General features: G+C 41.8%; 2 protein-coding genes across 8 annotated transcripts in view; both read right to left on the reverse strand.

The window, feature by feature from the left end:
* The window catches only part of HTRA1 (HtrA serine peptidase 1), a 33,040-nt gene extending 13,125 nt beyond the window's left edge, over nucleotides 1–19,915 (reverse strand). The window contains exons 1-3 of the mRNA XM_027705679.1: nucleotides 19,433–19,915; nucleotides 3,817–3,916; nucleotides 3,275–3,479 (exon numbers count right to left, since the gene is read on the reverse strand). Of these exons, the coding sequence (XP_027561480.1) occupies nucleotides 3,275–3,479; nucleotides 3,817–3,916; nucleotides 19,433–19,886 (759 nt within the window). The 5' untranslated portion in view covers nucleotides 19,887–19,915. The remainder of the gene's footprint in view (nucleotides 1–3,274; nucleotides 3,480–3,816; nucleotides 3,917–19,432) is intronic.
* Nucleotides 19,916–25,413: 5,498 nt separating this feature from the next.
* On the reverse strand, nucleotides 25,414–57,980 carry PLEKHA1 (pleckstrin homology domain containing A1). Of its 7 annotated transcripts, none has more exons than XM_027705638.1 (13): nucleotides 57,842–57,980; nucleotides 43,223–43,383; nucleotides 41,721–41,777; nucleotides 40,781–40,826; nucleotides 39,206–39,303; nucleotides 36,626–36,757; nucleotides 36,217–36,360; nucleotides 35,151–35,219; nucleotides 32,534–32,598; nucleotides 31,658–31,721; nucleotides 31,236–31,325; nucleotides 30,047–30,121; nucleotides 25,414–27,910 (listed from the first exon to the last, which is right to left on the reverse strand). In XM_027705638.1, exons 2-13 carry the CDS (start codon nucleotides 43,361–43,363, stop codon nucleotides 27,596–27,598), a joined length of 1,296 nt encoding a protein of 431 aa, XP_027561439.1. In that variant the 5' UTR covers nucleotides 43,364–43,383; nucleotides 57,842–57,980; the 3' UTR covers nucleotides 25,414–27,595. The 7 variants fall into 7 exon arrangements, with proteins under 7 accessions (XP_027561439.1, XP_027561444.1, XP_027561442.1 ...); XM_027705643.1 differs by lacking the exon at nucleotides 57,842–57,980 and adding an exon at nucleotides 57,638–57,779 and having other exon boundaries at nucleotides 30,047–30,087; XM_027705641.1 differs by lacking the exon at nucleotides 57,842–57,980 and adding an exon at nucleotides 57,638–57,779 and having other exon boundaries at nucleotides 30,017–30,087.
* Nucleotides 57,981–71,676: the final 13,696 nt, after the last annotated feature.

The raw sequence follows: 71,676 nt of genomic DNA on the forward strand, positions 1-71,676 counted from the left end.
GCATCACACATTCTGATTTAACAAGACAGTTAATCATCATGAGCTGAATTCCACAATCCAGCTCTGCCAGCTCCAAAGCATCTGTTTGCTTTGGAGTGTTGTGCAATAGTTTTGATGGGTTTCACACTCACTGCAGCATCACACGTGCCACGCAGGACACATTATTTATTTCACCAGTCTCTGCACATGCTGCCAAAATCCAGATTTTTCTAGGAAAGTTTTATAAATTTTGCATGTTCATATCCAAATTGTCTGCAACTGCACTGTTTCTTTCTAGAACTGTGGTCTCCTCATTGCCTTTGGAAGGGTAGTTAGATTGGATTCATGTCGACCACAGTGACTCCAACCTCACTTCCTACTTTCAACACTTCAGCAAACTGCTCTCTGTTACTACAGACACGAGAAACACAGTTGCTCTCTTTTTATAGACTGTAAAAACAAATACATTTCAGGATTGGAACAACTACTCCAAGGTTTCTGTTCCTCACTGACTGCAATGTGTTTTTCCACGGAGAGGAATTTAATCAGGGAAACAGTTCATCCTCACTGGTGCTCAGATTTTACCACCCTCTTTCATTTCCTATTGCACTCAGCAAAGCCAAATTAGCTCTAGTAATGTCTTTGGCCAGATGTTCACACCTTAAACAGAAACAGCATTCAGGCTGCTGCAAAATCTGAACAGCTTTAGGAATACCAGCTGACAGCCTAATCCCATACTTCAAGCCCAGCTCTGTTCCTAACCACAGAGACATTCCTCATCCTTCAGATCCTGCCTTAACATGCCACACAGAAAGAGAAAGAAATAAAAAACCAAACTTCTGCAGCTTTGATGTCACCTTTGAATAATTTATTCAAAATTAAGAACTTCATCTCTTGCTTCAGGAAAATTCCTAGGGATGGTTTTCATGTCGTATCCAGATTTTTAAAGGGTCATTTGTACCATCCCATTGACTTCTTTAGCCATCAAATACATTTCAACTTCAACAAATTATTACCTCGGTGACTTTAAAAAGCCTTTTATGAATTTGAATGGTTGCAAGGCATTTCAGTACAAAAAGGAAAGCTCAAACACTGAACTTGAATGGGTACATAAAAATGTCCCATAAAAGCTCAGTCTGAGAATCAATTTCTCAGCTGACTTCTTTTCCATTTTAACTTTTTTGTGAACACATAAAATTTTGTGTTTCTAACGCTGCCTAACTCACATCTGTCTTGGGAACAGAGGCGCCTCAGGCCTCACCTTGGACTGGGGTTTCCCAGTGCCACATCTCTACAGCCAGCTGGAAATCTGGGCCTCCCATCCCACCAAAAAAACAAGTGATGCAAGAAGTTTTTCCCAAGTCTTCTCAAAATTATCCTGAGCTGCAACGGGAGAGGCCAGTGGGGCAACACCACAAAAGGTACTGGGTTGTACCACTGATAGGACACTTGCCAAGGGTGTGTCAGACCCAAGTTTAATCCATATTATACCTGATTTAGAGCAGAGATGTGAAATTTGATATCCTGATACCCAGATGGATGTGCTGAGCTGACATTATGTGAGGGAGACAGCGAGGGCTTGCTCACCTCCTTCTGCAGGAGCTCAGCCTCCAGACACAGAGATGCTTCCCAAATGTTCATTAAAGCCAACCCTTTTTTCTCATAGAAAATTGAATATTAAATTCAATTCCTCCCTGTCCACCCCCCCAAAAAATAGACATTTGTTTGGCTTAGCTCCAAGACAGAAAAAGTTTCCTGCCTTAAAGAGGGCAACTCATCTGGCTGCATTCTCTCTTTTCCAAGCTGCTTCCAGTCTTCCAAGTTCTCCCTTCCAACAAGCAGTTTCCCAGGGAATTCTGGAGCCATTTCCTTAGGATATCAAATAACATTCGATCCCATGGCTGCTCTCTTCCCAAGTCCTCAAAATGACCCATCACATCAGTTCAATGGTTCCTCCCTAACTCCCATGTCTCCTCTGCAGTTCACCTTCCTACTGCTCCAAATCCTCTTCTCACCACCTTTTTTTTCTCTGCTCTGCTTTCTCCACCATGTTTTGTTTCCAATTTTAAAGCACTTTTCCCGCTGCCCTTCACTCCCTGACGTATCCTACTCATCCTAATGCTGACAGTGCTCATCCTGGGGATCTTTCCCTTTGCTTTGTTACTGCTTTTGCTCACTTTAAGATAAAAATGAGAAAATAAGCTATTGATGTAAGTAAGTTACCTCAGGAAAACTGAGGGAAAATCAACAAGGCAAAAAGCTATATTGGTATTGTTAAATTTTCCTGTCTGTTTGCTTTTAAATAAGAATAAGTTTTTAAATTATAAAGGTGGCAAGGGAGCAGCAGGAGCACTTCTTATCTCGGGTCATCCAAGAGTTCTGTATTAGATGTCTGATTTAGTCATGAACTCTGGCACAAACACTTTTGGCCTCACTAGGGAATAGGTCTGAACTAAAACAACACTGCAAGACCTACACATTTCTGAGTCATGTGTTTCACATGAAATGTTCTTGCCCGTTAAGTTTGGAGGTCATTAACTGACAGGCCAGACAAGGGAAACCAATATGAGCAGCACCCCAAGCAATCACATGCATCTAATTGCATCTGCATTACGCAGGATTTCGACACAATATTCCGCTTGCATTCCATGGCAGAACCTCATGACAGCTTTCCTGCTGTTAGAGGAGACAGAATAATGCTGACAGATGTACATCTGATATGGAGGAGGACTATGGATGGGAAGTTACACCCTCATTTGTTCAAAAAACCACTTGCAGTGTAAGAGCGTCTTTCCAAGCCGGCTCCAATTTCCATGTGCAAGACGCTTCCCAGGACATTTTCCATTTCATGATCTATATCTGTGTGGTGCAGCCTTTCAGAGGGAAAATGCATCCTCTAAAAGCAATTTGTGACTTCAGTATAGGCACTCGAGACAGACCAAAACATCCCTCTCCCAAGCACAAGAGAACACCCCCATTTCTTCTCTGAGGGAGAGTTTTATCAGATAATGTGTTTGCAAACCAGCCAGCAAACTATTTGCTGGTTTTCATTTTGAGGATACATACAAAAGTGCTGCTGACTTCTTGCTCTACACTGAGAGGTGACAAAATTAACCACTACCACCCACAAACTCGGCTTTTAAAAAGGCATATCCACCTTGCTCAAATATTCTCCATTAAACCCAGCCCAGCAAACTACTTGTTTTTCCTTCAAGCACGAAAATCAGCAGCAGTTTTTGGAAAGGATGGCACTAAAATTAGAGGAAATAAAACGTGCCTTGTCTTAAAGACTCACCTGAGAATCTATTTTAATTAGTGCAATGTCTGATTTTTCATCAACATCTTTAATTTTAGCTTCATATGTTTCCCCGTTCTTCAGCTCCACCTTCACCCGGTTTTTGTTGGTGACAACATGGGCATTTGTCACGATCAGTCCATCTTCTGAGACAATGAACCCTGAACCACTGGCAACAGGAACCTCCCTCTTCGAATAGGGAAGCCTAAAAGACAAGGAAAATCACATATTTATCATGGCAAAAAAGCTGGAAGATCACTGCAAATACCACACAGCCAAAAGGAGCTTGGTGGGTTTTAATGTTTAGGGATATCTACTGCTACTTACTCTCATTAATAAGATAAAGCACATGCATTAGCTTAACTATTTTTTTTTGCCAGGACCCTTAAATTATCTTTAAATCTTAAGCATGACAGATATTTATTATCTCAAAAGCCTCTTTGCTATTACACAGCATCAATCAACATTTCTGCCACGCTGGCAGCTGTTTTCAAGAACACAAAAAAAATAAAATAAAAATCAAAACTGGGCATCTTGTTTACTTGCGAAACAATTCAATGTGAACCACAGCAGGAGCTATCTTCTCCACCACATCTGCAATAAAGTTGTATTTGTGCCTCAGGCTGTTAGGGTATTCTTGGCCTGAAATAGAAACAGAAAACATGTCATGAGTTCTTCAAGTGACCGGAGGAGGGTCATTGCAAAACACCTGAATTAAAAAAAGCTCCGAGTGGATATCTTTCCCTTCCTTAAAAGCCATCTGCAGCATGACCCTGGGACCCAGATTTCCTTGCTGCCTCTTTGCACAGAGGCAACGTGCTTTATCCTTAGGGCAAAGGATCCGTGAAACCTCCCTGTCTGGATCACTGGGCCATGGGGCAGCAGAGCCGCGGCCGCAGTCACAGAGCTTGGTTCATCCCCCGTGGTGCCCAGGGACCAGGCACTGGAGGAGCATGGGGTTTAGTCCAGGTCTGCACTGCCCTCTTTTCCCTTGTCAAAGGGATTTTGTACTCAGATGCCTCCATTGCTGCTCTCTCCTCTTTTCTGGATGGTCCATTTCGCTTGCATGGTCTTCTCAGATTAAACAAACGAGCTCTGTTCCTCTGCCAAAATACGCCTCCTTGGAGGTTTTGAAGTTTCATGCTGCTGCATTTGTAAAATGCTGAGGACACAGAGGTCCTGACTCCGGTGCAAGCCCTCAGCAGCTGCTGGGAAAGTTTAACTTGGGTACAAGTTTTGGGCTTCCTTTCCCACCAGTGTCCCCACTCAGCCTGAACCACCACCCTCAGCCTGCCACCTACCCATGGATGCACCTCACATATGCTCCACACAACCATACCCAAGGCATCCTTTCCACCTGAGGTCCATCAGCTCCATAGGGAGTGGATCCCATGTGCTTTGGAGTTACTGAGCCATCCCAGGACTATAAAATAGACAATGGGAGCACAAAGCTCTGCATTCCTGGGCAGTGCTGTAACAAAAGCTCATGGTCACCGAGTATTCAAGAGGGGTCAGTGGGATTTTCTAAAGCAACTGGACACCAAACTCCCATTGTGGACAGCAGAAAACTGTCTGCACCATCAGACATCTAAAGGTCTCTGGGAAAACCTCACAATTCTGACACAGCTCAAGCAGTTTGGGGGCAAAACTTCCCTTTTTAAAATTGGGAGCAACTGAGCAATTGGGAAGACCCCAGGGAGTTATTTTGTGTTTCTTTAGGGGCAAGAAAACCCCTTTGTTTTCACTTTTTTATCTGATGCCTCCATCTCATGCTATACAGGCACAAGCCAAACCTCCAACTGACTTGCAGATGAGTATTAATGTGTTGTGCTGCTCCAATCCACCCTTGCCATTGGGCTTCTAAATCAGTCCAGAGATTAAGCAATAAGCAGCTTGTGGGTGCTGTAAGTGCCTTTGGTGGTGTAACAGGACGATTTATTTGCAGAATTGCAGGAGACAGGACTATCCTATAAAATCATCCCAATACCAAAACCCTGAGTGCCCTTCATTGTTGGAAAAAACAGAGTGGAAAACTATGCAAATTTTCAAGTATATACTGGAGACAATAATGATTTGGGGATAAAACATCACTGCTTTTTTAGTACTATCCTAGTTTGATTCAGGGGTGAACGTGTTCCAATGCCAACCAGCACAAACTGCCCTCATGAGAGGGGTGGATGCTCAACCCAAACACTATCTGATCACTCAAGAACAGGGTTTTTTTCCTATTTATACCCTGTGAAGCATCTCAAGGGCTTTTAAATCCACTCAGTCATGAGCAGCAGCCACAGCAGTAACCACATAATCCACTGTGCAGTTTGGAATCACTGTCTGGAGATGTTTATCTGCTTTATGAAGCAGGAACATCGATCAGGAAACTTGTGCTCTCACCTACTCTCTTCCTCAAGAGTATTCAGTGCTTTCTCTGATTTACACATAAGCTGCCCTTGGATTTTACCCCAGAGAGGCATGAGGGCTTGCTGATAGACAAACATCAATTTACCAAAGGATTCATGTTGTCTATTAGAAATATTCAGTATCAAACAAGCCCCACCACGGCTATAAAGCTGACAACTATAATGGGGGTGTTTTGGAAAACTTCTAGATTGAGAACTGCAGTTTTGAATTGTTCACTCACATTAAATAGGTGCTTTGACAGACAATCAGATGGGATTAACATGAATTTGGGATAAAACACCACAGGGCACTACTGTATCCATCAATATGCTTTTTGATCACTGCTTATAAAGTGGTTTCGTCTCAACTACAATCCAGAGGTCACATCCTGCCCTTGGGAAAAAAGAGAGCTCCACGGATGAGGGAACTGCACAGGAAACACACAGCTTTTTTATTTTATGCCTTCAATCTTTTTAGCATTTAGCTATTCAAGAAGAGAAAGGTTGCCCAGGCTGTACATGGTGAGACTACAAATAATTCACCTCAGGGCTGCCTTCACTTGGAATCAGAGGCTACAAACGCCAGGATTTCAGAGACAACAGTATTTTGTGCATAACCCACCACCTCACAAAGCCCCAAAATGAAACTGCAGAGCGAAAAAAAAAGTTCAACATTTCATACTCTGAAAAAGTTAGATAATAAATACTGATTCATGGCACACTGACCCAAAAAGCTCACAGGAGCTCACCACGCCTGCCTATTGCTTATGTATTAGGAATTCCTGCATTGTGTAACAAAATTTTGCAACAGCTCTTGAACCCCTGCCCATTTAAATGGAAAACATACCTTTTTAGAGCAAATAAAAAACAGTCAAAGTACTATTCAGCTGAATTCATTGATGACCGTTAACCAAAAAAAAAAAATCTTATCAACTGGTCTTTGTCATCAGGTGATGACACAAAATCTGAAGGCTGTAGTAAAAGTATTAGCATGTGGAAAATTTCTTCTATCACTGAGAAAAATGAGACCAAAATGGGCACGTGTGCATCCATACCTTTTACCTATGAAGTAGATATTAATGCTCACCATAGCTAATTGCTCTTCAGGATTTCTGAGCCACACACATGGGAGCTGAGAGGAGAACTTATCTTTCCTACCAGCAACCACCACCGTGTAAAATTCTACCTTAGATTTTAATCCCAGCACAAGATATTACATGCAAGCCTAAAGTACCACAAAAGCACCAATATTACAAACCTAATATGAGCAGATGCTCATTCCTCAACCACCACGTGGTAGTTTTTCCAGCCATCACCAGCCACTGGAGAAGACAGAGGTGAAACTGGTAATTTCCCTGGAGATCCTTTCCTCTTCTCTCTAACACAGATGTTTTTCAGCTGTATAAAATAGCTCAGGGTCTTGGTAGAAAGCAGCTTTAAGAGTGGAATGGGTATAACACAACATCCTCCAAGTTTCCAGGTTTAAAGAGCTGGAGACTCTGCAGAGGTTTAGTGGACTGTGCTTGACTATCAAGCAACAAAAAGGCAATAGTTTTAAATTCCAGTTGATGATATGGTTTTTACTATTTAGTTCCCACTGCCTGCATATTTTCATACCCTTACCTAACCACAGACTCTTATCTATCCTGATTAACAGGTACCCCACAGATGGGTGGCCAACTTAATTCCGTGCTTAAGTTGATCCAAAAAATGCAGTTCTCTCAGTTAAAAACTGCTCCTTTGGTATAATCAGGGTTGAATTAATGAGAATAAAGTTTCCCTAATTTTCTGGCCTTTTTCTTTAAAGCACAACCTTCTGGAATTTTGTTATTAATATTTTCATTATTTTTAGTGTTTGTGGTTGGAGTTTTTTGTGGTTTGGTGGTGGGTTTCTTGGGGTTTGTTTTCCTTTGGTTGGTTGGTTGGGGTTTTGTTTTTAAATCATTGAGACGTGAGCTTGAATAAAGCTCCAGTTCCTAAATACCTCCAAGCTCTGACATTCAGATCTTCACAGACTGCTCCTCTTTCTATTTATATGCTGTGATTATTGTGTTTTGTAACGTTTTTATTGAACTATTGCACAATGCCCTAAATGCCCACAAGCAGGGCTAAGAAACCTTTATTAATTAAATTATAAAGATGACTGCTGTGAATTCAGCTAATGATAAAAACCTGACTTAAAAAAATATAAATAGGTTACAGCACGAAAAATTCCCAAGGCAAATAATTCTTTCAGGACTTCAAAGGTGTGCTGGCTGTCAGACTTTTCAAATGAAAAGGCAAATCTCTGCCAACTGGCATTAAAAGGACTAATACCTGTAAACAAACTGCTAGGAGGACAAGACAGAGTATCAAGCCACGAGAAAAAAAAGCACACCCAGCTGTAAACAACTGAAATAATTCAGTTTCATAAAGGGGAGCCAAAAAGCATATTAAGATCTGGATTCTGATTAGGTCATTACTCAAAGTGGCATGAATGCATTAATGCTTACAGCTCTCACATGCTGCTTTGGGTGATATTTTGAGCCAAACTGAAAAGATGCTTTGGAGATTGAAATCTTGTTAAAGTAACCCCTCCCCTTCACTTGGGAGAACTGTGTCTGGAAGGATCTTCTCTGGACATAAGTCTTTCTCTCATGAGAGCAGGTCTTCAAACAGTTTTAGGCACATCTCAGTCAGAAATGGATCTTTTCCCTGTGCAGTTTTCAGGTGTTTTCCCCCTTTCAAACAAGGGGGTTCTGCTCTTGTCCACCAGCACAGTTTGCTCTCCATCCTCTGCTTCCCGACTGCATCCAAAGCAGTCAGCCCGCATTGAGGCATCCCCAACATTCCCAGGTCTCCTTCCCACTGCCTGAAGTTAGAACCAACACAATTATCCCATCCAGTGGGGTTTTTTGTCTTAGATACAGTGAGGGAAAAGAGAGGCACGCCCCAGCAAACACCACAAAACTTCTGTCAGCCACCCTCAGCCACCTTGGTGTCACCACACCAGACATCCTCATGTCCCAAGTGAAAAGCTCCACATTCAGCCTGCAATCAAACCTCTGATTCCTTTTAAAAACAGCCAGAAACTTCCATTCCCGTTCAGATATTTAAAAAAAAAAACAAACCACCAAAAAACTTCCCCTGAAACAATAACCATCCAAACCAGCTGCAACGGGCAGTATTTGTAATTTTAGAACTGGTAAAGAGGATGCAAATTGCAGGGATGGTGGAGCACCACCTCCACGTTCATCAATAAAGATGCTTCACATTGGAAAAATGAAATGCCCCTGTCCTTGCAGGGGCATCAAATTGTAATGTCCTTTGGGTTTGCTTCTTGCTTGCACCTGAGCTGCACACACAGAGCCAGGAGGGCTCTGTCACCCCCACCCTGTCCATCAGATACAGCAACACCATCTCCACTGGAGAGGTCCCAGGGTCTACCAACAGCAGGCTGGTGCCAGGGGAAGAAAATGGGGCTTGGACCCAGGGATCTATGCCCATTCTGTCTTTTCCTGTTAACTCCATAACGATCAGAAGCGTGTCCATGAAATCCTCACCCAGTAACACACGGTACAGGCAGAGCCACCACAACCTGCTGAAGTTGATAACTAAAGATATTAAACTACCCACACTGCTGAAAATAGGTGATTATTTCTTCCTGTACTCACCACTTGCTCAAGGTTTTATATAGACACAGGTACACAACGAGGGTCTGAGAGCACAGCCTGGGTTTGGGATTCTCTGCAGAACGAAACCCAAAGGGCTCCAGCGCTCACGAAACCTCTGGGCTGCCAGAACCGGTGGCCACCAACATAAACCACAAACCACGTCGAGTTTTACTTGGAGAACTTCCACCCTCCCAAATAAAACTCCAGCCACTGGTGTTTGCACAAGCCCCCATTCATATATAGGAAAACTCTAATAAAACCTCTGACACTACCATGGGAGGCAAAAATCTCCAGCAAAGGTGCTCAGCTCACGCTGAAAACGGGGGTATCAACAAGCCCCCGCTGGAGAGAGACAAGGAAAAAGGGTGGGAATCTGCTGCCACACTTTTTTTTTTTTTCTAAATTACAGAAAACTGCAAGCCTAAATATGCCACTTCCTATTCAGGGGTAAATTGTGTAATGCACCAAAATAGGATATTACGCAATGAAAACACTAAGAAAATAAGAAACAACATTCTACGTGTCACAGGCACTTTGCTCAAGAGCAGCTCTTAGGTCAGTGGAGGGAATTTTAAGAAGTCTAAACCACAGCACCTTGTTAATAAAGATGCTATGACATCAGTTATTTTTCCCCTTGTATAATCCATGGAGGAGCTAAAGACCCTTCACAGATTTCTGAGAGGAAAAAATAATAGGCTGTGACAACCCTAAAAGCAAAAATATTTTCATAGCCCTAAATAATGGTAGAATAAAATGCTTGAAACCCCTCCAGACAGTGAACTGCTCAAATCTGGTATTCACTTGAAATATTTCCTGCAGCAAGAACCACCGCAAGATAAAGTGAGGATTTAAAGTAAAATCACTTTTTGCTGTGGACACACACTTGCAAAGGGAAAATGAAGTCCATTTTCATCATCATAATATTTAGATGATCAATTCTTTCTTGGCAGCCTTTAACGAGGACTTTGTATTTTCCCTGCTAACCCAAAAGCCTAAACCCATTCATTTTAATCACCGATTTTAAACAAGGCACAAAGAGCTGCCAAGCTAAACAAAACAGGGAATCTACACAAAGTTTGTGGAACAGAACAGCACTCAAATTAATGGTAGCACAGGACAGTTTTCAGACCAATGTGTGGTCGCTCACATAACATCTCACGTTTGAGCAACAAAATGAAGGCAATAAATTGCAGGTTTAAATTAATATTCTCAGAAACCAAAGCTGACTTTGTGGATTTGCAGGGAGATTTTAAGGTCCCTTCCAACCCAAACCACTCTATGACCCTGTGATTCTAAGAATGATCAGGCTCTATGGAGAGAATGACACATACAGAGCTCTTCTGAGTATACAAAACAAGAAAACAACTACAAAAAGTATTTGAAAATAATTAAATTGTAAAGCCAAGTCTTCAGAGAACTTTGGTCCAGCCTCTTTAGTCCACCTTCTTTCTTAGTGTGAATCAGACCTCTTTGGAATCCAATTCCTTAGTAACTCAAGGTCTTCTTGCCACTGAAAATGGGTAATGGGCAACATCTTCCTGCAATGTGCCTACAGCTTTCTTCTAGCATAATTTCAGATAGATATTCAAATTTTTAGCCAAACAGGAACTTTTCCTACCACATATCTACAAGGCTGAATAAGAGGTAAATTTAACACATACAGAATATCCTTGTTGCAACTCAACTGCTGAATTGCTGGGTAGATCAGATGGTTTGAAGGTTCTGCAGAGGAGGAACACCCTGTATGTGTGCATCTTGGTCTAAACTGTGTTACTCAGTCTCCACTGAACTTGTGAAAAGCGATTTGAATCCTCAGTGCCTTAGATTTATCTCTAAAATGGGCATAGCCCCTATTTTATCTGATGGGAACAGCCTTGGGCTTCAGCAACCCTTGCAGAACCTCACAGGGAGAAAATATGTATATAAAACCTCTCAGAAATGCCAGAAATTCTTTTATAAACCAAGTGCACGGGCTGCCCCTGCAAAATAGGCTCACAGTTATTACAGCAGCGAGCAAAAGCAATAGACCTTCAAACTGATGAGGCTCGAAAGCAACTGGGTGTGAGCTGGGAGGGCAGGAACCCAGAGCAGAGCGACAGCTCCATCTAACACAACAGGAAACTGCGATTCCTTCTGTAAACACCGGCGGTGAGGTGGGAGGAAACCCAGCTTGTGCATAAACAGCCGGGCCTGGAGCCCCGGGCTGGAGGAACGCGGTCCCGGGAGCAGGAACACGCCGTTCCCGGAGCAGCATTGCCATATTAATACAATGCTGAGCCCGGGCTCGTTGGAGATGACAAATTAATTGGAAGCCAGCAGCCCTCTGACAAAGGCACACGGCTCCGGGTGGCCGTGCCAGCGTCAGGATGAGGAGGGGAGGCAGCCTGCAGGGAGATGCTCAGATGCACAAAATAAAGGTGAGGAGCAATTCAGGACAAGGGCAAAGAGTGCTGAGCTCAAAAACTGCATTAACAGTCTGAACTGGAAACATTAAGAAATGTAAGTCAGGTAGTTTTGGAAAAAAGTCTGTTTGATTTCCTGCAGACAGCTGAACAGAACATTTCAGCCAACGGGTTAAAAAGGATGTATTCTTTTCTCTGCAGAAGGCTGAAAATACAACAGATGAGTCAGGAATAATTTCTCCTCTCCTTTATCCAGCCCTGTTCAGTCTGTGTCCCTTCCAAGTCGGGTCATCACCCTGCTTTACCTCCCAGCTCCACTCACCACAGGCAGAGAACCAGCAAAACAACCTCAAAATGCCCATTAAGTAACAACGATGTGGTAATTCCTATATCTGATGCCGAACCAACAGCTGTCCCGCCTTGAAAATGCCTCTTAAAATTATAAACCCATTAGGATCTCACTTTAAGTATGTGAGAAACTTTCACACTGCATCTTCAGAAGAAATCCCTGCCTGAGAGAGGCTTAGTTTCAACTTCCAGGAACCCTGGTATGAAGACACCAGGGAATAAAAACAAGTTCTTGTTATCATACTTCTTAAACATTTATTTCTCTGAGGAGAAACCTAAAAAAAGCTTCCTAAGAGGCTAAAAAAAAACAACTTCCTAAGATGCTGCTTCTCTGCAGCTGGAGAAGGCATTGATTTCACCACTTTGCTGTGGCAGGACTTTGAGTGACAGAGTTGATACACAGATACATTAAAAAGTTATCTATAGAAAAAGAAATATAGTAGAAAGTCTATAGAAAAACAAACAAACAAACCTGAAATACACACACCCCTCTCACTCTGGGGCATTGTGAGACAGCCACCACCACACAGCACCCAGCTTGAGGTACAGCTTCTCATGAAAGGTTTAAAGAGCAGGTTTCTCTTTCACTCTCCCAAATGCACATTTTAAACTGATATTTGGAGTTCCAGCTATTGTGTTCACTGCTCCCCTGTCAACATTAGCTACTTGGTGATATTTTTATCCACACATCTATTCTGCATTATTTTATGGATCATCTGAATAGTTTTCATATTTGAAAGTCACCTCAGCTTGCTCACTTTTAGTGTCTGAATACAAAAGAAAACAAGGGTTAGTCAGCCTTTACCTTCATAGAGGTCTACAGAGATACAGAAAGGGCAGACATGCCAAACAGTGTGTGTGCTGTCCTAGAAAAAGGAATGAATCATCCCTTTACCACCACAAATGTTGAAGCAGGAGATTCCTGGGGGGTTGTGTTTATTTTGGAGGTGGGATGGTGGGAGGGGAGAGAGTTGTTTGGGTTTCTCTTCCTTCCTAGCTCTTGATCCACCCGCATCTTCCCTCTTCCAAAATTACTTTCTGCGGATGCACATCGACAGATCATCGATGCTGTTTGCAGAGCAGAGCCAAAACTGCAGTCTGCAAGTTTAAGAAAGAGTAATGGAAAAGAAAAGTAATGGAAAATGGAGCAGCAATGCTGGCAAGGGGCAGAAAAATGAGCAGGGACTCATAAAAGCTCAGTTTGCTCTCGGCTCTGCTACTGGCTGACCTTGAGCAAAGCTCTTTATCTTCCCCTGCCCTAGATTCACTATCTGTGAAATGGGGTAACAACACCAGCCTCTGGAAAAATATTGTGAGCTCCTCCTGATGTTATCTCCTGCCATATAAACTATTTGCAAATTTTAGACCGCTGGGTAACTTCTATGCACTGCCCCTAGATTTAATATGCACTATTTAATCCGTCAGTTGTTTGTCAATAAATATATGTGCTAACCCAACTGCTACCAGAAACATGATGCAGTTTTTAATTTGAACCCCCTTAGCTCTGTCTCATTGGTATTTACAGTAACAAGTCTGCAAAAGTGGATGTAGGAACTATTCACTGCACATCCCTCTCTCCTGCCTCGCCAAAAAAAAAAGGTTTTACACGAGCAAGGAAATGGAAAGACTGAGAAACCCTGATGGGAAAAAATGACAGACACAAGAGCAAGGTTTGGTGAACTAATACCACACACAGTTTAAATGCCATTTACAGGCCACTGCTCACACTGACAGGACCAGGGACATCCCTGGTGCCAGCCTGCAGAGCTGCTGTGCAACAAAAGCAGAGGCAAATGCAGCTGCCCACATGTTAGACACGTCTGCTTTTTTTTTCCTCCAGAAACAAGCTCCTGGCAGAGCACTTGTTACAAACTGCACAACCCAGCTGACTTCCAACCTTGTGCTTCATCTCATCACTGCACCAGGGTACCCGATATTATCCCAGAAATTCAAGAGCTGCTCTGTCTGGCTGCCTAATTCAACTCCACCTGCCAAAATATGGTAGCTGAGATCTTCTCAATTCACTAAACAAGCTTAGGATGTTACAATTCACCTGTTATCTACAGGTATGAGGTCAACATCACCAGTTAGTATAAGATCAATGCATTATTTTATAGCCCTTTGATATAGGGGAGTTGAGACTTACTTTTTAGTTATAGTCTTCTCTTTGAGGCAGGACAACCAATTTGAAAATCACAATGACCTTCACTGGCAGGCAAAATAAAAGTCTTTCTTTTTTTCCTACATCCTGAACACAGCTTCCAAAATAATATTAGATATTCACTTGGGCCCAGTTACAAGCACAGTGGGATTTACTGCCAAGTCCAGCCAGGGATCCTAGAGGCCCCAGCAGCTTATGGGAGTGAGGAACAACTTTATTTACAACAGAAGTTAAGTTCCACACTATCCCAGTTTCTATTTCTAACGTTGCTTTCTTTCTGTCACTCCCAGCACAAGTAAATTCATATTTGAAAAATATTTTCCAGCTTCTCCTATTTCTTGGACAGCAGAGTCTTTCCTTTAACTGCTCAGGTTATGCTGCCTCCATCACATCCAAACTCTGCTTGACAACACTCCTGCTGCTTACTCATGGCCTTAAGTATTCCTGCTCAGTCCACAGGTACCTTTAAATTTCAAAGCCCAGAAGATGAAAGGATTGAATCTTTCCTGCTTCCAAATCTGTATTTACTGACTTGACTGTTTGAAGTCTGGAGACTGCAAAATTACTGGCTGCTCCCCGGGAAGGAAATCGAGATGTGGAGAGGGGAAAAGGTGAGTTTCTTCAGACAAACCACTTCTTACAGTTGCCTCCTCTCAGAGCCGAATACTTGGCTTTGGAAAAGCTTTTTAATCCCACACTTGGGAATTGGTTCTCTTCTGGAAATATGTTGCTATTTATTTCCATTGCCTTCAGCTGCCTCTTCCCTCCCTCTCCCTCTCTCTCTCTCCCTGCCTCCCCTTCTCTTGTTGCTGCAAAAGAGACTTAGGCAAGTCAGAAGAGAATGACATTTAGACCACCCAAACACAGTTACTGAGGGAGATAGAGGAAATTCAACAGCACCAGAGCACTCATTTGTGCATCCAGACCCTAAAAACCTGGTCCTCCTGGGTCATTTTTACTAGACTTGACACGTGCCAAGTAACCTGCCAAGGTCTCCCAGCATTTCTTCAGTGCACAAACCACCACTGGCCTGTTATTATCTTTCGGGAAACAGCTGAAAGCCTTGTTCATAACAACAGTATCAACTTTCCCTTGATAAATGTCTGGCTTAGCTCCCAACCTTCACGGGTTTCTCAGCCTGCCCTGATTGTTCATTCCTGCAAGGCTCAGCACTGCCAGTCCATTAGCACTATCACCACCACAGGCACAGGAATTCAGGCAGGTCCATCTCTTTCCCATCCTCTGCTGCACTGACCTCACTCTGATGCTGTTTTTGAAGGACTCAATTAATGACAAATGGTTTATTGACTGCAGAGGTCCTTTCCTCCTGCCAGATAATTACATAGAGTCACTTGGATGCAGCCTTGCCTGGCGCATTTCAAAACAAACTCAGCCACTTTGCAAGAATTTGAGTGATGGATTTTTTTTCCTTCCCCCTCCCTGTCTCTAGAACTGTAAAATAATGCGATGAAGAGAAATAGCAAAGGCTGTATCTGTTAGTGATAACACAGCTTTCTAGACTGAGAGTTACCCCTAAACTCACCTCTGCCTTCCCCCCAAGAAATTAAGATATACTTAAGAAATTAAGATATGCTTAATCTAAAGCCTTCCCCCCAAGAAATTAAGATATGCTTAAGAAATTAAGATATGCTTAATCTAAAGCATAAGAGCTCACATCAAACTCATGATATGACATCATGGTGTGAGCCACCTGTGACAGATGCCAGCGTGCTGAGGGCTGCTGACATTACTGGGATACCACATTAGACATAGTAAGCCCAATAAAAATATGAAAACACATAAAAACTGTTCAAAACCAGGCAGAGCACAGTTAGAAACTGAGAGCAACCACAAGGAACTTTCTTCTTCTTACTCTGGTTAAAGTTGAAAGGACAAATCCAGGTTAGTTTATATTTTACAGTGTGAAGAGCACAACAGGGAGAGAAGGGCACGCTGTCCTAAAACGGCTGCCAACACTTGTGGGAAAAGTGGGGAAGGGAAGAAGGTCTAGTTTCAGTTCTGTGTTGAACATTCTGAGTCTTCTTCCCTTGGTCAGCAGGAGGGATTTAAGGGCACCAAAAAACATATTTGCAGAAGAAAAAGAAAACATCCTCCCAGCACACTGAACCTCATCACACAGAATACCGAGGTCTCGTGGCGCTGACCTCGCTCCCGGGTGTGGGATGCTCTCACACAGCCATGATTTCTGCTCAGAGGACCTTCACCTTCTTTCTGTGCCTTGGTACTTTCAGGGAAGGTTTGTTTTGTGAAAGCCCTGCCCAGGCTGGTGCAGAACAGGCTCCCTGGTGCTGCAGTCACAGCAGGACGGGAACCGCCGGTTATGCCGCCCGTGGCCACAGCACAGCAGGGCAATGCTGGGAAGGGCTCCCTGCCCCAGACAGGGACACAGCACTAATGAAAGGGGTCGATGGGCCACCACACTCTGTCACCGTGCTTGTCACCTGCCTCACCTGGCCTTAACACAGGCAGGGTGTGTTTCACCCCACTCCCATCCCGCGCGCTCACCTCACTAATTCATCCAAAGCATTTCCTGGCTAAAAGCCACAGTTGGGCTTTCCCCGCTCCCTTTGCTGCCCCTGGGGTTTCTCCAGTTACAGCCTGGTTTGTCTTTTCTGCATGTCTGGGTGGCAGAGAGAGCTGTGGGCTCATCCTGCACCCCAAAAGAGCAGCATCTCAGTGCAGGACACCTGCTCTGCATCCATCCTCCCTGCAGGGTGTAGGGACGAGGACAGAGTAAGCTCTGAGGCTTGTGGAATTTTTCTTGAGTTTTGAAGATTCACAATCCCCATTTTGCATAGGAAAACATCCCCCTTATGGACACAGATCCAGAACAACCTGCTCCTGCCTCTCCCTCATCCTCTCAAACGCGGCTGGTGTTTCAACAGATGCCCTGGAAAACACTGAAGGACAAAAAGAGCACTGGGAATGGACTGTAGCAGATGAAAATTGAAAAAAAAAACCAAAAAGTTTTACTGTATTTTGTGCAATATACACAATATTGTACTTGACCAGCTACCGAAGCTGTGTGAAACTTAAAAACAACAACAAAAACTGCTTTACAAACACTTCCTCTACATCCCTATCTCCTCATTTCCCTGGGCCATTGCACTGTATTGCCTGAATTATTTATTTGGGTATGTTGCTATGAAAAAAATTACTGAAGATAACTCAATCTCTGGGTAGCAAAAGTGCTCCTGAAAATGAACTGAAAGTAAAATTAATAATTAACAACTCTTAAGGAGCCAAATATTAGGCAATGGCTTTTCAAAACAGCAGTTCAAGCGCTTTACAGCCTTCTCTCCATTCCCGTTTATTTTAGGTTCTTTACATATAAAAAAAGCTTTGCTGGCAGCAACTGTTTGGTCTGGCCTAGGGATAAACAAGTGGTACTGGTTGGCTTCTCCAGCACTTTCCTTTTGTCCCTGGTGATGCAGAAAACAAGCATTGCTCCAACCAGAGGTGCAACAGGGCAAAATGATTGTCTGGCCATGCTCATGATGGATCTGTGACAGCAGAGCTTTCCCAGACAAGGTCCCTGTGCAGCCTGTGCATTTTCTGCACAACCCTCCAGAGGCACGTACTGATCTCAGCTCAAACACAGCCCCAGTTCTGCAAACCTTCAGCAGAAGAGACTGAGAAAACAATATTGGTTTCATGAATCGAGAATAAAAACCACAAGGCATTATCTTATATTGGAGGTCAGGAAACTGTGGCGTGAAAGCTTTAATTGTCTCCAATGTCAGCAAACGCCAGCGACGACGTTCCACGGAGCACAACGCAGCTTTGACACCGAAGGGAAAGGCAGGGGGACAAAAAATTGATTGTATCGATACCAAAGCTCCAAGTTTGATTTGTAACACGGGATCAGGATTTTGCCTGAACATATACATCAGAAGATTCTTTTGCTGGAGAAGTAACGACTAAACAGAGCAAAAGATGTGTTTTTTAAAGAAAGAAGTGCAAAAATGGCACAACCTCTACAAAAAGAACGAATCCTCACTGAAACAGCGCTGACTTACTAAAAGATGACTACTTCAGAAATAAAGACTTAATTCATGCTAATTTTTAATATTACCCCCCTAAAGGTGCTGAATGGCTTGGAAGGGATACACAGCCTTGGCTTACGAGGTTTAATCCAGCCTGTATTAGGGGCTGCATCTTGTGACGATCATCCCCTGTTTATCCCAGCACGGTTTTGCCTCGCTGTGTGTCACATCCTGCACTCACCATTCCTACAAGACCGAACACTTCACTGGGCTGCTCAGTCCAGCCCCTCCAGCTGCTGAGCCACAGTTTCGTAACCCAGCAATGTCTTTTCGTACGGTTTACAAATATTTCGCATCCGTCCTGCAGCTCTAAGTGCTCACGTTACATCCGATTTTAACTACACTGACAACTAAGAATGGCGAAGGAAAAAAACCACTAGTTAAATTGTTACTTATCGCAGACACCTCCATCCTCAAAAAACCCAAACAAAAACAAACAACGACAAAAGAAAATCCAAACAAAAACCCCCAGAGTCAGCTTGTCACGTTGTTACAGGCCCCCCCCCCTTTCCAGCAAGTCTATTACTAATAATCAGAGCGCATCTGCTAAGCCGGGCCAAGGCAGGCAGCTGCCTGCTCTGCCCACCCATTTGCTCCATCACATCCGAACGGCTCCTGCATTCCTGGCTTTATTCCCCGCGGCATTTCCCTGTGACAAAGCGCGCTGGATGGGAGTGCGCCCGAGTTATTTCCCCAAACTTTGCTGGAAGCGCACGGCCGGGCTCGGGTCTGCACCCCTGCCCACTTCTGGGGGTTTGCAGCCGCTTCCCCCAGTTTCGAGCCCGGAGCCATCGCTCCTCGGAGGGGTGGAGGGAGACGTTTAAGTCTGGTACAGGATTCTTTCCCCCTCGGCTCTTGGCAGCGGCGCACAAACACCGCATTCTTGCTCTAGTTTCTCGCTGAGCTGGAGCGCCGGACTTGAGCCCAGGCCAACCCTTGTCTCCGGCCCCTCTCTGCGCTCCCTGCCCGGGACGGCGCGGTCCCTCCTCCCGGCGAGGCGGCGGCAGCACCGCCCGGGGACGAGGGATGGAGATGATCGCGCTGAACCTCAGCACCTGCCGCCCCCCGGGACAACCCTCTCCCGTCCCGAACCTCATCGCTTCAGAGACAGCCCTCACCCCCCTTCCTTACCCCGCCCGCAGGCTCCGCGCTGGATGGCGATGATGGGCGGCTGTCCCTGGCGCTCGGCTCGGCGGCTGGCGGCTCGCAGCTGGCAGGGGCTGGCGTAGGTCACGGCATCGCTGCCGCACACGGGCTCGCTGCTGGAGCACTGGCAGCGCCCGGCGGCCGCCCGCTTGCGGACCGTGGCCGAGGCGGGGATGCCGGCGCCGGGCGGCACCACGCACTGCAGCCCCTCTCCGCAGGGCGGGCCGCCGGTCCCCGCGCCCCCGCACGGCTCGCCCTCCTCCGCCCCGCACACGCGGCAGCAGCCGCAGGAATCCAGCACGGGCCCGCCGGGGCAGGACGCGGGCAGCGCCGGGCACCGCGACCGATCGCAGCGCTCGGGGCAGGCGGGCGACGGGGCGGCGAGGGCGGCGGGGAGCAGCAGCAGCAGCAGCAGCGGGATCCAGCCCCGCAGCGGCATCGCGGCGGCGGGACGAGGGCAGGGGACGAGGGGCGGCGAGCGCGGTGAGCGCGGCGGGGGCCGGGCAGCGGCTTTAAGCGGCGGCGGGGCGGGGCGGAGCGGGACCGGCCCCCCGGGCAGGGACACCCCGCACGGCCCCCCCCCGGGACCGCAACACACCCCCCGCCCCGCCGCTCTGTCTCTCGGGGTCAAACTTTCTGGGTCCGCCCCAGCCGCGCGGAGCGGTTCGACTCGGCGGTGAAAGCGCCGAAATCGGCGATTAAGAGCGGTGGGAAGGGTGATAACGCGCTCCTGCAAACAAGAGGGGGTTAAACTCTCTTTCCCGCCTCGGGAATTACGGGAAAGCAACCCAGAGCAAGCGCCGATAACGATTCTGTCTGATAAGGGGATGGGTGGGAGCGCAGAGCCGCCAGCCCATCCCCTGGGAGAAAGAGCGAGATGATGCGCGTATTGTATGGAAATGTATGTAAATATCAGGCAGCCCCACGGGGAACGCCCAATATTCCCGCACAAGGCGACCCCTGAAATTCCCGGCTCGGGAAGGACCCGGGAGGCCGGTACCCGAGGGCAGCGGGGATGGGAGGAAGGATGCTCCCGAGCCGCTTCTGCGCTCCCCGTCGCCTCACCCGAGATTCGCAGAGCCGCGGGGCGAGGTGGATACCAGCAATTAGCAGAAGGTTAATCAACCGAAAGGAAAAAAAAAAAGTCGTCCTCCACCATCCCACAAGCAGGCTGATCCAATTTATCCGGCAGCTGGGCAACTGCCAGAACCTATGGACAGGGGGTTCTCTGCCATATGCTCTTGGAGCACAGACAAGGTGGTCTGAGAGGCGGTTTAAATACACACAAGTGCCTTCCGAGGGACGAGGCATCAAGGCCAAAGCGGGGAGGGAACGGTTTAACAGAGCTGGAAATCGAGCAAAGCCAATTTTTTTTTTTTTAATTACAAGCCGATTAAACTTTTGAACTGACTACCACTCTATAATTATTTAAGTGCACCTTTATCAGGCGCCGATAACCACGCACCTAATGAACTTAAGAGCATTTCATCTTGCCTAATGGGTTGTAAACTGTTAGATGTGCTGCGACCAAGGAACTGAGGATGTCAGCAACTGCATTAACACAGAATAATTCAGTCTTTTCTCCTAGGAAAAGTTTAACAACGAGTCACTTGAGCGGGTAGAAGCAGCATCCCAGGTGTCCGAATTCAAACCTAATTGTTCCAGGGAACGTTATAAAAACTTATCAAACTGTGACCACAAGTGTGCAAAACTCACTTAACTTCTTCGTTAGCACCTGAAGGTGGGAAAACACAAGTAATGTTCTCAATTAAAGCTCCAATACCAGCCCATTTACATCTGTTGTTTTCCAGTAGCTTCTATGCTGTGCAAGAAAAGAGATTTCAGGAGAATTGCCTGATTGAACAAGGGACCAAAGGAGTAAAATGGGGCAATTGAGAGCAAAACTGCGTTAGTGTTAAAATCATTACACTGTTAACAAGTCCGAGAAAAAGTTTGAAAATGTTTAGACGTTTAAATATTTTCAATGTACATGTGTATATGTAAGTATATATATATATATATATGGATAGATATAATGGAAAAATGTTTCCAAATTCATCCATTTATCCAAGCCTGGTGGGGTTTTTTTTGTTGTTTGGTTGGTTTTTACCCCTTTTAAATAAGGACAATTCTTTAAGGAAAGCTTAACAGCTTCTAGTAAAAAAAAGAAATACAGGTTCAGAAAAGATCTTATAAGCTCCTATTTGGAAGCAGGACCAAAATATTTAGTGAATTATAATGGGGTTTTCACCCTCCCCTGCCCAGAGAGGCTTTGCCATGGTCAGATAACTTACTGCTTGAAACCACTGGAGCCTTCTCTCCATAGGCAGGAAAAGATGACATGCAGGGGGAAAACTCCAGGTTCTGTCAACGTTTTTTCTTAAATAAATGACACAGAAAAGGGATGCACGTTTGTTGATAGTTAAACAAACTAGTGAAAACCATTGATTACTAGTTCACTTCCAAACAAGTGGACTGGTATTAAGGAACTTCTCCTGTTATGTTTTTCTGTTTCTCAAACCAGGTAAGAATGTCAATCTTCTTTCCAGCATTAAAAATATAATATTAGTTTTATAGTTTTCATGTGGTTACACAAAAAACTGAAAATTAACATTTCACTTTCCAGAATAACTGAAGTAAATCTCTATGGAGGTTAATAAATTAGCTTACTGAAAAATGTATTTTTTTGTTATCCATCTAATCTATATAGAAGCCCAAGAGGCTTTATAAACCCAGAAATTACCATTTCTCCCCCACCATAACCTTTTCACACCGAAGGGCTCTTGAAGCCAGCAGACATTTACCACTACTCAAAGAGGCCAAAAGTGGCCTGAAAAACACTTTCACTTGAGGGACTTGGCAGCAAAATATTTCATCTCCCACTTTTCACATGGAACTGGATGACAGGAGGCTCCACCTAGAGATCACACACTGGAAATTCTTCTGGAGGTACAAAAGTTTCGGTGCTGCTGTCAGGGATCCAGGGATGCTGTGACATCCAGCTCAGCCCTGCAAGGTGAGTCTGCACTTCTGGGCACACATGGAAAGGCTGGGAAGCAAGGAAAAGATAAAAAAAAAGAGGACACTTGGCTGGAGAGAAAGGGGTTAAGGTGACAATCTGGGTCTAGAAGGGTTCTGGCCAGAAATGAGGCTGGTGGAGGTTTGAGAAGGCCAGAATGCCTCCGGTCTGAGCAAATTCCAAAAGCCTGGACTTTGCAGAGCTTTCATAGGTTTATTATGTCTGTGTTACCATTTTGCTTCATCCCTTAATGGCTTTCTCCCAGATTTTCTGGGGGAAAAATGTAACATCCCTACTCCCACCTCCCAAAAACCCAGGACTTCTCTACTTAGTTTAACACGGTAAGAGAAGTCTTAACAAAGATTTACTCCAAAAACCCCTTTTTAAGAACATATGCTGGATTCATTGGTACATACAGAAAAAATGCTATTGCTTTGAAAGGGAATGGCTGCAAACCAGGGAATTTAAAACTCCATGTTCTTTTCCAGATGTGATCCAGCCCTGGTGCTTGACAAGCATAGCTGTTGGCATAATTTACAAACTAAATGAACGATCAGGTTGTCTTTTGTAATGCCTCACCTGAAACCAAGCCACCTGCCCCAAGAAGCACTTGCTAATCTGAACAAACTCTGTGTTTGTGTTCAGGTGGTGTTTTCTTGCTGTCAGAGGGCAAATCTAAAAGCAGGAGTGCAAATATCACACTACAGACTGTAAAATAAGCGTTCAAACTTCGTAATTTACAGAAAACAAACTCGCTGCTATGAAAACTTGCAGCAGACACCCACCTGTTGAGAACAGACTGACTCAGGTGTTCTGGTGTGTCCAGGTATCCTTAGGAGACTGGAGGTGATGGGAATGCAGTGCAACAGAGTGGTTTAAATTCTTAACAGATGTGTTCACTGCGCACGTTGATATGCAAAATTAAACTAGTTTTAAATGCAAATCCCTAATTACAGTGTGAAAGGTACCACTTTGAAGAGCAGGATTCGACTTCTACTACATCATTAGGTAGTGCCTTCACAAATGAGTATCAGTTTCTTTTCCTCGGAGGTTGCACAGAAAATCTGACCTGCCAAATCCAGGCAGACAGTGTGTGGGACAGGATTCACTTACAGAGCAGGACTCAGGTTTAACTCTTCCAGAGAGCTGCCTTCAGTATTTCACTGGAAGATCTCAGAAGTACTTCAGCAGCTTACTGGCTTGGAGTATCCCATAGTTAAATAGGCAGTTCTCCAAAATATAGATGAATATTAAGACATTAAATGAAGCTGATAAAAGGTAAAACTATACATAGCACAGAGGGCTTCAAATTTTTAATTTCGACTTTTAGACTAAATTTCCCTATGCAAATTTCCCCTTCTTTAATTTCTTTCCTCTCTCCCACCTCTATTTAATAGGGAACTGTTAAAAGAACAGTGATGTTTCTATCCCATACCTTCAGAGTGCACATTTTAGGAGCACTCAGTAAGTTTTTCCATCCGTTATAGAACATACTATGAATAAAAAATTTGCCTTTGAATATCAGTATTTTCTACTAATACAGCCAATTTTTATGACAGGAGATACTCTCTGATGCCACGTGCACCATTAAATCCTGAGCCTATTTATGCAATTGCAAAACCTCAGAAATCAAAAAGTAAAATGACTAAAATGGCAGCTGTTAGCAAAGAATGATGTTTCAAACTGGTGCCCTCCTTCAACCTGCAGCCCCAATTCCTCTGTTCTACCTTCAAAATTCCCATCTTTGTGTACTTTGCCTACAGAAAGCAGCAGATGCTTCTTTCCAGTCCCACAGCTGAGGAGACTGTGCTCTGATGAGACATTTTAAAGGTTTTTCTGGCCACAGAATCACAGAATGGTTTGGGTTGGAAGGGACCTTCAAGACCATCCAGTCCCACCCCCTGCCATGGGCAGGGACATCTCCCACTAGCCCAGGTTGCTCCAAGCCCCATCCAACCTGGCCTTGGACACTTCCAGGGGTGGGGCAGCCACAGCTTCTCTGGGCAACCTGTGCCAGGGCCTCTCCACCCTCCCAGTGAAGAATTTCTTCTTTATGTGTAATCTTCTGTCTTCAATCAATTTGCTGCTATTGCTGTTCAAAGCTTAGAAGGAGCAAGAATTACAAAAAAACACACATGAACACCTAAACAACAAAGGTGGAGCAGTCCAGTGACTCAACAACTGGAGTTCCAAGATCAATCTCTATATATGAAATATACTTTAAAAGCAAATGCCTGACTTGGATAATTTTTAAAGCTGGAGCATGACCCCTAGGTGGTGCTGACATCCTGTTATTCCATGAGGTTAAGGCATATGCCACTTCATTATATATCTTGGACCATTACACCCCTTGGCAGCCACCTTCAGGAACGTGGACTGCAGAGATAGCAGTTACAATTTCTGTGTCTTATTTTAACACAGTGGGTTTAAATCTATAACCACACAGAATGATTTGATTCCCTCTTCAGTGAAGGGGCACCGAGTTCACAGTCAGATGTTGCAGTCAGAGAGGAATGCAGATAACTGTGCACGGCCTATATTCCAGGAAAGCATTTCTCAGAGAGAACCTTTCTTATGCAATAGTATAAAGCCAGAAAAATGCATGTTACATTTTGTTCCCCTGGGGGGAGGGGGGTGGTTTCCCCTTTCAGATGGAGCCTGAGTGTTTCCAAATATTAACTTGACATTATTATGCATCTCCCCTTCCTTTGCTGATCGATACCCTCTGCATAACACATAAAACTTCCACAGAAGAAACAGAACAGCAAAAGAAAACCAGCTCATTCTGTTCACCTTCTTTCTTAGGCTGCACAACCCGATCAGATTTGAAGGATTAAAAAGATGTTACAGCTGGATAAAAGATAAACTGATCTCTTACATGCTGAAAAGGAATATATTATTCTGGTAAAACATTTAACGTGGTGCAAAGAAACTCAGCCAGATGTTATTTTAAGTTACCCAAACTGATTTATTGACAATTTAAATGTGACATATTTACAGCACTGTTTCTAAAATAATTTAACAATTTTCATAGATTTATAAAAGTACTGATAAATAGGAGACCCTGACAATTACCAACCACAAATATTTTGCTATGCTACCGAACTACATCAGTAGTTCTTTTCTTTTTTCTCTTTTTTTTCTTTTTCCCTCTTTTAAAAAGTCCCATAATGGAGCTGCTTTACCTCCACCCAATGTTTAAAATTGCCAATACCAAAATATATTAAAATGACCATGCAGTGTGAAAGCTGTACCAGAGCAAGTGAATTCAGATGTTAGACTACAGTAAAAATATTTCAATGCAAAGTGTCTTCCACACAGAATGTACTTGTGAAAAAATAAGCTTTTAAAGAGCTATTGTTTTATCTTTATAGAAATTAAAACCTACAATACTAGTACAGACATTTACAGTAACTTCCAATTCTGTGCTAGTTTTCACATATATCTAAAGAGTCAAACAAAACCAGTAATTTACAGATACCACTGCCTTAACACAGTGGTTAGTTAGCTTATGGATAAAATAAAAAAACAAAAAGAAGGTGCTGATATAATTTAAGGTTTTGAAATTAACTATATTCCATTCTTATATGACACCAATTATTCTATCCTGGGATCAACAAATTGCTGTGGTAATGCCATCCATATCTCTCAAGCAGGAAGTCAGTTTGGAAGTCGGAGAGAAGATGGACTTGAATGATATGTATCTCAGGTTCCAGTAGACAAAAAAGGTATTGCAAAGCTGGACAATCTGAATCACAGTAAGCAGCAGCACGAGATATTTGGGGGGGGGTTTGAGTAAAGCAAACATTTCCTCAAAAATGATGAAAAGTACACACCATCTAATCCAATACTTGAAATGTAAAGGTTCTCCTCACTCGCATCACGGATGCCCCATAACACAGTGTACACACACAACAAATACTCACTTTTTAAAACACACACATATTGCACAGCCAGTGGGTGCAATACCAGAACACTGGTATCCCTAACATAAGCCTCCTATTTTAAATAGCTGTTTCAAACTATGCTATCCAGAGCAACTCCAAGCCAATGCTCAAAACCATCGGGAATGGTTTGTGTACTTAACTAACTCAAAAAAGTGTTTCAACAGCGTGAGAGAAAACACAGGCACTTCAGATTATTAGTGCACCAAAAGTTATAGGCCACGATTGCAGGACTAGGAACAGTTCAGTACCAATAACAACAAAACTAAACAACGAGGTCTTCCACTGATCAATACAGAAACAAGAACTGTTCACAAAGCACTGGTAAGGAAACCACTCTCAAAACAGTAAATGATACATTTAAACATTTAAGAAAAACATAATTGCTGCAAAGCCTAATGTAACACAAACCCTACTTAGTTCAAAAGATCTAAAGTGTCCAAATTCCAAAGTCCGATTTCTCTTCTCCCCCCCTCCAAAACATCACTACATGCAGTCCATTGAAATCCAAATGTGCAAAAAGTTATAACCCACCTTTAGGAGTGCATCAAAAATAGGTTGACTATTCAAAATATTATTTTAGTGGAAATTTTACAGCACCATAACTAGAATTCCAAGGGAGTTCAGAATTCCTGTTCTGATAACAAATCAGTTGACACTGCTGATACTAAAGAACTGAAGAAACATTTTGTGCATTTCCTGGTATCTGACAGTCATGGAGAGAAACAATTCTCATTTATGCCTAAAATCTTACTGAAATTAAATAATCACATTTGTTGGCAATAAGCTCTCCACAATATAGCATTAGTTGCAAATTTAGTAAATTTGCCAGATTGGGAATTAAAAATTGCTGGTACTTTGCTTACTTGCAGAAGTACTTTTTTTTTTTTTAATGTGTTTTGGGTTGGTTTTTTTCTAAATTGTGCAGTTTGGCCCCTCCCTAGTAAGTGATTTACTATCAGGCTTTGAGAAAACGCCTAAGGTCCATTTCTGACCCTCAGCTAAAAGGCAAAATACAAACACATTATATATACACGTGTGTGCCCACAAACACACACACACATATATATAACATCAGTGTTCCGGTTTTTTGTTCTCATTTCCTATAATTTTCTTTGGTTCCAAGTCCGAGCAAGGAAATTAGAGGACCGAACAAATGGATCATTCTCCAAACACTTCCAATCCCTACACATCACTAACTGGAAGGCTTGCATCATCCAGATCCACAAGGCCAGGATCCTGTTCCTGAGTGCCATTTTTACTCCGGGGTTCCCAGGGGCCCCGGTCAGTCACTTTGGAAGTTGATTCTCTTGGAGCGATAGCCTGGATCTTGTAGCTCCCTGGCCTGGTCTTGGTAAAAGACTCGTGAAATCCTCGCTTCTCCAAGGCAGGGGGTTTGGCGTGAGGGGCTGGGACCAGAGGGCTGGAATGTGAGGAGGCTGAGGCTGGGCCGGCAGGACGGACAGCATGGTTGGGTTCGGAACAAGACTCGGGATGCTCCTGGAAGAGAAGAAAACGTGTCAGATGAAGCCACTGACCTCGTGTTGGAAAGATGCAGTTTCAGATTTCAATTCTCAGAAACGAAACAAAACAAAACAAAAAAGTCGAGACAGAAAATAACACAAAGCGAAGCATCAGCCACGGCAGCAGGAGGCAGGTGCTTTCTCCAGGAGGTGTATTACTACATGTGAGCTCACAGCAGGATGTGACAGCAACACCAGTTTCTTCATTTAAAGGCATTAAATTTCTTAAATCAAGCACAGCAGCTCTTTAGACTTTGTAATATATCCAGCAAATTGAGGCTCCTTATTTTACTAAGGTGTTAAGTAAGCTTTTGAAGATAAACACTTCAAAGGCCACTGCAAGAGACATCTTTCCAGGAGAAAAGTGTATTCAAACCTTTTCATATAAATCAAGTACTTGTATCCCAAATCCTGGAGTAATGCACATTTTACTGTTCCCTCTTCTTGGGGTAACCACATCCCCAATTTCTTCCAGGGACCAAACAAAAATAGTATCTATTTTATGCTATCAAGACTGTGTAACAATTTCCAGAGCTAATGGACCTAGAAAAGAAACTGATCTTTAAGCTATTCCCTCCAATTGTCAGGTTATTGTCTTGTGTTTATCATTGTTAACTGCCAGTCTGTTGACCTTTAAATAACTGAAAATAATCTTCCACCATTTACCTACTGATAGAAATGAGATCCCAGACTACCTAGGTGTGATTTAATTGTCTAAAACACAGGCACAAAGTGCCATTTTAGATATTTTAGGGCAGCCTGCCCAACCTACAGTTGTATCTCCAGAACCAGGAGTTCCTCAGGTTGGGCAGCATTATCTATCAGTTCTGCAGGGATGTCTCAAATCCCTGAGCACTGCTGGATCCAGTTTTACATGCTGTGATCCAAATGCTGTGTGACAATGCAGTGAACTGTGTGTGCATCAGGAGCTGCAGCTGCTGCCACTTCTGCCATCACCAGGGTTAGTCCAGGAACTACAGGAGTCTGCCAACCCATGGGCATACACAAATCAAGGCATTTTTCAAGCACATTTGTTAGCAAAAAAACCCCATCCCAGATGTGTGTCCAAGATGCACGTACTAATTGAAATACAGTAGTTTTTCTTAGAATGTTACCACATAAATTCATAAATTTAATCCTAATGGATTCTGCCAAGTACTACCATTATTTCTTCTTATAAATGAACTAAATATTATTGGGTGGAGCTGTGCAACTGTTTTGGGACTTCAGTTTTGTGTTCAGTTTCACTGAAGTATTTCACATTATTTACACTGCCTTATTTAATTTCATTATTCCATTGCCTTTACCTGAGGATACTCCACTTTAAGAAAAAACATTTCTTTAAGAGAACATATAGTTCAGTGATTTACCTACTATCCTTCTTATTATTAATAATTTTAGTCCAACAAATGGGACAAAAGGGATGTTAAGAAACATCTCTATGACTTTTTGCTAATCTGGCCTGAAGGATACTCAGATTTTACTACCCACACTGGCTGTAATTACACAGTTAAGAAGCCGTGCTGCTGTACTGCTCCTAAGTTGCACTGCTTTGGACAGTGTATCGATTATAGGTTACAAAGCTTCTATGTTTGAGCTAATAATTTCATGCAGGGACTTACAAAGCCATGCAAATCAGGCTACAATATGATCCTCCCAAACACTGGAGTTACAAGGTGCATGTTTTGTGTGCACGCATCTGGATTAGTCTGTGGGCAGCTTCGACTCCACCTCGCCTTTGCGCAGTTTCGAAACAAAGGTAAAGTAAAATGGAAATATGAACTCTCATGCAAATCAGCTTTAGTACTTTGCTACTGCAGTGACACCAGATCACTTACATTTAAATGTTTAGCACACTTTGAAGTGTAAGCAGTGGTTTTGCCGTTTTTAGCTTTCAATTCATTTAAAAGCATGAAAAAAACCAGTGCAAACCTGCGAGTGAACGATATTATTGACGAGTTAGTTTTCAGTAATGGTAATGACAACAAGGTAGGGTTATTTTTAGCTTTTTTTTTACAGTGCAAATTAGTCTCTAGTCGTAGCCCTCTGTGAAGAAGGCGAGTTTACATGAGAGCCCACATACGTGCTGCATTCACCAGTTCTTGATGTATACCTCTGTATACAAGGATTCGACAGCCTTCTGGCCTGCCGCATCTGGAACACAGTGCAAAGCTAAGATTAGAGTAACCTGGACTTGGGGAAAGAAGAGAACAGAGGGAACAAGAAGTGATGCAGACAGTCATAGCTACATTGCTCAGTTAGCCCCACATTAAAAAAAAATAAAAAAATTAAAAAAAGCATACACCAGGAAAAAGTTAACTGCGTATTTTCATTCCCCCCAAAACGGAACGGAATTTGTAACGGGAGGTTTTATGTAAAAGCATGAAGCAGCTCCCAGAAACACAGCTGAGAGCTTAGACTGAGTTACCAGAAACACAGTATCAGTGCAAAAGTAGTCAAAAGCCAGATTTAAATTATTGTATATCAGCTTATGGGGGTAATGATATATTCAGCTTATTACAAAATATCCCAGAGCCAGAAAATGAAAACCGTAGCATGCAACATCTGAACTGTAAAGTATTCCATGTCCTAAATCTGGACACACTTGGAGACACTGTGACACCATGGTAACCTTCACTACTCATCACAAGTTATTTTGTACTTTGTACTGAACATCTAATATGGTTTAAATGCAAGTAGGCATGAAATGTTGGCTTCAGAAATACTAAGCTTTGTCACAGTGCCTCAGTTCAGTACTGGGAGATGCTGTTCTCATTACATTTCCAACAGCAAAAACTAACTCATGCAAGCAGAAATCTGTTAGTTACTTTAAACTTGAATCTACATCTGCAAATACAGTAAACTATCAATAATGGAGAATGATAATTTAGTAGTGAGAGTTGTTAAAAACAAATTAGGATATTATCATTTGATTGCAAAATGCAGCAACTAGCAGGAACACCTGAGAGGCATTAGAAAGTTTCAATTTAACTTCCAAACTAGTAGTAGTGACAAAGATCACATTGAACTCAGAGGAACTTTTCTAGGTTAGCACTTGCACTATCTACAGGTTCAAGACAAACAATGCACAGAAAGTCACATACAGGTAGGACTAAGCCAAGGGCTCAACTAAAAACATTGAGTATTTTATGCCAGTCTGTATAAAAGTTCATGCAAAGAGGCTACGTTACTATAGGACAGGAGAGAGGAAAGGCAAAAGGGAAAAAAAAAACAGTCAGAACTTAATGTGCACAAGTGAACATCAACTAATCACATCTTCTGTGAGGTGCAGGGTGACATACGGAAGCTGCTGATCTCCCAGGTCCCCGCTGTGCTACAATGGCCCCGGAAATTGCCTTTATCCAACTGTGCATGTCCTCGGGACTGTCAGCCTGCAGCAAACAGCACACACGGCATGGTCAACACAACTCAGCTTTCCCAGTGTCCCAACCATCTGCACCAGAACAGCAGCCTAACCCTGCTTCACTCTGTTATTCAAAGCCATTGGAAATTCTCTTTCTTAACCCGGACATTTTTGAAGTTCTTACCCTGAATTTACTATTACATTTATATAGTTATATAAAACAATAAATAAAACATACTGAATATCACCTTCCCCCTGAAAATCGTGGCACAGTTAAAGTACAGAAGCACTTCTGTTTCAAAGCTGTATTTAACTATGTCAGTCTCTTGGTTTTGCCCCAAGTTTACAAGAAGAAATTACCTGTACATAAAAGGTTCGAGAAGTTGTTACGATTTCAAAGAGATTGTCTCTCATCATTATATCACTGTAAATTAAATACAAAAATACATCAAAAGCAAGTACAACTTTCCCACTGTATTTTAACAAGATTCTAGGATGGGCAGAGAATCAGAGTATTTGTTGTCTGACTCTTGCATCTCTTGATCACTCTACTATTGGTTTTCTGCTAATTTTAGCCTTAAGACACTTCATTTTATCAGTGGCATGCATGCTACTACATATATTTCTAATCAGAACATTCTAAATCATATAATAAGTTTAAAAATATTTACTCTTCTTGTCAAGTTTCTGTAGAATTTCTCACTTATATTTTGTTATGTCTTTGCAAAGTATTAGTCCTAAGCAGTAGCCTGGTAAAAAAAAAAATTCAACATCCATCATGACTACTGCAAAGGCAATTATTCCTTAACATATTGGCATTTGGTGGGAGGGAAACAGCAGGATAAAGAGTGTTCTCATCCAGATTCAGACATCTGATGTGAGTTAATGTCCTCTAAAGGTTTACAGATTATATAAGCAGAATAGAGACTCCTAAAATTGCTGATTCAGATCAAACAGCCCCCTTGCATCTCTAACTCATGATTCCATGATATTCCTTTGTTCTGCCCTTGTCCAGCACATTTACATCCTACTGAATGTTACAAGTTGGAAACACACACTAATATAGAGCCCTTAAAACCAGATTTATGCACAAAAACGGGTCCTGTCCCATAAAGAGAGACCATCCCACATGCACACATCAACTGAAGTTATTAAACAGTTCTCCAAGGGGCAGTCTGGCCATGACAAAGCAGGGAATTACATTCCATGTAATGGCATCTGTGCTTCTCTCCTCACCTTTGTTTGCATTCCTGAACTTTATGGACCTCCTTAAGTGGTATAACCCTGAGAGGTTCCTTTTCCTGGAAAAATAAAAAGGCAAACATATTACAGCAGAGTATACCTAACAGCTAGAACGGAGTCAGAAAGCCAGAGGTCAGGACAGCAGACTTACATAACTGAGATTTTCAAGGCAGTCACTTATGCAAAAGGTGGTGTCAACCAAAATTTAGTTTGCTTTTGCAAGTATTAAACTAACCATGGCACTTGCAATGAAGAGGAGGACAAATCAAGAAGTGAAAAAACCCCAAAACATTAATTCCATACCATCATGGAGACAACCACCCCTGTCCTCTTCCCCTAACCAGGTCAGAAAATTGAACCTGCCTCAAGCAGCTTATTTCAGTAAAATTGTCATTATATTCATTTGCTATGAAATGCTAACATAGAAGATGCTTTATTAATTATACTGCATGACATGGCTTTAAGCAAGATTAATTGTATTCTGTATTTAATACAATTAAAAATAATACAAAGAAACTAATCCTACAACATCTGTAAAAGTGCAGCTATTCTTAAAATATAAGAAAATTTGTTATCATAACAAAAATAAATGTTTAAGTTTCACACAACAGGAAAAAAAGTGAGACCATTCAAACAGAAATACTTTCACTTTTGCCATGACAGCATAATGTCACACATACTATTATTTTCTGGTGGTTGTTGCAGTAAACCACAAACAAACATCTTATTTTACCTCCTAATGTGTTTTCTTTAAGCAGTGGTACAATGGACTACTTCAGCTGGCTACAACTTCCAGACAAAACAAAAGCTGTAGCTCTGGAATGACTTTCTCTACCATTCCTATTACAGATACTGAAGAGATTTTTGTTGTTACAGCAAACAGCGAATGTCACTCAAATATAACCATCCTCAAATATCAGTTTTCCTTAGATCACTTGTTTCTACAGCAGATCAAATGTAGAGAGTTTAAAATTCAATCTTTTGCTCCTCTCATCCTCTCTCTGTTGTTCTTAGATTCACTCATCCCCTACAATGAATTTTCAGAGTAATACATCAAGAGTGAACGGCAAGATCATCTCTGCAGTACAGACACCTGTTACAGGGAAAGACTCAGCTCAGAAATTACCATTTCCTGAGCCTCATATTGCCTGTATTCCACTGTGCTCCACCTGGCTGATGTGGGCTCTTCATCAAACCAGGGTGAGCAGGCTGGATGTCAGGACAAACTTCCAGTGCAAGCCACAGTGGACTGGAGACTGCAGCTGCTGGGAACTAAGTCCAACTGAAAGAAATTCTCCAGAACTAGAAGTCTGGTGCTACATTATCTGAATATGACCTCCAATTATATGAAACATTATCATGATTAAGTTTCCTAACCATGGAATTCTCTGATTAACCACTATAATATGATAAAAGGACACTATATTCTCTACATATTCAGTATTTACTTCCCTGAAAAGGGATGACTCTCTTAAAATGGAAAAAAAAACCCTGATTTCAGTACAAATTGTGAAGCAGGATCCAATTCACTGTTGTCTGGCAGCTGGTCAGCCCAGCACCTTCCTCAGGCTGCAGCAAGGGAATATTAACCTGAAGAACAGAGGATACTACCAGATTTTATGTTGCTCAAGGAGCATGATGAAACACTGGAAGTGTAGGCATTTCTACCATCTAGTATTCTCTCACACAGTACAATTCTTCACTGAGAATTTGTTTGTGAGCCACCTGCACTCAGATTTGTTTTTTAAATAAAAATAGAGGGTTTATTATAGGCAATGAGTCAGAATTGTTATGCTGACAGCTTAACAAAGGTAATGATGCAAGATCAAACTCCTGCTGCTGTTGGATACACCCTCATTAAGAGGGGAGCCAAAGTTCACTTCAGTAACAGCCTGAAATTTGGGTTCTTGACATTTTACATCTTATGTTTGGCCTGCAAACTCAATTTACAATACTGTACAATGCAGACTTCATTCCTTAGGCACAGGTTTTCCTACCCTTATTAAGTGTGGGATTCCTTTTTTGGTAAAACAGATTGTCTGCAGAACCAGTCACCTAATTTTTAAATGAAGTCTGAAGGCATTTATCATGTGGTCAAAACGAGAGTGATGAGTGGGAAGAAAGGTCATGGAACTGAAACAAACTCTGCAAGAGTTGCTGCTGAACAGAAAATCAGTGTTTTTTGCCTGTCTTGGCTGCTCTGGTGAAAACAAGTGTGTGGGAAAAGATCCCATAATTGCTATGATAAAACACCTTGTCATTCTACCTTTAAATTAAGAATTGCCAGGTTACAGTTTTGTCTCTCCCATAATGATTTGCTATTTCAAGAACACAATTAATTATCTGTGAGTGAAAAGTGACATAAGCTACTAATACAAAAATCAGGGTGATTGTAGAGTATATCCTGTTACTGTTCTCCAGTGCCCTACAGATGGGTTCCCAAACAGACTGAAGTACAAGTTTACAGTTGCCCTATTTTTTGGTTTATTACAGTACAAACTTAGGAGTTGCAGGAACAAGCACAGCACAGCACATTTTTCAAATACAAGCACATTTATTTAGATTTTCTTGCAACTATCACTGGAAAAATAACACATGGTTGGAAACTTACCAGTTCAGACTTGAAGTATCCTATTGTGTTTTCATCTAGCTGAAAGTATCTTCTCTTCCAGTTCTTCATCTGTTAAAGGAAAAGAAATAAATATTTCTACATTTTATACATAAAATATACTTACATGTCATATATTTTGCATATATTGAACGATATAATTCTCATTTATATTCATAACATATGATACGGTATAATTAATTTATTTATATTTATTAATTTAAAATGTATTTATTATAATTTATAATAATTATAAATTTCATTTTTTGTATGTGTGATGTGGATATATATATATAGTGTCCCCAAAATAATTATGCAAGGCTCTGCTCAATTTTTTTTTTTAAATTGCAATAATTAAAAAATCTGGAAGCTACTATTTACTATTATAAGATTTATTCAAACTGTAGAAACTCAGCAGCACAAATATCCTGGAGGGAATATTAATAGACAACACATTACAGGTTTCTAGTTTATTTTTAACTAAATAGGGAGTATTACAAAAAGAAGCTTCATAATTCAAGATAAAATGAGTCTGAGAACTCAAAGATGCATATCTTGCTTAATCTGAACTACCAATTCCTTCTTTTAGCAAGGCATCATGTGAATAGTTCCACTTGTGTCAACCAGCCTGAGAAGTTGTACAGTTCTTCCTCTGAACTGAAAAGTCAGCTTTTTGCAAACATTTCAGTGATTTTGAAGGCCTGCATTGAACTTCTGCCTTAATTTAGAGGTTTTTAAGAAGCAAAATAAGAATCTCTACATAACTGTAGAAGAGAGTTCCCAGTTGCATGCACTAACCATAATGTGAAAGTCTGTGCACACACTTTGCCTCTCTAAAACATCTTCAACAACATAACACTGAAGAAAGTCATGAAAAGAAGTAAAACAGACATAAATCAAATGCTAGAGGAGGATAAGTTTTATCTTTAGCCATCCTAAGTATTGTCAGTAGTAGTAATGTTACTGGTAACTGTGTGGGTTTTTATTTAATCATCTACTTGATCAGTACAACTACCACCTTAGGACCATTGCTCTTGATTATTGAAACACACTGATCTCCCACACTTACCACTGCTCCTTGTTTCACACAGTAACCAGCTTTGATAATAGCATTATCTGGGGGGTGCTTAGCAGCAAAATAAGGAAGGTGACTTTGTGACCGCTTCAAATAATTCCTGTCAGCCCCTTCACTGCACTCACTGACTTCTTCTTTCTAGAATAAAGCAGGAAAGTGAAAAATACTCAAGTTTTATTCTAAAGATCAAAGAATAACTATACTAGTTATAATAGGAAATAATTGTATCATCCCATGCTCATAAATCCCATTCCCAATTTTAAAGGACAAAATATTTTAACCGATTTCCAGAGACAACTGAGAGGCCTCTGAGCAAGAGGAGAAGCTGACAGCTATACTGTGGTACATAACACTGTAAAACACAGCTTCCTCTATCAAATAAAACTTGTTTGAAGGGTGTTACCTGGGTAGGTGTAATGATGGGAACACCACCAACAATTTCTGTCCTGTAAGAGACTTGCTTCTTTCCACCTGGGCTTTCAGCTTGACGATTTGCATTATCCATTTGACACAGAGGATCTGACTGCTTTGGTACCTGGAAGTGGAATGTGACAGCTGACATAAGTTTTATGAAGACCTAAAAAAGCCCAAAGCATTTCTCGAGAATTCTGCATTTGTCTTCAGCAGGATTTAACAAATGTTCTCCAATTGAAAAAGGTCAGAAATAGCTTACACGAAAATTTGTCATAATGGCCATGGTTTAGTGCTCAGAAAACTGGTGCCAAGAAAGACATTTCACTGGATGAAATCAACTGCAAGCTTTGCCATAAGTTCTACACTTGATATTCAAGAAGCACTGCTGTTTTGTAGAAGAACTGGTTCTTAATTTTTCAGTTGCTTTCAGTTCTAGTTATAAGTGCTTTATACTGGAAACATCTCAGTGCCCTTTGTCACACGGGTTGTCTGACCAGTGTGACATTTGTCATCACAGGTACTTGGCATGAAGGCTGCATGTGCTGCCCCCATTAATCCTCCATATATTGCTAAATTCTGTCCAAAATGACCCTACCTACCTATTTCTAACTATCATTAACTATTAGATAATTATCTCAAATGTGGAGCTAAATCAAAACTTCATGGGAATTTCATTTCCCCAGTAAGTGTTTTGATCTAAAATGTTTACTCAGATTTCTGAGTTCATACAGGAAGTAAAATTCTTTAACCTAAGAAATGTACTAACTGGCTAACTAAGACATTCTTATTCATAATCTCCTTACACCCCTAATATTAATATAGTAAATTTGAAGAGATCAAGTCTCACATACAAATATCCCAGCCAGCAACCTGCTTGGGTATTTACAGAAGACACCCAAAGTCATTCAGAAATAAAGGACACACAAATTGTCTTTACACAGTGAAATATCATCCAAGACTGTGGCACGTTGAAATCTTGAAATTGAACTGATCCAGACAAAAAAACGAAGCTACTTTACATTCTGCTGTGACTCCAGTTCCTATGCCCAGGACTGCTTATTTTGCAAAAAAAGCAGCCTGCAAAGAAGTACAAACAGTCCTGGGAGCCCAAATGTCAGCCCAGGACAGCTGGGCTGGCTGAGCAACGGTGACACTCAGCAGCTTCATCCTCTCACTTCCACTGTCCCCTCCTCTGGTGACTCCCTGAGGTGAAGGGAGTGACTCCATTCCCAGCCAAGTCTGGCACTGAGGGACAAGGCACTCCCTAGTGCACAGGGCTTGTAGCTACAGCTTTATGGGCAAGTGCTCCAGCTGCCACAAACTCCTGCTCAAAATGCTGCAGACCAACCCCACGACCCCCTCCTCACACGGAGGCATTTTCCAACAGCACTCAGGCACAGGTACACGATGTGCTGGGCTGCAGAGGCTCATAGTCATTCCCAAATTATCAGCACTCAAGAGCACTAAAATATGCAACGAATCTTGGAGGACTACAGTCTACAGCAAGTAATGCTCATGTGAAAATGAATAATTGAATTAGCTTAATTATTTGATTAAATAATTGGCCGTACTAAATAAGCTGTGAACAGATTAACAGTTCAAAGGCTTGTTCCTTCAAAGACAGAATACTGATGATTTCACCAGCCATGTAAAAATGCAAGTTAAACACAGGGTAATCAGTGTTGAGACTATATTTTAAATTGACGCAATTATTTATTTATTTATTCACCCTGTTTCTTGAACTGGAAACAACTCAAGCCTGGTTGTGGTGTGTCCTCCTCGTGAAAAAGCTTTTCATTTCTGAGGGTTTTTTATTTATCATTAGCAGCAATGTTTTTATAACTCCAAAGAAATGGCTACTTCAAAACAAAGCAAACAACTCCTTAGATAACCTAAAAATGAGAAAGTTACTGACAACAAATACAAATATGTGCACCAATGCTCAGAACTCCTTCTCTGCCAGGGTATGCTCTCAAAACTGTTCATCGTCATCACTTCCCCAAAACTGGAGAGAAAACAAAACCATAACTTCTGCCTCCTGAAAAGACTGAGGTAACACGTGGGGTTTTCTGTCATAACAAGAGTTGTCCTGGCCCAAAACCAGAAAATAATAGAATAATTTAACATCTTCCAGAGGAACCACTAATGTTTCTTTGCATGGATGTTACCTGAAATCAGGAGAGAGCCTTTGGAACTTGGCATGATGTGTTTGCTCAATATTTTAGTGATACTTTAGGAAATACTAAATTTTGACAACATGCAGAAGTATGTGTATCTTTTAATTGCTTGCAAGTGTCTTCTAGATATTTCAATCAATATTAAATGTGCACAAGTTATTTTAAATTATTAGAAAACATCCTATGCTGTAATTAAAAATATAATCAATCACATTTTTGTCCGATTTCCAAAAAGTAAAATAAACTCAAATTCAGGGGGAGTTTCTTTAAGTCTTGGAAAGCAGAGCCATGACTTGTTTGTGGTGATAAAAACTGGAGGCAAAGGTTACACATAAGCACCTTGAGACAGTCACCATTTGAAAGCATCACTGAGTATCAACTCAATCACTTACTGTGATTTTGGTAGCTTTGTTCAGAACATTTACCCATTCAACTAGGTCCTGCTGATCATTGGCTTGTAGAAAGTATTTTCTCATCCCTGCATTCATAACTGTTAAAAACCAGTATGAAAAGTTAACAACACTGACATTTAAGAGCAAACTTAACATCATCATGAAAAGATTTGATTTCAGATGAAAAATCCAGTTGAAGTATTCAAGTGCTCTGCTACATTTGTTTTTAGAAAGTCACTCTAAGATATGTATATCCATTTGACAGGATTTCTTTATGCTAAAAAACAAGTAATAATTTAAGCTCTCCACTTAAATGGCATCATACAGACTGTGACAACCTCATTAACATGACTATGATCGCTGGGTTTTATTTTTTACTTTTTAGTTCTGCAAAACTCAGCACTGATTACTAAGTAGATGATGCTCAAGACCAAACAACTTGAAAACAGCCAGAACATAAATCTTTCTTTTACTTTAGTGACTTGGCAAAGAAAGCATATTTTAATAAGTTTATATCTCTACTGGCAACACCCAGCATCCTTCATCCAAAAAGGACAAACATATTTCTGTGTAACAGTAAAAATGGGTAGTTTGCTCCCAAATTTCAAGAACTTATCTTGAAATAGGTTTTAAGGTGAGCAGTGACAAAAAAAACCCTCCTGGAATTCTGAAGCATTGCAGCTAAAACCTGCACAGATATTGCTGCTCTACCTATAACATAATAGTCCTTCAAGTCACCACTAACAGGAAATGCAGGCCAGAAACAGATACTTTTGCTTTTCTATCATCTTTCTCCCCAAAGTGGATGGCTTGAAACAAACATTATTAGATGCAAATATAAATTGAAAATACAAAACTGTATAATGAGTTGACTGAAACAACAACCCCTGGTAGCTGAATAAAATGACAACAAATTTATATTTTTCCTTTAAAAAGTATAAAACCTGCTTTAATAGATTAGAGATATTTAAAGCTTTCAGCCAGCAACTTGGATAATTAAGGTGTTTTAGAGCTGGCCAACTGACAAGAGCAACTTTACAAGTGCTGAAGACAAATCCCTCCACACATACATGTGCAGAGGAATCTGTAGATGGCACTGAGCTGACACACCAGGTACTTGCCTAAAACCCCTGCAGCCCTACACACATGATTTACCAAGTGTTTCACAGAGAAGGTGCCCCAAACAAACTATTTTTCTCTGATGCAGCAACAGAGGCTGAAATTTAACTCAAGAACACTGGCTGACAGTATTTCTAAATCAGCTGTTTTATCAGTGAAACAGATTAAAACAGTCAAATTTCTCGTCTTCAGAGCTGACAGGCATGCCATTTATTAATGCCTCAAAAATTTCAGACATCTGAAAAACAGCTCTGACTTACTCCTCAATATGAAAAAATACAAAAACACCTTGTGAAGAAGCCAACATTTCCCTCACACTAAATAAGAAGCAGTGAATACAAGCTGGTTTTTAAAAATACACTACCAGCTTAGACAGTAACAGATTTGCAGAACACAATCTTTCCTTCAAGTTTCTGAAGAATGTACTTGATGCACACAGCACATGCAAGAACTTACCAAAACAGAACTCTGCCTTTGGCCTTAGCTTAGTTGCATCGCTAACCTGGGAGGGAAATTAAGATTATAAGTGTCACTGTGCATAGAAAATATACATCAGATATCACAAGTTTTACTCTCTTGGAAGTGGCTAAATTCAAAGATTAGCAGCACAGCAAGCTGGTTAGGTATAATGATATACAGATATAAAAAAAATACTATATAAGATTCAGTTCAAGATATGCGGCCTATGGTAAGAAGACAGTTTAAGACGTGTCCCTACATCTTAAATTTAAGGATTCTTTACCAGATGAATGTTGAAATCTGAAAACATAACACTTTTACTTGCATTTTGGTTCATTAACATAAGAATAATGGCCACTTTTCTTCAGGGGTCTCTAAAATGTCAGTGCTGGGGGAGGAGAGAAGCAGGTGTCCTGTTTTGAGGGAGGTGTTGACATTTTTACATTATAGAGCACCCCTGTCAGGGGTGGGGGAAAAGGCAAAGCAGACTTTCTTAGTTCACAGTTCTTTTTCACACATATTTAGAACTGGCTGTAGAGAGAGTAATGAAATATTTCTGTCCTGTCTATTAAAGAACATTAGCACCTCAAACTATCACTCCCAAAGACTTATTTTCCACTTCATAAGTGGCCTGTCTTTTCACCCAGGCTAACTGGAACTGAAATACTCATAAAGAATTGAAATATACAGTTCAGAACTGTTAATTCTATGCTGCACAAAGAACTGCTGCTTAAATTCACTACACAAACCTAGACAACGTGGTAATTAATCTGTTCTTATTTTAATCTGAACCCATTGAAGTGTTTGTAACACTTCTTTAACTCAGGAATAGCACACAAACAAAAATAGTAAGTAAGTGGCATTTAATTTTGCCTGAAGTTGAGGCTTGTGGTAGATACACCAAGAATTTAGCAACAAGTGTCTCACATTATCTTACCTTTGAAATATAGGTAAGTTTAATGACCCCAACAGGTGGAGATCCAGAGGGAAGATTCTGAAACAAATCACATATGTTACAAAGTGAAACTGGTTTATTCTCACATCACAGGCAGTGTTTATGCATAAAAAGCAAATAATTCCACAAACAAAAAGAAAATCCTACGTCTTTTTATAGACAATGCACAATGTAGTCTTGAAACAGGATCTAAACTACTTGTTTATTATACACACATCTGTTAATCAACTAAAAACAGAAAGACTGCTAGAAACAATACAAATTGTAATTGTTTCAGAGGTTTATGTATTTTACTAGAGGAAAAAGGATTCTTGTGGGTCTGCATCCAGGAAATCCGGAAAGAATACTTTTTCCTTAACAGATGTTGGAATCTCGTGTACTTTGACCAGGGCAGGCGGAAGGGACAAGAAGTGACATTCATCTGTTATGTCAGAGACTTCAAAGGCCATCTCACGTATTTTCCAATCACTTCAGGGGTTAAAAATGGTCTTCACATAATGACTCTATAAAAACTCTGCTGCTCTTCAAAACTAAAGCAGTTCGAGAAAATCAAGAAGAAGCTTCAATTTGCCTCTTGCAAGAAATCCTTTCATTTGCACATGAATGCTAACATTAAACAAATGCCTGAACTAGGCCTGGGTGTGCACTGCAAATAGCATTAAGTGCTAAAACTTCTGAAAAATAGCAGTTTCTACAGCACGTCAAGGTTTTGTCCATGTGCCCTGGTTACATCACAGGAGCAACTGAAAAAAAGAACTGCTTCATACCAGTCACTAAGATTAAATGTTTGAAGTCCCTTATTTCCAGCAATTCTTTTTCTCCTCAGTGAGAACTGCTAAATGCTTCAGTCACAAGTCACATTCATCAAGCTGCACATCATTTACATTTTGGTTTTGCTGGTTCCTTTGAACAGCAGATTCCTGCATTTTATCCCTGCTCTTCCTGGCAGAATGGTACATGGATGTTCTCCTGGCAGGCAGCTGCCAGCTGACCTGGATCATGTGCTTTTACTGTCTCTGTACCCAAAACTTAAGCAATTATCTGTCCTTCCCTATGCTAGAAAACACATGGATCCATGTACACTGTAAAAGCAGCTTTTATCTAAAGGATGCTCTCCATCACAACCAGCTTTCCTCATTCGTGCTGGATTGCAGCTGCAGGCATGATTGTGAATTGCTTTTCAATAGGTAAAGTAATATGAGACAGCTAAATGAGTCACATAGTGCAAGGAAAACTACACACCTCCATATAAGGCTAAAGGTGAATTAAAACACCTGTGCTAAAACTGCATGTATGTGATTTGGCTCATCAGGTTATACTGAACTGATTTACAATTAATTTGCTTATGGCAACTTATTTTTTGCTCAGCTTTTGGGTCCATAATCTAGTGCCAAACCCCATTTTTCTTAAGCAAAATTGTTAAAAAATCTGGAAAAAAGTGGGAATCGATATAAACCAGGAAACTCCTGCCAAGACCACCTCACCTGTGGGTTGTCCATGTACCACACCAGGCTGTCTTCCCGTGTGTCCAGGATGAAGTACCGCCGCAGAAACTTCCCGCTATTCTCATTTTCCTCAATGTCTAGGAAACCACAGATGCGATTCTGACGATCCACATAAGGCATTTCTGACCCTGGACATCACACTGCAGAACAGAACACACACACACAACAAGTTGAAGCAAAGTTCCTCGTTACTAATTTTAACCCTGCCCGTGACATTTTGAGCAGTTTCAACTCGGAGCTTCAAGAGGTTTCTACGGAAGAGCAAGTGAGACGTAGCTGCTCCCCCCAATCACCACTGAATTTTTAGACAGGTCTTCCATTCTTCTTTGAAAACTGTACTTAGATATCTAACAGCCTAAAAAATAAAAGTGGTAAATAGCAGATGAGATCTAAACCAGCTTTTACATTATCACTAAAAAATAAAGATCCTCCTTCACAACACGCACCAAGCTCGGAGAACACTGGGGCTACACTTCCTCCTTTGACACTGCCTTTCGTGGCAAGAAAGAACCTTTGTCAGCAGCTCTCCTGCCCAGTGCAATTTTTCATATTTTGCTCAGGCAAGTTCAATAAAAAGCTTTTAGAAACATTGTGCACAATTTTCTTTTCTTCTACAAAAAAGAACTTCATGTCTAACCATGTCCAAGAACAGACATCTTTTCACCTTTATACATTAAACAGTCAAAATGCAGTTGGCATGAGCAGCAACAGAGATGTGAACACACTTTGTACTAAGGTCTGAGAATGACAGGTTTTTATTTATTTATTTTGGGGTTTTCTGTTTGTTTAAAAAAAAATAATTCAAATCTGCCCTGCTGACCACCTATCCCCATTTTGCCTGCTTCACCTTTTATGGCTCTGCCTTACTGCAGCTACTGCATCATTGGTTTTGCTTCCTTTTATTTTATGGGACAGGCATTTTACCTTAGGAGCCAGCTGTGTAAGACCAAAGATAAATTTGCATGCTTATCTAAAAATGGCAAGGAACACACATTTAAATGGTAAAAATCAGGTTGATGCCAATCTTTCCCAGGGCAGGAAAGAAATGATTCAGTCTTTACATTTTGTTACAATATTCAGAAATAGTACAGATCCAAAAATATTAACATGAGACATAGAAGGTTTAAGCACTCCACACTTTTCACAAAATTTTCCAGCTTTCACTGTGTAATATGGAAGTTTCATTTTAATATTTCTTTAAATTCTTTACCTTTATTATTTCCTTAAGGTTACTTGATTTAAATAACACAATGAGGCAGATATCTGATAATTATCTGTAGCTATTGATACACCACAGCACAACACGATGTTTGGCTTTTGAAGTGGTTTTTTTGGGGGGGGGGAAAATCAGTGTTCATTTTGGGGACTCAGATATGCAGAGAACCATACATTTTAGGGATCAATATACAAACATGTAGATGTATACTTGTATTTACAGCTGTCATTTTATACAACTAATTAGAATACAAGACAAATTTTGGTTCAACCACTTTGAGAAACAATTTTTTACAAATCTATTATCATGACTTTGGTACCATACTAGAAGAATTTCTAGAAAACAGTTTTAAATCATTTAACTCGATCTGTAAAACAATTAACCTTTTTTTTAGTGCCCAACACCAAACTAATCCTTTGGTGCAAACTCAAGTTTGATACATTAAGTTTTGCACCAGGGACCAGATCTACCAACCTCAATTCAGCAGTGTTTGCAAAAATTGAAGAGATTGCAATATCAAGGTGATGTTGGTTTGGGTTTTTTACTACAAGCTATTGAACTAAAAAGCTAAATGCATTTTTGTGTATGACAAAGTTAACACACTTTGCTTTGAGATGCAAGATGTTTTCTGTGGAGGAAAGGAAGGACAAGTGAAGTACAAGGATATTAAATGTGTATAAGCTTTCCATTAAGCACCTCTCTGATATGCTTTAATTTCTACCTCCAAAAGGTAGAAGAGTCTCTATATCTAAGAGATGCAACAATGGTTTAAATAGGCAAAGGCTTGTTTTTCAATAAAATAACAAAATTTTCTAAGGTAATGTAAATTTTATTGGGATGTTATTCACAACTTAAATATCACAGATCTAAGACAAGTCCTGTAACCAAGCTACAACAATAAGTAATACAAAAACAAACACCTGAGCACTCAACACAATACCATAATTGTAATAAAGTCATCAGTAATTCAGTTGCTGGCTCTTGGGATCACTTCACGCTGAAGCAACATCTTATAAACACATCTGTAGCTGAGGGCAAGTTTAAAGGGATCTGTTCTCTAAATCACACCTCTAATTTGGCAGAACTTGGCATCGCACAGGGTTTCATTCAAATGAATATAAAAATCATCATTTACCAGTATTGTCCTAAGCTGGGCCAGGTGGTCCCTCAACAAAATACATGGCACTTCCAGGGCACCATTTCGGCTTCATATCAACAGTTTATGAAGCCCAGAAAAGGCTCGTGCCTAAAAAAAGCAAATATTGGTAGCTGGTTTCCTGTCTGAGCAGACTTAAGGCTGTGTTCTCTGCAGATGTGAAGAAAATGAAACAGGGAAAACTTGTTTGTGAAACAAGATACGAATTGATTAAGAGTCCTTGAATAAAACCAACTGAATTTTCAAAGCGCTTTTCCCCTATAAGAGAATCTATGAGAAAAAAAACCCTTTCAAGGCAAATGAAAGAAGGATGCTCATAATGCTCCATTATGAACATGCAATTAGCTAAAGTTGAACTAGTCCAATACTTGAAATTTTTTTTTTTCCAGGGCAAAAGACAAAAATCAGAAGCTTTTTTTTATTTGTAAATAAACCAATTCTCACAGAAAAAAACCCAAAAACTCAAATCAAACCTGAAATAATACAGGTTTTCTACTTCATAGTACTACTACCTAATTTCTAGCATAAAAATTTATACTATTTGCAGCTCCTCTATCCTCTGATGAAAATACAGCATAAAATACCATTATTTTAAAAACTTCAGTTCTGTAACTACCGTTTTCTTCAGATTAGTTTTAAATTCCTCATGGGATTACTGACCTCTACCAGACTGATGCTCTTAAAGAATATGAAATAAAAACCCCTCTAACTTTATAATACACTGAAATCTAACATAATATCATACAGCTGCTTTCAAGCTTTACAAGTTTGCTTCCACTGTATTACACCTTGGCAAGATTCCCCTGTAAATGAACACCTATTCTATTCAGCATTCAATAATGAACAACAATTTGTAATGCATATTAAAAAAAAAAATGATGGAATTGCCATCTTACTTCTAAAGATTCATATGAGAAATTGCAGAACTCCAACATTAATTCCTCAGCATAGGAAATCTGGTTAGAAGACCACCAGCCTAAGAATTCATCAGAACTTCAGCTTCAGTGTCTTCAGAGCACAGATCCTGTCTTGCAGAGATATGATTTGTCAGTATATTATTTTAGGCAATTATAAATGAAAAATCTCCAGGTCTGTGTCTATTTTACAGCACTTACTACACGAACCCCTAGTTATTTTCTGCAGCAGAATCTGCAGCACAGAACAGTGTATTAACTCCTCTGCCCACTTCTACAATCAAATATAAAAAGATCACGAGTTCTTAGAGAGAAAAGATGAAGGCATCAAACCTGTTACAGATCACAGACAACTTCATTTGATTTTGCCTTCCCTCCCCTGGGTGGAAGCACAGGGGAGGGAAGATGTGGGTCAATGACACAGTGCTGCTTCAGAAAAAACATCCCTGTGGCCCATTTCCCCTTGGCTCTCACCAAAATCCACCAGAAACGAAAAGATTTCTGAAAACCCATTTTTGTGGGTGTATAGTGACACTGTAAGAACTGAGAAAACCCTCAGCTCCTTTAACTTCTTTCCTGGAGGGTTGTGTTATAAGGGAGGAGGTCTCACTTATTTTTGAAGCCTTACATCCCCCCTTCCAGCAGCAGTGCACTAATTTAAGTAGGTACATACCTCATCAGCCCAGCTTCTCTCGGGTTTCCCCTCTCCCCGCTCTTTTCCTCTGGGGTGCAACATATACTGGCATTCCCCAACATTTATATCACACACTGGAGGCTGCCTGGGCACCACTATAAATAAAAATCCCAGATCACCTTCTCCAGTCTCCCTGCAAATGCATGACTGCACAAGTAGAACCTGCAGAGGCACACAAGCATCTCCTTTTCACCATTTATAACAGACAGCTTCAACTCTCCTACATTAATTCCTATTTTTAGTTTCCCACCAGCACCTGTTCTTGAGTTCACCTCCTTTACAGACTGGTCACAGCCTCCATATCTTCAAGTATAAAGTCTAGACAAGATTGTTGCAGTGGTGTACCAGGTGACCTTTCTATGCCCCAACCTCTCCTTTGAGCACAGGTACGTACAAAACAGGGAGCACTGGTTGACTAGACAAAGTGGAATTTTGTTTGGATAAAAAGCCCATGCAATAGGCTTTCCACAGGAAAGACTGATTAAGAAATACAGCAATATTTTAGCTCACCTTTTAGCTTTATTTTACATCTTTTCCCCAAGCTCCAGGTATAATTTATTACTTTTATTTCTTTGATTTAGAGTAACAGTTGCACTTCCTGCTCTATTAAGGTGTGGACATTTGAAACTCTGGATTTAACTTACCCCAGGAGATGACTTTGGGGTTCTTTTCCTATTAGCTAAGAAGATTAAGAAACACACATTACCTACTTACTCATCTCTATGAAATGAAGAACAACCTTAGCACAGCTCCACCTGATAAACACAAAATGATGCCATGAGTCATGCCCATCCCTCCTCTCCACCTCCCTTTCCAAGCCCTACTGTTTACACCAGCTCCATCACCACAAAGGGAAGGTGAGCAGCAGCCCCAGCAATCTCCAGTCTTTCCTGCAGGTCCAGGGACAGCTCAATTAGTGAGTGCTCCTGGTTTTTGCCTAGGCAATTACTATCAGCTTCCTGCAGTAAATCAGCTCCTCTCCAGCTGGTCATCCCTTTACTGACCATTTACTGACTCCCCAGGGGAAGGGATGAGTTCAGACTGTCTTGCTTATCCCCTGAAGAACAGGGCAATGAAAGCTTTCCTCCTGGAGGACATCCAGGACAAGGAAGGGAAGGGGGGGAAATCCCAACCCTAAGACAACCAGCTCAGAACAGCCTCTAAAAACAAGCCCCATAAATCTGCCAGGACAGCAGTTCAAACTTCTTTATTTTCAACCCCTTGAAGCCCCTCCAGCACAGGCAGTCCACCACAGAGATCACTTAAACTGTGAGACAATGTCTCTGCTCATCTTTCACACAACCCTTTAAGCTACAATTTCCTAAGTACCAAAAACACGACAGAAAATCACTAATCCAGGAGCTGGAGAGGTGATTTGGCTGCAAATCTGACGACAGCCAAAGATAATTCAGAATTGATGAATTTAAAATTACACTCCGAGCTTTTCTGTTTCCCAAAGATCCTTCACTGATCCCTTTTTGTTCTGGAGGGCACAACAGACATTGGATATTTCTGTTAACAGAGAAGACATGACTTTGATTTCAAGAACCCTATGACACCATTACCAACGTTCTAACTGCCTCTAAGAATGAGAAGTGGAAATCTCCATGAAACACTGCCCCCTAAATTTATATTTAGTCTCCAAAGTGGTCAAAAAGAAAGGAAAAAGCAGCTGCAAAATTCACCTGGAAGAGAATTCCTAAACATTAAGTAATTTATTTCAAAATTAAAAAACCTAAATTCAACACTAGTAGCATTGACCTCTCCTACCCCTGGCCAAACTAGGAGGGATATCAACCACCACATCCCTCCCTCAGTACCTAATCCAACTCCCAAACAGACCACAAGATCGAAAAATCATCCTTTGCACTGATGAATCATCTCACAAAACCAGCAGCCTTATCTTGCACTTCAGTCTTACTCAGTCACGATTCTGCCTTCAAAACACGGATCTGCTGTTTTCCAGGAAGACTTGTTAAGTCAGGGTAAGCCACCCATTCCTGCCTGCCCCAGTGTCCCAGCCAGTCAAATGATTTAATTTTATTCCATACTATCTAATGTTCCTTTTGCCTGGGTAAAAATTTCATTATGTTTTAGGGGAAGACTGGAGTTCTAAGGAAAATGTTCTGAAGTTACCAGAATCCATCACTCACTGGCCTATTTCAAGCACTGATCTACAAACTCCACAAAGGAATAGACTGGTACTTCCTCAAAAACTTTTGCAGAAATTTCTCTAAGTGATGCTTCATGCTCTTAATTTAACTATTCTTAATTTAACTACTTTCCTCCATTTCAAGGTATTTGCAATAGGAACCAAAGGCTTTGGGATATGAGGAAAGGAGGACATGCACTGCACGGGATGCAAACTCCTCTCTATCACTGATCTCTTAAGACAGCCAAAACAGCAACCAAAAAAACCTCACCTTGCCTATTAATGGGTTTTGCCAAGCTAAAACAAGTATTTTAATTGTCCCTCTAAATGCCCTGTGCAGTGAGGCCATTATAAAAAAACATTCTTGGAATTTATTCATTAATAACTTATGATGACCAGCCTACAAAGCAGTAAAGAAAAATAACAAAGCTAAGAGACAGGGAAAGAATATGTTCAATAATGCCAAGTCTTTACAACAGTCAGAAGTTCAGTTTTCATCACTTCATATTAAGTCTAAGTAATACAAAGTTAGTCAAAATGAGATATAACCAGAGAGAGATATGAGAAAAACAAAATATATATACTCTAATTCACTTTCACTTATCTCACACAATCCTCAAGTTTTTAAATGCTTATTAATTTCAGTTACAGACTAGTTAAAATGCTTAAAAATGCAGGTTCAGAGTTGGTTATTATTTACAATGATTTTTAATGTTATTATAAACCTTTTCAAAATTTTAAATAAGTGCCATCTACAAAACTCCAAATCAGACAAATCAGGTCCTTGTTCTTGAAAAGGCTTACAGGCTTCATCTATAGAAATTGTTCCATTCGTGACAACTACAACAAATTAGAAATTAAGCAGGGAATAAGCATATTACTTATTAGGATTACTTATTATTATTACTAGTTAACCATTCGTAAAAAAAAAACCTGCTTAATTTCAATAATAAATTATTAACTGCTTCATTTAGGCCAACCACTCTGAGCACTGGGATTCCACACACTGCCATCTACTTCAAATTCCCATTTGCCTCAAACTATAAATCCTGGTGAAGCTTGTTTGACTTGAGGAAGTTCAATACAAAAAGAAGGTGAGGCTGTTTAAAAAAAAGAAGTTTGCCATTTTTGAGCCAGTCTTGCTGATTTTCACTCTGAATCCCGGGTATAAACTCAGCAGTATAAACAAACACAGACCTCCTTCCTGTGAAGTATTCAAGAAATGAAAAGGCCAGCTGGTTAGGAAATTAGGGAGTTGAAAATATCTTCTTCAGTTTTCAGAGTACTTTAGCATTGTTAAAGAAATAGCAGCATGTACATAAGAGTGTGTTAAATTAATTTTGAAAGTACTACTTGAAGAAAAGAAATTATCTGCCCCAGTAGCACCAAAATGTTGTGCTGAAAACACTGTGTAGAAGCCAGAGGGAAAATTAAAAGAGCATTGCAGTAGTAAAGGATTACCTTTTGCATAGAGATCCAGGCAAGTTCCAAATTTAAATGCCAGAATATCATACTCAGACCCATTCCATTCAACTCTACATATTTAAGACACACTGAAGCCAGCTCTGAGTAGCTGAATACCTGCAAACTGTGACTTCACATTACATCTGCCTACTAGGAGCACAACATTTCACATATTATTCCCTCCAAGCACAAGTCTAGGACAACATTTAACAACTCTACAGTAAGCTCAAAGGAAGCATATTCCTTTAACAAGTGTAACCAAACTGGAGTCTAACAAGGGCTGTAAATAACTGAATTTTCAGTTAATTTAAAGTATCAAATAATGAATAGAAGATTATCAGATGAATATGTGGTTTGGCCCTTTTGAAAGATGTAAAAGGATTTAATGGAAACCAAAGCACTCAAAGCAAGTAACTGATTATCAAATTTGATTTTATAGATCTAATTTAGCAAATTCAATGCAGAATAATTTTTAAAAAGGCCACAGTTCCTCTACATTAAAACTTTGTGAAGGAAAAATTACTGCTGTTAAAAATTCTACCTGTTACTTTAATACCATGGGACTTTTCAGTACAGACCATGTTTGGTTCATTGCATGTCACTATGTGGGCCAAAATTCCCTCCACTGCAAAGACCAGATATCTCCTCCAGAATCCAGCTCACTTATCAATTATATACACAAGGATTCACAGAGATTAGGACTAATCTCAGAGCTCTTCAGTAAGTGCAAGTGTAGTGAAAGCTCTTTAGGGAGAACAAGGCTTTGTCTGTCTCATGTAAGAGAACCAATATGCATTTACAGAACACATGTCAGCTCCTGTTTACCACAGTGGGAGGGGAAAATTAAGCTCCCATCAAATGACAAGATATTGGGGACATTGCCTCCCCCCTCCTTTCTTTTATACATCTTAAATCAAGAACATTAAATCCCACGCTGGCATATTTAATAAAAGTCTCACCTGACACAGAAAGAAACCCCTCAAGTGAAAGCTTATCTGCAGTGACAGGTTTTGTAGCACAGTGCCAGAACACAAGCACTTGACTTGAAGCACATCATTCACTGTAAGCTCTCACAGAATTAATCTCCAGCAGCCTTCATCCTTGGAAGCAAGCCACGAATCCAAGGAATTGTCCTCACCTCAAGTACAGCCCATGTCTGGTTGCTGACCTTCCTCCTCACCTTTCTTCTTGTTTGTGGGGTGACACAAAAACCAGTCACTGCTCAGCTGTTGCTCTGCATTGACAAAGGTGTTTCCCAAACCCCAAGTAAACAGTGCATATGGAGAAAAACACCATTCCACCTACACAGTAATCCCAACAGCACCAGGAAGTCACCAGGCTCCTGTCTGACCTACACACAGCGAGATGGAAACACTCCAGAGGAATCACAAGTCCTGTGGATGTGCAACAACGTGCCTGGAAATCCTGGATGTACCATGAACGTGCAACAGGCTGCTTTTCAACACACTGTCCTGCTGCCTTCCCCCAAGAATGGAGCAAAGGAGCCTTCTGAAGAAATCATCCTCCTCCACCCAAAAAACAGGGCACTGCACAAATTAGCAAGACAGAACAAATAAATTACAGGACCTGCAGTGAACTTGATTTAAGGAAGAAAAAATAAAAAGAAAAAGCTTAATGAGAAAAAAAAAACCAATATAACCAAAGCCAGAAGCCCTGAATAAGCAAAAACACTTCTGAATCAAGAACATCCCTTAAGCAGCACTAAGTGCACACACAGGCACAGAGTCTACTAGACACGGAAATAACTTGTCAAACAAATTTTTAGTGCAGCCTAAGTTTGCATTTGTCATTTTAGGCCTCCCTAAAGAGTTAACCAATATATTTAACAACATCTTTTGAAGTGCAGCTTTAAGAGGACTGTTCACTGTTACAATAAACCTGGCATGTAACTGTTCTAGCGCTTAACAGAAGAACACTTAATTAAGTCACTAGTCTGAACAAGTTCAAACACATTTTCTTGGACCTGGCATGTAAATGTGGTGGGTTCCAAAGCACCCAAGGAGAGCATACACATCAAACCAATTACATATTAAATGAACGAATTTATCACCTATCTGTCAGTATTCAGACTGTTCCTGGGAGTGTTGACTCTCAACAATGAAAACACGTTTGTATAGCTTGATAATTGTTGTCTAGTCTACATTTTCAATTTATAGCAACGACAAGGGCCTATGTCCACCAGAAGGGTTTTAGATCCAAAATACTTTTAGCTCTATGTTACTAAATACACTGCTCTCTAGAGGTGGCTGCAAATTCTTTTCCCCCCTGGGGCAGTGGGGAGATATAGAAGTTATTTTTTTCTCAGCCTCTTTCACACAAAAAGTCAATAAATCAGACCTAATTTAAGACATTCTGCCTATCGTGCCAGCGGAACAAAGGAACAAAACTGATACCCATAACATTTGGATGCAATGGTTAGCTAGAATTAAAACCATCTTCCAAAGAAGAGAACAGCCAACAAAGGAACAGAGAGAGCTTTTCTACCATTCCCTGTGTGGCAGAGCCATAACAGAAAAGATTTGCATGTTTGCTCGGGTATTTTAAGCATTGTTTTAAAATTTTGTTAAACAAGCAAAGCAATGCAGTGCTCCTTAAAGGTTCAAGGACTTGTTTTCTCTGTCTTTAAGTGACCCGAGATATTTTCAATCAAAACTTTTTTTTACCCCCACTTCTTTTTCTGGTTTGACTCCTCCTGCCTGGAGCTTATCCCCGGCTTTTACCTTGGGCAGTTTCTCCAGCCTCTCCCTCCCAGCACAATGGAGCTTTATTATCACACCTGGACTAGCACACTGGACACATCAAACCCGACAGACCCTTACAATGCTCCCACAAAGCAGAGCTGCTGCTGCTCTGCAGTCTCAGTATGAGAACAGAGGGACAGAGCAGCAGCTTGTCCCAGGCCACACAGGAAGCTTTTTGGCAACACAGTGAGCTGAACCTGTTTCCCAAGTCCCAGAGCAGCAACCTCAACATTGAACCACCTTTCTTCTACATAAAATACCTGAAACTATTCAGATTTTAAGGCAAAGGCATATGTTCAAACCTGAAAACTGTTTAAACTGTTGAATGCCACAAATGTCTACCAGACCTGCAACTCCCTCCTTGAGCAGATAACATCTGTTAAAAGTAAGTGGCTCATATAGTTCTGCACCAGAAAGCTTAATAAGTTCCTTCTCCAAGATTAAAGAAACACCTACACATTCTAGATGCTTCTGCAAGTCCCTGGAGGGAGAAAATGCTGCTTAGTGCTGAGACAATGAACCAGCTTCCTTCCTCAACAGCAACAAAACCCTGCTGCTTTACCTAGCACTGAGAGGAAAGTGTTATTTATAGAATTCAACCATATATGAACACGTATCTAAATATTTCTCACAGTTAGGGGACAGCATGTGGCAAGATGACCTTAGACCCATATATTTTCAAAGCCCTAATTTGAGAGATCAGTGCAAGAGGAGAAAAAATTTTGAAACAGCTCTGCCATATCTCCCATTCCAATTCATTTCAGTCATTCTCTGCATTAAAGAGTAACTTCAAAACCTGAACTCAAACCATTCTCACTACTCTGACCCCTTCAGCAGGAAATTTTTCTAAAGCAGTTACGTTATTTTTAAATGTCAGATAAGCTCACTAGAATTTTGACATTTAGGTTTCTTATATAATTTTATAAATCATTGATAGCAATGCTTCTAGCCATGTCTTATTGCATTTAGGCCCAAAACCAAAAGAATACATGTACTGACTGTTCTGTTTCTTATATAATTTGTTTCCTGGTGACTTCTTAAGCACTTGCTACACTTTGTAAAAATGTTTCATGCTAAAGCCAGCTACCTAAATTCCCCTATTTTGGCACTGAAGTAAGCTAATATCCTGAACTTTCATCTTTCATGCAATATTACAACTGTACAAAGGTTCACTTGGCTCCAAACCTCAGTAAGTATTTTCTAAGAATATTTCTATTGTCATAATTATCAGTAAAAAAAAAAAAAAAAAAAAAAAAAAACCAACCTGCCAAAAACCACCCTGCAAGAAAGATACATCCTCTGGTATCACAAGTTATTGTTTGTCTAAACACTGATGCACAGCTGGACACATCCCAGTGCACACCAGAGCATGCGAGGGAACTTCTCATTAGAACATGCACTCACTTGCCAACGCTGCTGGTTTGCTGCTCTCTGAAGGAACTGCATTTACTCTGATAACTGTCAGCTTAAATAACCAGGAACAGTCAGTAATAAAGACACCGACGGAATTCTAAATCTACTAAAATAGATTAAGAATTGTGCAGGCCTGGCAGTCTGGGCTACATCCAACACTGCACTGGAGGCTGCGTTACAAGCAGAGATCTGTTCACATTTCAGTAATGTCCTAAAGTTCTTTCTAATCTGTTACAGTCAATAAAAACTGACTTTTGCACTTCCTCTCCTCTGCACCAACGCTCTGACATACAGGAGCCTTTCTTTGAGCTCACACAGCTCCCTTGCCTTGGGAAATAAGCCACAGCTACCTGGAAAAAACAAGGCCTTTTCCTGCAGTCAGGTCTCTTCCTCATCTACGTGCCTTCCTTATTCCCCATGTGTGTGTCTGTCTTCTGTCACTCAGTTACTACTGCTGAGGAAAAATAAATACAGGGGGAGAGGAGGAGGAAAAGCAATAAGATGCTGCCTATTTTCTTCACACACTGGTTCTTCTTTGCCTATTCTCTAATTTATATGAAAGCATCTCCTCCTCTAAAATATTTAAACACTGCAATATACCTGTCAGTGACCCAGTGGGCATGTTGTTCTTTAACTTCACCCTTAAAATGCAGAGCTACACAGTGGAACACGAGGCCAAGTGTAGTTATAAAGCACTGAAACAGTTTAAGAAAATAGATTTTATTGTTAGAACTGACGAACTCGAAATTAAATTTTCTACAGTCACAAAATCAAATCACAATGTTTAATGACTGCAAACAGAACATAAGAGAGTCACACAAAGTTTCATTTTTTATGCAAAGCTGACTCCAGTAGTCCAGCATTCAGTGATATCCAGGATACATAAACTCCCCATGTATTATTTCTTGAATTATCACTTTCTGCATCAGTGCTTACCTATCCCTGAATTAAAAGGTTTTACTCCAAATACCAACCAGGCTCAGCATCTCTCTCTCCCATGAGAGATTCCAGCCCACTTTTAACACTTACTCACGTGACAAACAGGAAAGTAGCACTTCTACACTTCTTTGCTTTACAAACCTGACAGTTTTATGTATTGTTACTTGTGTGACTCCCTCAACTGAAAATAACCAAGAGTAGGAAACAAAACTGAATGGACCTAAAATATATGTTCACTGTTCCAAACTCTCTGCTAAGAGTCCCTAGAATGCAGTGAGTGCTCTGTGAATTTATCAAGTGCGGAGCCTCATGAGAACAAGTGATAAAACTTAAAGTCTTCCTGTACAAAACTGGATGTAGAGACCTTCTTGAGGACTACTGAATTTGCTTTGAAGTTGTAACTCAGCTGTGAAATAAACTGACATGAATTTATCACACTTCATAACTATTTTCAAATCAAAAGTAAAAAAAACAAACCATCCTTAAAAGTGCAGCAGAGTAAACTCAGTAAGACAGAATAACTCATCATAGAGTAACCAAAGTTACCAGGTACAATTCCAGCTCAGTAAAGACTGTGTCTGTGCTGCTTTAGAAGGAATACAGCCCAAATATAAAAAAGGAAGTGGACAAATCTAAGAAAAAAATGCAAAACCCAACAAGCCCTGATGCATTCAGGAGCAAGAAGCCATTCCTCACACCCCACAGGCCCAAACTGCAGGATCAAATATGGCTCTGTCTTCCAGTGTCACGTGTGGGATTGGATAATGGGAAGAGAATAGAAAATTTATCTTTACAGACATTACAGACTCTGTGAGTAAGGTAAGGAATTTGTCAAAAGGCAACAAAAAAGCTGATGCTGTCCAGCTTGCTGTACATCTAGCAGTCTCTTTAAAAGTGCTGTGCTTTGGTAAGAAGGTGAAGCATGGGGAGATCTAGCTCTTGAGAGCCTAAAAAAAATTTAAAAAGGAATTCTACCACTCAACTTTACTCAGATAAGTAACCCCCTTTTGCTCAGGTCTAATTCACATGCTCAGCCTAACAAATTAATAACCGCTTCCCCTCCTGAAGACTGTTCATTCTGCTTGATTATAAACACAGTGCATTGATTAGTGAAAATTAGATTTTTTTTTTAAAAAAGACCCCAAAACAGCAGCCTGTTCCCCAAAGTGAAATTGCTGTCCTCTTGATGTTACTTTGCAAACATTTTATGCAACAACATAATGCCTTTTACGAAGGTCATGCCTGACTCCTTCCTAAGGGAACTGCACAGCACACGCAGTATTTAAGCCTGTATTAAGCCAGCAGCACGTCAAACGCCTATCCGGAATTTTACAGGTGATAAAAAGCGCGGATATAACAACAGTAGTTACAGTTTAACACTCATTTTATAGTCAAGTTACCCATTCAAAATCGCTCTGGCTCAGTAAATAACCAGCCCGGGTTACAGCTAACCTGGAACACAGGCAACAGCTTCCCAACACGGGCCTTTCCAAAGACTAAAAACAAACCCGCCACCACACGCCGGCTGTCCCAGCCACGCTGCTCTCCTCCTTGGAGCTGCGGCTTGGGATTGGGATCGCAGAGCCGAGCCCGCACCACCCCCGCAGGGTCTGCCCGGATAACATCGCCCCTTCACCACCCCGGGCTGCGAGGGGACCGACCCCTCGCCCACCCCCGCCCTTACCTCTGGGGCCGTGACAGCGCCACCGGGGCGATCCCACGGCTGACACACGCACGGAGCCGCCCGCGCCCGGCGGCGGCTTCCCGGGAAAACGGGAAGGGAAGAGGAGGGAGCGGCGCGGCGGGAGCGGGACAGAGCTCTGCGCGGTCACACACCGGGCAGGCGCGGGAGGAACAGCATCACCCAGGGCGGGGCCGCCGCACTTACTGGAGCGCTGGCAGTGCGGAGAGCCGTGACAGGAGCCGCGAGGAAGGGAGAGCCGTGGCCGAGCCGCGAGCAGAGCAGAGCCGGGCGCTGCCGGGCCCACTCCCGGCCCGGAGCCTCCCCCGCTCCCGAGTCCCGCCGAGGGATCGGGCCCCTCCCGCCACCCCGCCGGGAGAACCTCCCTGCGCATGCGCCGCCGCCCCCCGCAGCCTGCTGGGACATGTAGTGCGGTGCCGGGGGCGCGGCACCGCGCGCGGGGCATGGTGGGAGTTGTAGTCCGGTTGCTTTGATATTAGTGTTGTGTTTAATGGGGAGGCCCCGGCGGGGAAGGGATTGTTGGATATTGGGAATAAAGTATTCCTTGTGAGGGTGGGGAGGCACTGGTATCTGCTGCCCAGAGAAGCTGTGGCTGCCCCATCCCTGGAAGTGCTCAAGGCCAGGTTGGAGGGGACTTGGAGCAACCTGGGATAGTGGAAAGTGTCCCTGCCCATGGCAGGGGGTGGAACAAGACGAGCTTTAAGGTTCCTTCCAACCCTTAACATTCTATGTTTCTGTGAACTGATAATCACTGACAGTGTGATGTTATACCAGGCAGGTTCCTGTTTCTGGTTCCTGGCAGGTTCCCAGGTACCTGGGACAGGGTGGCCCTGGATGTACAGATGGACTGGGGAACAACACCCCGGAGAGCAACACCCCGGAAAGGGACCTGGGGGTCCTGGTCGATGGCAAATTGAGTATGAATCAGCACTGTGCCCTTAGAACTCACACCAGTTAGCTCCTCTTGCTCAAGGACATCCTGGAGCTAAAAAGATTTAAAGATGCAGTAAATCAAGGTGTTGATGTATGCATTGCTAAACTGGCAGAAGACTCAAGGTCCATGTGTCCACAGCTCAGCTATCTTTGTTATAATACTAAAAATCACACCTACCAATTAAAGAGACCCCTGCCCTGGTGCAGACCCTTCCCCTGAGCACACATAAAAGTTTTCTGGGATTATACAATTTCTGTGGAAGTGATTAACCAATCCTAATAGAGCAGCCGTTACTAACTCTGAACTTCTGTGTATAAATAATGGTGCAGAAAGTCTGGTGGGGTGTGCTGGATTTGTGGAATACCACTGAGCACCCAGGCTTGCACGACTCTGAAATAAATGATCAGTGCCTCCCTCAGGTGTGTAACTATTGCCTTGTTGCACACTGGGTACCAAGACCACACTCTGGCAGCCAGAAGGGCCAACTGTGTCCTGGAGTGCATCAGGCACAGCATCACACTGTGACCAGAGACAGGACCCAAGGGGACAGCTGGAGCTGTGTCAAGGAAGGTCTAGGATGGATATCAGGAAAAGGTTCTTCCCCCAGGGGATGGTTGGGCACTGAACAGGCTCCCCAGGGAAGTGGTTGTGGCCTCAAGCCTGGCAGAGCTCAAGGAGCATTTGGACAACACTCTCAGGGACAGGGTGGGATTGTTGGGGTTGTCCTATGCAGGCCAAGAGTTGGACTCGATGATCCTTCCAGCTCAGGATATTCTGCAACTCTGTGACAGTTTGGACGTGTGGAAAATCAGCCCCTGCCCTTCCCTGCTCAGAGAGCCCTGGAGTCTCAGGTGCTGCCTCAGAGCCTGTTGCCATCGGTCCTAGTGGCAAATAGCAACTTCCAGTAATGATGTTTAACCAGTTTTACTGGGAAGATACACCAAATTTATACTGAAAAACTTAGTGTTTTCTGAAAATAGTAATAAAGATTATTTTTTCCTTTGCTTAAAGCAGCGCTCTCTCTAATTATAGAAATCATTTGAACTCGGCTATACCCTGTAAATACATCTTTGTTTCAAGCTGGCATGTAACAACCATACTTCACAGTGAAACAAAAGCTGTAATCAGAGCACAACAATAAAAGCTGAAGTCAGCTGCAAACAATGCCGCACCATTCCCATGGCAACTTTTCCCTATCAAACCCTGGAGAGGTCACACACTCTGCAGCTGCACGAGCCAGAAACTTTTCAATCTAGACTTCACTCACAATTATTCAGACATTTTTTTGGTTGATTCTCACTTAACAGTGTTGTACTGGAGTTAATGCAACACAATTAACAGTGGGAGGCACCACGTCCCTCCCCCGCTGAAGCTCCAAGTTGACATTTCTCCTCCTGACAGAACCATCCTGACTGTGGCAGCTCATGGAATGGCAGCAGGATATGGCACATGGAAGAGCCCTTTACAAAATTATACTCCCTTTCTGCAGTCAAAAAGCCTTGCAATAAAAAGTCATCCCATAACACATGAAAACTGTGGCAACCTGTAGTCTGATGTGTATTAATTTTCAAATACTTTCTCCAGCCTCCCACACAAGGTTTGAATAACCATATATTCTGACAATAGGACTCAGGAAAGGCAAAAAAAAAAAGATTATTACATTTAAAAGAAAGAATATATTTTATTGGAATCAGGTAACAAAGCTCTTATTGTATTTTGCCATAATTTCCATCATGGAAGACTACTGCAACCTTCCTTTTAAAGTGGCCTAATTCTCCCCATGTTTGCACTTTAGTGAGGAGACAACCAGGAATATGAACTATCTTTACTTACAAAGAGATACAAAGACTTTAAAATAGCCAAATTCTGTAAATTGTGCTGTTCACAAAAGTATTTTCATGAAATACACATGTGGAAAGCCAAAAGATGAAGAGAGAGGAATCTTTGTCCAAGGCAACCTTGTGTGTGTATATATATGTATATATATAGGTATTTCTAATGCCTCAATTTAAAGTAAACTTGCTTTCAGTAAGCAGCTGCTCGTAGCTCTAGTGTTATGATTTGTCCTGGTACACAGTCCACCTAGAGCTCAGCTGAGCTCACTGACTTTGAAGCACCTCAGTATTTCCAGAATTCCTCTCTGTGGGGTGTGCAAACATAACAGTTGAATGTAACTGCAGTGGCAAACAGGTAAACTTCAGATCTGAAGTGATTAGATAATGTGGGGACTTTCCTGCCCTGCAATGCAAAGTGGGAGTGCAGAGACTGCAAAGGACAGAATCTGTATTTTACCTACCCTGCCATGTCTAAAAGTTTTCAAGAATAAAGTCTGCACAGCCCCATGCAATGCCACTGAATTCGATGTAGAGATTGGTTCAGGGCCCAGTATATTCCAGCAGAATTATGAAACAGGCACTTACTTCCTCTCCAGTTGTCTCTATTCACAGTTTTCAAACGCTGGCAGGTATCCTCACAACAGTCTTCACATCTGCCAAAAAATATTGGCAGGCCCCTCCTGTACCAATCCTTTACTCAGGACCTGCTTGTGACTCTCATCACCGAAACGGGTAAGAGAGTTTGGACATCAATTCCTGCTGGGATTTGAGTTGCTCAAAATAGTCTATAATAAATAACATTTGGTGAGTGACCTATGGCAATATGCACCTTTGAGAACAAGTGTTTATTTCACAAGGAAACTCCCAGTAGAACATACATGTATAGCAGTAGCATACAAAGTAGTATATATCTATCTCTATATATGCAAATATACAAACATAAATATGCATATAGCACACATACCTTGTATATCTAAATACACATCTCGAGCGTCTTGACAACGAAGCAAAAACATTCAACAATTCCAAAATTCTTCACTTTTCTAATTGTATTTTCATGATGGATAATTTTATCTAGCAGAGGAAGTTCAGAAACTTTATACATATGCAGAAATAAAGAGAAAGGAACAAAACCTCACTTCATTGCTCTAAAGAAATTAATTCGGCCCTAGACAAAACGGTTTTGTTAAAAATAACAGTTATGTTGCAGTGGAAAACAGGAAAAAGCCTGGACAGTGAATAATTAAGTGTGGTGCAAAATGCTGTCACTATATCCTTTTTTTATGGGTTCAATATTGCAAATTCCATCCACATGCAGTATGCCTCCTGAGCACTATTTTAAGAGGGGTGTTGCTGACCTCAATGGGACTACTTTTCTAAGAGGCTGTGACCAAGCAAGGTCATTACTCTGCTGACACCTTCAGTGTGAGCAACCAAGGAAAGCTTTTCAGTCATTAAACTTTATGCCAGAAGAAGAATGTCTGAGTTTTTTGCAGTGGCATGGGATTAATTGGGTAGTATTTATTACCTAATTAAATTATTTGCCATAACGTAGAAATAGACCAAAAATTCTCCGAGTGTAACCTGGGAAGAACAACTGTTCTTATTTCAGGGTTGCCAGTTGCTGTGGCTTAAACATATGAACAAGATAGACCCTAAGAAACAAGGTTTTCCTGTCTACCTCGGGAGTAGACCCTTGTTCACCTTGTTTATGGCCGGTTTCTGAAGCTCGAGAAGATAACACCGATTTCTGAGCTGGTCTAATGGGTAGTGAAGGAAAAACACCCTCTCCATCCCTGCAGGCAACCAGCTAAAGCACTCAAGAAGGTTTCCCTACAGCCATTGCCTTACAGAAGAACTCTGTGATGGCCACTTTGAGGGCAACACAGACAAACCTCTTCCCTCCATGCTCCCCTAGGGAGGAAAGGAGCAGAAACATTAAAACCCCCGCACGTATAAGCAGAGAGTTTAACTCAAAAGCTGCTTTAAAGCATATTTACAATATGCATTTTAAAGCCACAGCTTCATCTCTTCTGATGAAATGATGTTGACAGAGCTTGGGAATTTAATCTCACATGGAGGTTGAATTCATTCAGCTTCAGCTGCCCGTCGTTAGATCTTGCCATTAATTTGATACTGAGGTAGAAAAGCACTCTGATGTAGCTGCTCTGTATAAGCACTGATTCACAGTGATGAAGTAATTTCACAGCCATTTAAGTACTCTGTTTCCCTGAAAGTCATATTTAAACACTTTGAGTTCGTTAGGAGTTTAATATCCTTAATATTCTTATGTTGCAGTTGTTTTCCTAATTCCTATGCACATAGCATTATACTACAATGCATATGGGGAGACCTCATTTTCTACCAAACAGTGCATTTTTATTTTGCTTCCATACCATTTCTAGATATAAAGTTTATTATGGAAAGAACAAAAAGCCCTTTCCCCCCCCTTTCTTCTATTTTAACCTAAAACCGTTCTGCATAAAAAAAAATGTGAATTGTCTTTAAAATACAATGTCCCTGCAATAAGAAGGTTTAAATGCCTTCATTTCATTTCAAAGCTTAAAAGATGAGAGCTTAATCTTCTTCAGAAAAGGGCGTATTCTGCACTGAAATGTATGCAAACTGCCTGAGGGGCTTTCAGCTCACAGGGCTGTTGCAGTCAGGTCAGGACAGTGCTTTGCCACTGTCATTGGGCAAAACGTGAGGCAGAGAAACACTATTTTATGTGTTTTATTTGTTTAATATTTCACCGTGTGCCATATTACAGAGATAATTTACATTTATGTTGGACAGAGAGGAGTAAAACTGGGGGTTGAAGCTGCTCTCATGGGTACATTTACCTGGAGTTATAACATTATATCTCGCCGTGACAGCTCAGAGTGACAGTCCGTCCCAGCACACATGGGTGGAAGTAATAAAGCTTTTATCCAGTCATAGCAAGATCCCAAAGTATGTTGCAAAGCCCTGCCCTTGGCACACCCTTCTGACTATGAGCTGTGGCTAATATTTCCCAAGCTGGGGGAATCCCTTGGTGATGGCACCCTGGGTTTCTCCCTCTGGCAGGTCGAAGCACCGTGCCAGTGGTGAGAGTCCCACCAGCCCTCAAACCCTCTCATGGGTACCCACTTATGGGTGTGTCCCCACAGGGATGCCCACACAGGTGGCTGAGTCTTAGATCAGGGGTTTTCCTAGGAAAAACAGCTCTGCAGGTGGAGATCCAAGCAGCAGCATTTAAAATGTGGTGTTTTGCCTCAGGGGAGTAACTACAGGGGCTCCCAGTACAAGGTCAAAAATACCTCAGCCCCATGATGCACAGCACAGCACCTCCTTTGATAATTTCAGGTGGGATCAATGTTTTTCCCAGCACACTCCTGCCCTGGCAGGTGCTGTGCCAGATCAGGTATCACCTGGCACTCTGAGCTGGCACAGAGGTGGCATTAAAGCCAAAAATTGGCACGATCTCCAGAGCAGACACCTTGGCTCATTTACTGCCATGTGATTGTGTCACCCACACAGCCATTAAAAAATGAACAAAAATTGAAGTGTAGGGAGAGCCTGGTTAAAAACTAACATTGTAGCTTTCGAGCTCATAAAATAAAATAAAATAAAATAACCAATTATTAAAGATTTATTAAAAGATAAGGATATCTCTATAAAATCCACCATACTACATTACACAACTGCAAATAGATGACAAAAAAAAATTACAACTCTCTGCCTACATTTAAAAAGGAAAATAGAAACACTGGTTACCATTCCAGAGCATCTAGAAGGAATGCAAAAATCTTCAAATGCTTAAATTTAGAAAACGTGTGAAACAATGAGGTTTTGAAGGCATTCCCAAACTCCTGCTTTTTAGCCCAGTGGTGTTCTCTTCCCAGGTTATTCCTTGATTTACATCTCCTTCAGAAAAATTATTTTGTAGTGTCTTAGGGTGGTTTCTAAGCAGAAAAACTGAGCTCACTTCAGCCCTAACCACTCCTGCTTCTTGGGTGAAATGCCTGTCACCCTTTTTGGACAATCCCCATTTTTCCCACCTCATTGCTTCTGAGGAGCTCCCAGTATTACTCAGCATGATTTGCTTTTTTTTCCCTCCCTTTGTGTAATTGTGCAAACTCTGCTGTCATCAGCAATGTCCCCTTTTATTTACATTGAAGGAAAGATTAAAACTGACCATTGGGATTAAAGCAACTAAAAAATTGGTCCCAAACTCAACCAAATGTGTTTGTAACTTCCAGCTATTCTGATTGTTACTATAGGAAGCCAAAGCCTTTGCACTTAGTGCACATCCTGCAGTGGGTTACTGTTGTGGATCAAATATGAATATTTTGTCAGCAAAAGGTACCCAACTTGGGTCTTACTAATTTACAATACTTGTGTCTTTATTACATTCTCACGAGTATTTATACTTTCATTGAAGTGAGCGCAGGAATAAGGCTCTTTTAGCGTGTTTTTATGGTAATGGATGTAGCTGTGACATGGTTTATAAAATCCCCTGTTGCCAACAGCACCTATGGAGAGTCCACCCTGAGCTTATCACTGATCAGGAAGAAACCTGGAGCCAGAAGCAGCTCCAGCCCTGCTGTGGGGGGGAACAGTGTTTTACATCGAGATAGCAGCCCCTGTGCCTGGGGCACGGTGAGAACCTGCCACAGGGCACCAAGACAATCCTGGCCTCTCCTTCTTGACCCCCAAGGATGCTTTAGGAGGCAACAATTTTCCTCTGGAGCCCTTTTTCTAAGCCCTGTTGCCATCAACGAGTAAACTCAGGGCTGAACAGGGATGAAACCGAAGTGCTGCTGAGAATTATTCAACTGACAACGCGCCCAGCGCCGCTCCAGATATTGCTCCAGCTTGTCTGGCTTTTCAGCATTTCCTTGCTCTCCACAGATTTTCTACTCTTGCTAAAACCAGCTCCACAGGTTGTGGCAGTAGCTTCAAGGGGTTGTGTAAACAGCAGCCCTGCCAGGTCATCTGCACCTCTGCTCAGCCGGTGACAGCACTGGCGTCTCTGCTCCCCGCCATCTGTCATCCCAGAGTGGACAGATGTTGACAGCTGTTCTCCTGCCAAATGCTACCTTTGCCATCAAGCTACTGTGCTCATCCAGCCACACAAAATTTAGCTAAGTTACCCTGGTGGCTTTATATTTTAAAGGTAGAGACCCAATTTCCATGGTGAGTGGGTTGGATTTTTGTTTCTCCTGATACCTGGGATGACAATGTTTCCAGAAGGGCATTTAGGAATTTTTATTATTATTCTGTAGACAGTTGCCTATGAAATGCATAAATCTTTTATTTTTTTTTAATGACTGAGTATAATTCTGATATTAATGATGAAAAGAAGATTGCTTCTGTCAACCCTGCTTTGTGTCGGGAAAAGACCACAGAAATGACTTATCCTTTGGATCATTTGGCAGGTTCATCTCACCTCAGAAACATTTCAAAGCAGCTGTAGTGGCATGGGGCATATGTCTCATTAGGAATGACTTTACTACTAGGAAATTACCTCTGTAGATGTTAAATAATGTCTTATGAACCACTAACACAAGGATGAATTAAGTTTAGAAAGGAGTAAGGTAGAGCTGATGCAGTGTTAAAAAAAAAAGATGAAATAAATATTGGATGGCAATTAGGAGGCATATCTTTCTTGATACAGAGATTGAGTTACAGTTTTGTAAAAGCATCTTTCAGTTTTGTTAAATCAATAAGAACCCAACAGAAGTATCTCATGGTGCTGTTTTATTAATTATTAACCAGCAAGAGTAATCAAAATCATCAAATAAATTTGCCTCTCTCCATTAAAAGCATAGCAGCGTGGTTTGCAGAGGCAAAAGGAAAAAAGGGTGGCCAAAAAAAGGGCAAAATAGAGCAGCTGTTTTTTTGTGGCACATGGTAGGAAACAGCAGAGGTGAACCTCTGCTGGGGGCAGCCCTGAGCTCTTCTGGGGCACAGATTTTCCACTTAGGGAAGAGCCCTGTAGGGTTGTCTTATGTAGTTGCAAGTAATGACACCAACCTGCCAACCTCTGGGTCCATAAATTGCTTTACAACTTTAGGGATTAAATTTTTGGGGACTTTTAGGATGCAGTTTTTGGATAAAAATGTGTCCCAATTGTTTAACAGGAAAGGGTTCCCTTGACTGGAGTTAAAATAGTTTTTTTCATTTTGCACCTCTTTTATTTGAAAAATCAGGAACCATCACTTCTGAAGACAGGAATTGCTTCTCCTGGGTGAAGACTGGGAGCAGGTTATGGAGCTGGCTCCTTGATGTGTGGGAGTGGTGGCACTCACAGTGAGGGGAACTCACCTGGACCATGCCTGTCTGCTGGGAAAGCATCCTCTTCCTTTGGAGTTATGGAACCAACCAACTGCCAGGCATCCCTTACTCCTGTGCCCTTAATTTGAGTTGTTTAAATGAAGAGACTCCTGTGAATGCTATAAAATTGTAGTTTTCTGAGAAATCAAGGACCAGTGGGCTGTGATAGGAAGCCAATCTAGTCCACAAAATGCAAGAGCCACGATAAAGAAGAACAAAGGACAAAAGGAAAAGGCAGAAATCATGGCTAACAATTATAGGAGTAACCCACTCGCTCCTCTGCAATGATTAAACATTAAACCCCCACAAGCTAAGTAAATAAAAAAGGAAAAAACCCCTCTGTATTCCCCTAAGGCTTTGTCTTCATAGCAAGTTCTGAGGTTGGGGGTAAGTGCAGCTGCATCTTCCCCTCTGCCCTGGAGGTGCTCTCTGTGTGAGGGTGTCTGTAACAGGAGTGAGTGACTGTACCAGGGTGTTTCTGGCTGGGCTAGCCTCAGGTTGGGGTGCCCAGCACGCTGGACATATAGCTCCTGTACCATCCCTGTAAATGCAGCAGGGTGTCAGAGGTTCTGTCCCCCTGCAGACCACCTTATCTGCGCGGGTTTTAGCCTGAAGAGGCAGAACTGCACCTCTTTTTAATCCCTACAAAAGAATAATTTGTGTTTGCCTCTCCTTAGCTGTTATAACCCCACTAGCTTGTCGTCCTTTAGCTTCATTTTATTCATCAGGCAGATCCCAGGCACATGCAGGCTGCCTGTAGCCTGAAATTTGGCTTTTGCTACTTATCGCCTCTCCCGTTTGCCAGCACAACTTTAATTATTCCGACTAACTTCAAAAAAAAAAAAGCTGAAAGAGATTTAAAATCACCCCAGATTACAAAGCAGGGAACTCAATTTACTTTTACAGAGCCGCCTTGCCAAAACAAAGACCGCAAAAAGTAGTTCTCTCATAGGTGGACCCAACCACCACTTTATCAAAGAGAAGGAGCGGAGCAGCCAGCTTCCCACACAGCTCCCGTCCCAGCTCCAGCTCCCGTCCCCGCTGAAACCCGGCTTCCCTCGGGAATGCGGCAGGAGCATGCACGGGCACGCCGGAGCCAGCAGCGCGCAAACAAAGCTTTTCTTTGCAGGGTCCCACAAGGCGCTTGCCTAACGCAAAGCTCGGCTTTCCACCTCCGCTTTGCTCTGCCGCCCGTGTTTGTGTTGCAGGCTGGAAACGGGCTCAGCAGAAGTTGCTGAGATTGTGATTCGGTTTGTTTTTTTTTTCTTGTGGACGGCACTGAGTCACCGCAAGGAGGGTAGGGGATGGATTCGTGGTAGGGAAGGCTCCGAGGTGGTGTTATCCCCTAGGAGGGTGCCTGGGGGAAGCTGGAGAAAGGGGTTTGGAAGTCCCCAGTTGCTGACAATGAGACTTTCCCGCGGGAGCATCTCCACCACTGTCTGAGCAGCAGTCAAACAGTCACTGCTGGACTTAGGAAGGCCTGGAGCCATTGGGAGACTCTGTGGAGGAGCTACAATGTGACTCCAAGTTACCACTTTTGGATATGTTGAGTAAGATGCTGTAGAGTAGGTAAACAGAGGTGCCCTGGCTGCACACTTGTTCACAAACACACCAGCTTTGACAAAACGCCACAATAAACCCAGACACACCAAAGGTCATACGTGTAAAAAGGGTTTCTGTTCGCAAAATTTGAAAATATCCCACTCCTGAAGCCCAACTCTGAACACCATCACTTGGAAGGGAATGAGGCGTCTGCAATAAAAATTAGAAGTACGTTATCATAAATTATTAATTCTTCAATACTGTGGCCAAAACAATATAGTCTGTGCCTGGCTGATACGTGACCTAATGGGACTATTCCTCAACAGAACTAAAGGTAAGGCTGGGCAATTGCAACTGATTGAGCTGTCATGTCTAATAAGTTAATTCAGCCACATGAATAAGCTGACTTAAAATATATGTGTGGGGTTTTTTATATTTGCAATAGGCTACAGGCCCGTTTGCAGCTGGGGAATATGACACAGTGAATGAGAAGTGGCTGTAGATAACAATGGTGGATTGAGGAGTTAGTTTTAAGAGGTACAAATGTAGAGCTGTAAGGGAGTTAGGGAGCTGAGCAGAGGAAAAGTAAATGGAAATGGTAAAATTCAAGGGGAAAGGAAGAGAAAGGAGAAAGGGGAAAAAAAAAAAAGAAGGGAAATTTTGGAGCAGACATCAAAACAGAGGAGATCACCAGGAAGAAAACAAAAACAAACCGAGGCCGGGTTGTCCCTTTTCAGATGGAGACTGAGAAATGAAAAAAGCTTCACTGGAACCTAAACCGGTCACTTCAGTTCATCTCCCCTGGAGACCCTCGTAAAACCAGCACCACGTACCCGCAGATACGGAAAACGGTGAGTCCTGCCTCTGTGTCATCTGTTTGCTTTCCTTTGATGAAGGTCGTGACTTTGATATTTTCCACCAGACTGGCCTGATTTGGGTGTTGGGCTGTTTGTTTGTTTACAGATGGAGAAATGTTTCCGACATCTGTCTGTGTTCTCCCAGCAGCAGCTACCTCATGTTTCCCACCCTTTTGCCCACGGACCGTTCTTGGAAGGTTAGTTCAGTTTGTGTTCGTTAGACACCCTTTAGCTGAACTCGCTGAGCACAACACCAAACTGGGAGCTGCGTTAGCCTTTATGTAATGTTTTGCTAATTTTAACAAACAGGTTGAGTGGCAGGAGCCAACGGAGTTGCTGAAGAGCCATGAAGAGATTACTTAGTCAGATATTTCTGGAAACGTCTAGATTTCTAGAAATACAGATGAAATCATACCGAGATCAGAGTGCAGCTGTGCAGAGAAGAGGCAACTCATTTTTCACCTCCATCATCAAGCCAAAATTAGTCCAGGACTGGTTGGAGAAGTGATGTGTTTGCTTGGCTTTACAGCAGCTTGAGAAGAGACCTGTGAAATGGGCACAAGCTGGAGCTGGGTATTAACAAGTCCCTCGAGCCCTTGGAGCAGCTCCTGTCTCATCCCCGTGTGCATCCCACAGCAGGCTCAACCTGCATCTCTCCTCCCTTGGGGTTACCTGGTGCCACTGCAGGAAAGAAAATTAATTTATACACAGAAACCACGAAGTCAATGCCTCAAGTGGAAATCTTGCAAAAAGCCAAGTTGTTCTCTGCACAGCCAAGTGATCAAGCTTACAAATTTGTGTCTGACCCCTATTGCCACCCCCTGAGGGGCTCCCAGCTCCTTCCCACGTCCTCCTGGATGTCCCCTGGGCCGAGCCAGGGCTGAGTTCAGCTGCCCAGTGGGCAGGACTGCAGCCAAGGACCACATGTCCTCTCCACCAGCAAGCTGACACATGTCTCTCCTCTCCCCCCTTCCTGATTTTTATCATATTGGCATAGATTATCTTTGGGTTTCTTCGGGTCTTTCAAATTTGATTTTAATTAGGCAGCAGGTTCTACATTCTGACAAAATGTGTTTTAGCCTTAACTCTGCTTTAAAATTGACTTCTGTGTAAGAACATTTGAAAATTGACGTGTGGGAACTTGTGAGCTTACTATCCATACAATTTATCTATTAATGGCTATCCCTAAATATTCTACTTTTCCTATATGTCAGTGTTATCATTGTGAAACTAATTGATCAGGGGTTTCATTGAACTATCTCTAGGAACAGTTTACACATAAATACTCAACCAACCATTTAGCAAATCTTTTACAGAAATGATTACCATAGATTTCCTTTCAAAATTGTAAGTAGTGCAAGGACACTGATATTTTTTTTAACAAGCAAAAAAAAATTAAATTTATGCTGTAGAAATGTGCACACAGTCTTTGGAAGACTGGTTTCCTGACCTAAGAATTACTATGAAATATGTATTTTAAATACTGAGAAACTTGAGAGTAAATGTATTTACAGGAATGAAAGCCTGACCAGAATGATAAATGAATCAGGCTTAATCAGAAACAAACAGTGATCTATTCATAGCAGTTTCAAAAAGGCAAGGATTTTGCAGATGTTGTTAGGTCAAGTTAAATAAAAAGACAGTTTATAATGAGCAGAATGTGTGTGTTAAAGTCAAGGGAGATCTTCACAGACACATGTTTTTCCCATAGCTACGTGACTTTATTCCCCAGCGGCCTGGTTCCATTTTGATACATGCTCCTTTTTATCTCTGTCCATTGCACATCCCTGTGGTGGAGAGCACAGTGAGAACTTGGAGACACATGGGAAACTGAAGTTTAGACTTAAATCCCTTAAGATATCCCAATCCATAGTAGTGGGAGGGATGTCCAGTGGGGAGCAAAACGTGTCCCAGGAACCCGCACAGCGGCCGGCATGGGGGTGGTGGCTGCACTGCCCAGATTTTGGGCAAGGTCAAACATTATTCTGAGGTATCCATCAGTGCCTCTGGGGTCCTTGCTTGTGTGTGGGAAATGCTTTCTTGGAAAGCACCTCCAGCTCCCATGGGCAAGGCTTGTCCTGGCTGGAAATGAAATTTTGAGAGCCCTGTGTCTGGAGTCCAGTAGGACTAAGGAGCTCATCAAGAGCTAGAGCCTGTTTTTCTCCCATCTCAAGTGGTGGGAGAGTCAGGCAAAGGGCTGCAACTCAGCCAGCAGCAGAGCTGGGAAGAGCCAAGATGAGCTTTTTAAGGGCTCATGAGTTGACACTGATTTTCCCTTGAAAACCCTGAGCATCTGCACTGAAGCCCAGAACACCAGAACCTGCTCACTGGCCTGGAGCCCAAGGCACACTCCATTAAACCACATTTCATTTCTCCTAAATAAATAATCAGGATCCTTTATGGCATCATAACATCTCTGAGGTAGTCTCTCTGCTGCTATAAAAGTAGAAGAAGAGGGGAAAGAGATTGATAGCCAACTTTTCATGTGATGAGAGGCAGAATTAATCATAACCCAGGTACAGGATGTCACTACTG

The sequence above is a fragment of the Neopelma chrysocephalum genome, unplaced genomic scaffold (assembly GCF_003984885.1).
Source record: "Neopelma chrysocephalum unplaced genomic scaffold, ASM398488v2 Primary Assembly neopelma1_347, whole genome shotgun sequence".
Taxonomy (NCBI): domain Eukaryota; kingdom Metazoa; phylum Chordata; class Aves; order Passeriformes; family Pipridae; genus Neopelma; species Neopelma chrysocephalum.

Bases quoted from the DNA above. Each gene is read 5' to 3' on its own strand.
- PLEKHA1 (XM_027705638.1), bottom strand. From the start codon at position 43,363: ATGCCTTATGTGGATCGTCAGAATCGCATCTGTGGTTTCCTAGACATT. The intron at 36,758-39,205 runs GTAAGTGATTGA...TTCCACTTCCAG, and splicing joins ACAAAGCTACCAAAATCACA to GTACCAAAGCAGTCAGATCC. The intron at 30,122-31,235 runs GTATGTCACCCT...CCCCAAGTCCAG, and splicing joins CTGGGAGATCAGCAGCTTCC to GTTACTCTAATCTTAGCTTT.